The following is a 72,089-nucleotide window of genomic DNA, read 5'->3' on the forward strand; positions in this document are numbered from 1 at the left end:
AAATGGAGCAGTAACAGTGTGGACCAAATATGTATTGCCTGATAGATCGCTTAATTGATTAGTTGATCTCTTGATTTTATTAATCAAGGCAGTACACAGTACACAGTACACAGTACACAGTTTACTCTCCATCGTCTCAACACACTGGACCCCTTTTTGTCATGTTTTCATTTATTGATATCCAATATAAAAATACATACGCTTCAATGGGTTTAGCCAGTGCCTTCCTCCGCTGCTCAGTCCCTTTTGCTCATCGTGTTTTACCAAGATCAAAGCAGGCTTTCCTGGATGAGTCAACCAACAGCGAGGAGCAGCAGTGAGTCATGATTTATGCCTGGTTTGCAAATGTGCTAGCCACTTCAATCAAGTGTACTGCTTGATAATATATACGGCACTTCTCCGTGACCTCTAAAGTATGTTCATCCTCCCCCCAAGTCAAATTGATACTTTATGATACTCCAAACAAAAAAAGAAACAGCTGTGATTAACGTGAATGACACATTACATTTATAAAGGAGTGATAAATAACAAGTTGTTCAGCAATGTGAGGCAATCGATAGATGGAGCATCCCCTTAAGATCAAAGACAGACAGGGAGTACATTTAGCATTACCAGATCTATTGTTTTTACAAAGAAAACAATGCTTCAATATCACTAGGGTAGAAATAGCAGTCAAAGGTTTTGAAGGGAAAAATTTGATGGTCTTTTCAATAGTAAGTTATGTTTTAAAATAATCACAAATCAAGATAACTTTACCTAACATTTATTGATTCTGGGCTACAGAATTCTACAATGCATATAATGTGCATGCAAATATTGAATTTCCACTGTCTTGTCCTGCTTTCAATGTATGTTGAGCTGGTTTCACAGATTAGTACTAGTCTTGGGTGACACAATGCTTTTTTGTTAGGGTACTCCAGGATTACCTGATTACTGTTTCAAAATTGGGCCTGGATTGAATCCAAACTTGACCCAACAACCAATCATGAATTATATTTTCTCCTAGCTAGAAACAGGAAGCTTCTGGCAAAAGTTAATGCCACAATCAAGCAGTGGACTTTTAATACTGTATACCTTTTAAGTTTAGAGGCTTTTGTAGGTGGACCTCTCATTACCATTTTCGTCTCTCTTGGAAGACTTCTCAGAATATGACGACATAATATTGATTTGCCGGAGAGCAAGCTGAATTTGTTCAAATGATCTTCATTAGATTATGGCTGTAAAGGGTTCTCGCAAGGTTATATTGTGTCTCACAAGGGAACTTTCAAAGTGGCAACTTTCCAATATTGATTTCTTAAAGGTCTGTTGAAAGAATTTTAGCATCAAGGAAAATAAATGTCAGGTTATATTAAATACTTAGACTCCTGGAACATTTACACAAATCAGTGTTGTAGAACAACTATATTTTGTATTTTTAAAACAAAATCAGAGAACTTGAAAGACACACAATCTCTTAAATGGTTGCCTCATAATCAATCTTCTTGGTTGTCAATATCGGGAGTTCATTATATACTAGCCATAGGACTTTTACAATTCCACCAATATTAGTCCTTACCCAGCCTCCTCTAATGTGACTGAGTCAGCTAGCTTGTTTACATCTCTGTTAATGAGGGTCTAAACATATATCAAGAGTATTGTATCACTTCCTTCTATTCAATACCAAAGGTTGTTGATGCCCAAAGAATTAAGCGGGGGAGCTCTTAAGTGTTTTAAAACAGGGTTGTTTTTTCCTGCTCATTTAGTTATTTTTCAAGAGGGAAGTGCTCACAGTCAGGTGTTCAAACAAACACATTCATATTGTGCAGAAGATAAACCAAACATCAGTTGAGAGGAATATTCCATTGCAAAAACCAGCACGCTCATCTCAAAGGTTCCCAATGAAAGATGATGTTCAATTTTGGGGCCCTGGAGTAATGTGGAAAATCGCAGCATGCATGTGGAAGGTCTCTGAGATTTGATATCAAAGCCACCAATAGTCCTCCAGGTTCTCTCCAAAAAGGCTTAGATGCTTGTTGTTGCGATTAACAATATGACAACTGTAGGGGAAGAAGGGATTTGCCCCTTCCTTGGTCCCAGCACTCAACTTTCTCCATCTGGTAGTACTGACTCCAGGCCTTCGGTTGCTGTTCGCCTGCCATTTCGTTCACCTTGCCTGGATGGGCTCAATGTTGCTGGATCCTAGGATGACTGCCTAGCTTTATTCAACTTATTGTCTTTGATTGAACCATCCCTTATATTGACTTTAATTTGTTTTTTTATCTAAAATCTCAGAGACCTCCAAAATGTGAGATGCATACTGCTTTAATGGGCTGTTTTGTAATTGAAAGAAAGCAACATTTTATTGAATAAACATCAGAGCAACATAAACAGATGAAACACTTAAGAAAATCAGCACTTGTGTACTGAAATAAGTGTAACATGTAGAAATATAGATTCAGTGTAAATGTCTTTATATGTAACCCTCTGAAGAGGCTTTAATTTATAGTTACACAGGAAATTTCTATTGAGGGATGTTTTGAATGTATGCAATTAATACCAGAATCTCTCTCAGAGCTTCAGTATTGAATCGGATTATCCAATTACTGTGTAGTGTAGCAGGATTAATCATGCATTAAACCCGATTCTCTCTTCGTTGTTTTATTTATATTTTACATTTAAATCCGCTATTACACTAATTAGCGATCACAGGATAAACAAAATGTAACATCCATCTGAATATTCCATGGAACTTAAATTCAGAGTAACTTTTTATTGATACAGACCCAGTAGGCATGTATAACAAATAAGTGCACATACTGCTGTTGGTCAATTGCTCCAGTTTTCACAGCGTATATATACAAAATGAAATGGTGTACAATATTATATATGTTATTACTAATATATAACACATGTATACCCATATAAACGCTATTCATGAAGTTATACACCTTGTGAATGTGTCCAGTGATCAGACTCTTCCAGAAAGCAGCTGACATGAATCCAACAGCAACCTATCATCAGTGTTATTGAGTTTGAATAGAGGTGTGGATGTTCAATTGCATCTTTCTTATACAGTATTTACATATGATTACGGAACTATTGCACGATTGTTTGATTAATAACTACAATAAAAATGTTTTCATAGCTTTTATTCACCCTCATTTAATACTAGTGAGATGGTTACCGCTGGCAACATTTTGAATGTGAGAGAGCAAACAAACTTCTACAAGTCTTACTTTAGACCCTCTTCTCAAAGCTGATGGTGTGCAAGGCGCTGGTGTCATGGTCACAAACCAGCACTCTTCTCCCAGTCCTAGCACTTCCACTTTTCCCCACTAGATGTCTCCAGCACACTTACTTACCTGTCACTTCTCCCAGCTCCCTTCATTCAATCAATCAACATTCCTGAATACCATGTGCACTTGTTCAATCACCCCCTGCCCCCATTCGCCATGCACCTCCCAAACCTGGTTCCTTGCTTCCCTCTGGTCCCCATATAATCCCCTCACTGTCTGTCACTAGTTGCAAAGTTTTGTTAGCGTAAACTACATTTCCGAGCTGTTGCACTGTGCCTTGTTTAGACTTGAATCTACTGTGTATCCATGACTCCCCGACCACTGTGCCTTGCCTTGCCTTGCCTGTCCTGCTGGTATTCAACCCCCGCCTGTCTAGACGATCCCACCAGCACCACAACTGGGTTCCCCTGTTCCCATGCCCACGGTACGTTACAGCTGGGGCACTCATGTATGAATAAATGTTTTCCGGTTTTCACATCTATCTTCATTTGTTACCTGAGTTGGTGTTCAGGGAGGAGGGATTGTTGAAGGCTGGCGATTTCGGTTTTAGCTCCTGCTGTCAGTTGATAATGAGAGCAGGCCCCATTTGCTCAGCAGTCACACTTATCTATTACAGAACTCATTAAGGCAATGGAAGAATTTAATTATGCTGAATAAAGGCTGTGTTTTAGCTCATTCTTTCAAGACAAATACTTTTTAAATATTGACTGAAACGCACACAATGGCACAACAGGCTGATGAAGCTGTTCCAAACTGGAAATACCCAAATTTAAAGGGCTTCTATAGATGGCATCTAAATTGTTCAGAGACTAATTTGTACATTTCCAAGGAGGAATTGTATGGCTGTCCACCGCTGAGTGTAGGGGGCTTCTCTGTGATAAGACTGAAAATTATGCTGAAAGATATTGTAAACCTGCCCTCAAAAACCTTTGTAGTTATAGAAGAGGCTTAGACTGTACCTTTCACATATGTCGTCTGTTGTGAATTTTGTTCTTATTATAAAAACTTATTTTCAGTGAAAAATCTGAGTGTGTCCTGAAGTACAGACTTGTGTTGATGTAGTATGTGTGATTTATTTATTTAATTTAGATATTGTTTTTGTGTGTTTTTTACAAAATCCCCTGGCACACCTCAAAATTAGAATTTAGTAAATGCTGAGTGGATTTTGGTTTGGGCTCGGTCCCCAGTCAACTTAGTCTTCCATTAATCTGAGTGTAGATTTTCGACAGAGTTAACTCAACTGCATGTACATGTACATCAGCCATAACATTATGACCACTGACAGGTAAAGTGAATAACACTGATAATCTCGTTATCATGGCACCTGTCAGTGGGTGGGATATATTTTGTCCTCAAATTTGCTACTGTAGCTCAAATTGCTGAAAAAGTGAATGCTGGTTCTGATAGAAAGGTGTCAGAACACACAGTGCATCGCAGTTTGTTGCGTATGGGGCTGCGTAGCCACAGACCAGTCAGGGTGCCCATGCTGACCCCTGTCCACTGCTGAAAGCGCCTACAATGGGCACGTGAGCATCAGAACTGGACCACGGAGCAATGGAGGAAGGTGGCCTGGTCTGATGAATCACGAGTTCAGGGTGTTGACTTGGCCTCCAAATTCCCCAGATCTCAATCCAATCGAGCATCTGTGGGATGTGCTGGACAAACAAGTCTGATCCATGGAGGCCCCACCTTGCAACTTACAGGACTTAAAGGATCTGCTGCTAACGTCTTGGTGCCAGATACCACAGTACACCTTCAGAGGTCTAGTGGAGTCCATGCCTCGACGGATCAGGGCTGTTTTGGGACCTGCACAATATTAGGCAGGTGGTCATAATGATATGGCTGATCGGTGTATATGGGCCTTGTATATGGAAATCTTGTGGTGTTGTCTATGGTTAGAGTTTAGTCTGTTGTGCCCTATAATGGGTTGGTTAACCTATTTCTTCCATTCCTCACTGTAATGCTGTGTCACCATTCACACTATAGAATTCAGATTATTATTTGGGCATTAGATTAATTAATTACCACATTATTAAATTAAAATGTCTGAATCTGAGGTAGGCAATTAACCTGTTGAAGTAATCTAGTAAGGCACATCAACTTAAATTAAACATTAAATTAAACACTGCCTGCGGAACACATATATAGTTTACTCTCAGACACATAACTGTAAATAGGAAACCCTTGAAGTTTCACATCCACCACTCTTCTCCAGGCCTGCGCTGGCCTTGATTGTTCTCTATCACGCTGACCTCTAAGGCTTCTGTTTGTCAGCCCAGGTCCTCCAACAGTGTTGAACATGGCACTCGTACATGTCAGCAATTTTGCACCCTCACCCTGGAGCTCAGTGCCAATTACTGTTAGAGAATGGGCTGCCCTTTCTTTGTTCAGAAATTATCTGCAGCAAGGGCTCTGCTTTGTCCTTAACCTGCTTTCTTGTTACCACTGTGACCCTCGTTTAGACACAGTTGCCTCGCCCTGATCAGTTTTCTCGTCTTAGTAGTTAACCATCCTGTTTTTGTTTTTGTTTTGTGTGTCTGTATTTTGTAACCTTGCTTTAAAAAACAAATAAATAAAGAAATAAATTGGCGACCTGTAAATTGGTACTGTACCCTGTACCCTGTATCTGGAAAGTAATTTCTAGGTCCCTTATCTGACTTGCTGATGGCTTCGAGACATTTACTTTCCAAAGTTGCTGATTTCTTAATTACACTTTCTTGTAGCTCGAATCTTTAATACTTACTGTGGTCTACTGTAATCAGTTTCTTTGGTCAATCAGTCTGTCAGTTAGTCAATTGTTCTTACAAAGTACTGCTTTTTACTACACTGCTGTGATATAGTGATAACAGGGAAACTGTACTGTGAAAAAACTATAGACTGAGTGACTGAAGCATCTGATTTCCATACCAAAACGAGACACACAACTCGAGGAGCCATTAATGGATGCCGGTGGAATTATGCATTTGGATTTAGAAGCATGTTTAACCTACATCTCGCACAGTTGCTGGATCAATACATATTTTTGGGAATGCAGTAACCTGATTGACCTGATGTTTGGATAAGCTTATTGAAGTCTGTGGTCTTCCCATAGTTTCTGCAGCTGTCTTCGTAACCTTCTGGAGGTTGGGTTGAAAAAAAAAATCTTTGCAGTCTTGCCATTGACCTTCGCGAGGTCTTTCTTATTAAATTTTACGATCAATTAATCACACACATTACCTGTCTCTCATGTCTTCTGTTCTCTGTCCTTGCATTTTAATTTATATCTCGTACGCATCTGATACACTGAAGATTCAAACCTGTTCCGCACAGCCTTTCTTTAACTAACTGGTTTATCAACAAGCACAGAGATTTTTCATTTTCCGTCATGAATAGCCTTTATTGTGTCTGATGGGGTAATATAATGTACATGGATGGTCTTTGGCATGTACATGCACCCTGGGGAATTTAAACTGTAATAAATGTAAAAGATAGTGGCAGTGTGAAGAATTTATACCAAACACTCAGTAGTTTGTTTCCTGCTTATCTCAATACTGAACAGTATCTGTTTGAGCTGTCTGGGTCTTTCTAGGCTGACTGATTGGTTGGTATTTTGTCTTCATTTGAAAGCACATTGGGATGCTTGCAATACAGCATTATATGTAATAACTATACAAATAACACAAAGGCTTGTGTATTCAGTAAATTATTTTTCATTCTTAAAATGTATTAATTCTATTTTTATTTTTATTTTCATTCCACACAGTCAGTTCTTTCAAAATTATATTTTACTTTATAGCAGGTCAAAAACATGCATCTACCAAACTACTGTTTACTGTGCATTTCATTACCTGTTATACAGACCAAGGGCATGAAAAATCCCATTTTGTGACCAGTTCACTATCCGTTCAGACAGGCATTGTTTCAGTTTGTTTTAAAGGTAACGACTTATTGGAGACAACATAAGTGGAAAAGATAGAAAAACAGTGAATGCCATAAACTAAATAATGAATAAACTCCAATAGTATACTAAAACAAGTTAAGAATGTGATGTTGAACTAAATGTGATTAATACAGATCGGTGAGAGAGATATACATATTTATTTTCTGCTTTTCTTCAAAGAATGGTGCAAATAGAGATACTGGCCCTTCAATATCAATAGAATGTTGATTCCCTATATGATTATGGGGGATTCCCCCCCTTTGTAAGTCTCCCTGAGGGAAAGGAAGCGTTTTGTTCTCAGCAGGAGGCATTTTTCATTTGTGACCAAAGAACCAGATACAAAAAAGGAGAAAATGGTGTGAAACGAAATACGTCAGTTACCCAGGAGAATGAACGGGCTGCACTGTTAATTTGCTCATGTTTTCTGACTCATGTACGGTCCTCAAAAGTTATACTTTAATTGAAGTTTTCTGATTTAATAGTGATGTATGGATATAACCCTTAATAGCGATTTATTTATTTTTTTCAGGTTGTATCTCATTGTATGAATGTCATTTTATTTGTCCATTGCTTTGTGGTCCCTGACGCTCAACGTGTGCAAAATTACTTTGCATTTACACTTAAAATAATTCATACTGTGAATGAAAATAATTAGATGGGGGTGATTGCAACCGCTCACTTCCAAATGACTGCGACACTGGATACTGGTACAGAACCATATCAATAATTCCTTCATGGGTTGTGCTTCATAAGCATAATTTATGGTCCTTGCATGTGTTTGATAGTTAATTTTAATGGTTTCATGGTTCATTGTGTGGTAAAAATGTGTTTACTGGTACTGAAGCCTGGTTGAAGTGGTGGTGAGCCATTAACCAGGCCTAAAGACTAAAATCACTCCTTCCCTGCTTTACTACTTGCAAGAAAGAATAACTTGTAGCAGAAAATACATGCAACCATAAAAAAACACTCAACAAGTGGAATTTATAAATTAATTTCAGGAGAAAACCACTCTGATGTCATCTCACTCGCTTCCAGTCAAAGAGTACAAATACCCCATCATCAACACACACACCCCCAGCACTTCATTCTGCAGTAGCTTCTTGGCACAGCTCTTCCTCAAGGTCGATAATGCAGGAGCCTGGTTATATATTTTGTAGCTTTCTTGATCAAATTAAAACATTACCTTGTGCCTACAAAAGTTGTACTCTTTAATGTCTGGACTAATGGGGGGGGCGATAATCTTGTCAATAAGGACCCTTCAGAAACATCACAGCAAAATGTAATAAGTAATTACCTGATTAAGGTCTGTACTGTAATTGCAGATGTCTTATCTTTTCCTTTTTAATCCTAGTTTATGGAAAGAAATGTGCTAACACATTAATAAGTGCATATCTTATACACCATTTGCAATACCTTGTACCTTTGCAATATGTGATGCATACTAAAGGGTAATGCTGCAACTCGTAATCACGTAATCAGAATTGAAAGTATAGTACAGTGCAACTGATAATATAGTAACTTTCTTCTTTGAAATAATTTGTAACTTGGATGATGTGTGTTTAATGTGGTGCATTTAAATGTAGTACATTAAAGGACACCTTGTAGGTTTAATGGCTTTATCATTATCTTTGTATGCGAACGGTGCCTTCTAGTACAAGCCAAGGTACAGCATTGTATTTCATGAAGGGTGTAATGTAAGTTGGAAACCTGGCTTTGGTGCCTTGAATTGTAAAGTGTTATAGTTCTCCATTTTGAATGCACACCACACAAGGAACCAAATGGAGATTTAGCCGTACATTTCAGGAATATCATGATTTATTTGTTTGCTTTTCCCCTCAATGCATATGCAATTGAAAGACTGCCATTTAAATCGGTCAGTCCACATCCCTAAATGATGAAGCGATGCACTGATACAATGCATCCGGAAAGTATTCACAGCGCTTCACTTCTTCCACATTTTGTTATGTTACAGCCTTATTCCAAAATTGATTAAATTGATTATTTTCCTCACAATTCTACAAACAATACCCCATAATGACAATGTGATATCAATATCTGTCTGCCAAAAAGAAAGCTGTACTCCTGGGAGATGGAGAAGGAAGTCTCTGAGGAGCTGCTGGAATTGCATACAGTTTTAGAGTCCTGAAGACTTCAGTGATTGGTCACCTGTGGAGAGAGGACACGAAACCTGAACACAGGAGGCTAGACAGGGCAACTCATCAACAGGGTTGTGCTAAGCTTTCTCAGCACAAAGTACAAGGATTACCCAACTGTCAAACACACCAAATTAGGAGTGTATTGAGGCACTACAAGATTATATTGTTGTACATTATGTCCTAAGAAATAATGTATAATCAAAGGCTTTCATTAATGTGGGGAAAACAAGTGTGAAAAAGGTCTGCCAGATTATGGGAGGCTACTAGTCAGTGTAAAAACACACTGTAGCAAAATGTAAATACTCCCCTTGCTTAGTTTATTCCATTCCTAGATCTTTTCTTTATCTTTTATTGACCTGCCATGAATAGCTTTTTTATTGTCATTCTGCTCAGTTTTTCCCACCATGCCTTTTGCAATTCACCTCTGAATATAAATTCCTCACATCTCACCCTGTCACCTCCTAGCGCACCTGGCATTGCCCTTTCCCGGGACTGTGTGACTTCACGGGAGTCCCCCTGGGTACGCCTTGTTGCCAAGTGAGAGTCATTGTGTAGACGGCAATGCAGACACATGATCCTTTGTATGTTTTTTGATTGATTGCACTCCAATGGAAAAGGACAAACACCTTTCTTTTCATACACTCTGTAATATCTATGAAAGGCTATTAAAAATAGAATAATCTGGAAAAGAAACTGACATGTTAGGAGCCTCGTAGGGCAGTCATAAGGGAACGAAACATGTTTAGTGGTGTGTGCTGTCCTATTTCATGGCCTTGTTTTGTTGTGCACCTTATCTTATATTAGATACATAACCTAGAAGCCTTGATCATTTAATTAATTCAATTAAAGATGCTTTTAGTGCAACGCCTGTATCCATTTTATATTCCATTATGTCTTTCTCTAGTGAGGATTTATAGAGCACCAATGCAGAAGCCAAGTTTAAACGTCACACACATGCAATTGTTAGTGGTGGGTGACATTCATTCACTTTGTATCGACAGCTTTTGTCGGAATTTCACAATGCCTTTTGTCAGAGGACCTGTCTGGGGTGTGTGGCCCTTTTGCTAAATTGAGCAAAGGTCAGTACGCAGTGGAAGTGACAGGCAGAAGGACAGGCAATTAAGCAGAAACCTGGCAAGCCTGCGGGGCCTCATTCCCTCACTGCGACAGAAGTACTTTAGATCTTAGCTTTGGCCCTCGAATTCAGTACACATGCACCACCACTAGACCTCAAATGATCCACACCATTTGTCAGAGAGTAGATATGTGGTTTTCTCATCAGCTTCTTACACCCCCCAAGGTCAGACAAAGTTCATCCCCACGGCACATTACCAATTCCTGTGTGGGTTCCCTAGTTGGCTGAGCACAGAAATGCACCTGCTGTGGATAACATAGATACACTCAGGTGCCGAATGTCATATAATGAGGCCACTGATGTGTCTTTCGGGGTGAAGTGGTTTTAGCTCTTTACAATCTCACTAACCCAGCTAACTTTTAGATTTTCTTTTTGTTTCCTCCTCGCCAACCTGTCCTGGTTACTAAACGGATTTACAACAGGGTTGTCCAGCTCTAGACCTGCTTAGCCCACAGTCCAGCGAGCTTTAATGAGTCATCCATTTATAAAGGACTGAGAACATTTCATTCTGATCAATTAAGCAGGTGGTTTGGTTAGTTCAGTGATTCAGATGGTTTATCTCTTCAGCTCCCAAGGACCACTTTTGCCTTATTTGAAATGACCTGGTTAATTGTTCTTGAGAAACTGGTGATTTAGAATGACCAATCACATGATCATCCCTGGTTTAGAACAATCTGTTTTTACCCAGAATCGTCCTACCATTTACACAAATATAACCTCAGACAGGCTAAAGCTTAAAGGCCTTTGCACACTGGATCCGATTATGCATCCGTTTTTTACCTGCATCCCTATCTCACCTTGCAAACCGATTCTGTAATTGTCGTACGAAGGTGATGCTTCAATTTTAGCAGATCCTTGACGGACAACTTTCCAAATGACGGACTAAAACTGATGTATCAGATCCAGTGTGCAACGGTTTTAAATCACTAACTTTAAAAGCTAAAATGAAAAATGTATATCCCTGCAAAGCTTTATGGAATGGGATTTTTTAAACACCTTACAAAATGTGGCACTACTTGTGATATCTGACAAGCACTCTACCCATCTTTACACACACACAGTCACTCAAGACTGGAATAATTACGGTCCAGTATTACAAATCTTCAGAAAACAAAAACAAAAAATATCAGAATTACATGAATGCTGCATTTTGCCATGTAACATCTGACAGGTTAATCCTTTCCATAGTTCTTTAGAGAAATGCAGACCTGCTAGGTTTATCATTTATCCTTTCTGGTCTCTGTTTGGCACTTCTGTTAGCATGCCATCCATAATCCCAAACATAACTGACAATCTTACCTCCCCAGTGAACAGTAACTGCCAAGTCACACATCTGCAAGTCATGCACCAAAGACACAGCACGCACATGTTTCCACCTTCGCTGCGCTCTGCCCTCGTATCGAACTCTGCCTTCAGCATAAAACACTAAAAGCCTCCTGAGTTTGGTTCAACATCAGAAGATACGTGATGAATAAACTAAGCAGCCTTATGGACAAATGCTCAAACGTATGTCTGCAGGCCCGGTTTCAAACGTGTGAAATGAGACTGCGGTCTGAATACGGCTGAGGTGCTACAATGTGAAGGAGTGAGACTCACCCGGTCTCCTGTGAGTATCAATCCCTGTTTCAAATCCTCAACACAGTTCAAATCTGAGCAGGGGCTCTGACCACATTCACTACATTAACAAGCCCAGGTGTTCCCCTGATGAAGGGACTGTTGTACTAAAACACAGGCTCCTTAATTCTCTTACACACGACACAGAAATTGTATTCTGGAGTCCATAGCTGACTGTGCAGCTTTTTTGTTTAGCTACATCACGCACAACACATTGTCAGACACACTTTATGACACCTCCAAACTATCCTTCAAGTTTCATAGACCAAAACAGACTCCTTATGGACACACATTGTTCATAATTCATATTGATATACATGTTTCTGTTTCTCTTTTTAAACTGTGGCCGTTTATGTGCGTTGCTAAGAATAGTATTTTAATCAAAGCTTAGACAGCTTTTAAATATGCCTGCAGTGTTTTCCTTATCAGTATCTGAAAGCTTCAAAGCAGAGTCACTTATTTCTCTTGCACCCAAGGAAAACAGTTTTGCAGTTTCTTCTTCCACAATATGTTCTATTTCCCTGCAAGTGTTTTTCAAGCTGATCGCGCTGACAACACCTCGCCCCCACACCTCGGCAAAAAACTGGCAGTGTTCACCACAACGCTTCTGCAGAGCCCTGAATATCTCTTCCTCTCTCTCCCTCCTCCTTTTCCCACATGTTTTAAAAGCTAAAGTCTGTGTAACAGATATAATTAAAACATATTCACCTATTGGTATTCATTTTGATTAATAAAAATAACAACAATGTAAAATATATGTTATTTATTCAGTTTAGTTTTTGCAGTTGTAATCATGTACATTTAAGTAGAGCCTCTTAAAACTACATGTTTTGCAGCACTAGCTGTGCCAGTGAACCAGATGTTCTTATCAACTCATTGTGTTTTGCATCAGAGAAAATGTGTATCATCAAAAACCCACACAGAAGAGAGACTGGAATATCACAAATATGATTTCGGCACCGTCATTGTGTACCTGTCCGTGACTGTCAACTGTACATTTCTCAATCATATATTTGTTAATCAAATCATTCTGCCAGATCGTTCTTTGTGTGTATCTGTCAGAACGCTTTTTAAACTGAATGACAAATTAACCACTTTTGCGGGAATGCATTTATGTATACAACACTGCTTAAAATGTGTTTTTGCACATCTGACTATGTAATATGTTGGCATTTCTCCATCAGTCACTTTTATCGCTGTCAAAAAAGAAAAAAAATCCTTCATTATCCACAAGTTTTCCCTGAACCAGCATGCATATTATTATAAGCATTGGAATAAAATCAATTGACTTGCAATATGTTATTATTTATTCTCCTCAGACTTGACACCTCTCATATTTTAGTTTTAATTAATCCTCTCCTTGAGTTACAGCTGCATTTGCTTTAAGTCATTGGTAAATGCATTAAAATTAATTCCAACACTGAGGAGGATAAATATGCACTGGCACATGTTTCTATGTTTTCTTGAGCATCCTGGTGAAGAAGGCATAGCAACCCATAACTGTACAGTCAAGTATTGAAGTCAGAAAGGTTGGTTTATGTGTTTCAACACCTACAATCCAATACTGAGAACATACTTTAACAATGGAGTGAGGACAGCATTAGGTGACATTGGAAATAAACATAGGGGTCCTGTCATTTAAATGAGCTATCAAAAACTTGCAGCTGTAATTGTTCACCATTAACCTTTTTAGCATCAAAGAGGAAAATGGTCAAGGGGTCCGTTATAACTCATGCTCATGATAGCATTTCTAAACATGCCCCATTGATAAAATGAATACATGAAGGTCAGTCAATTATACAATGATGATAAAAAAAGGATAAGCTATTAAGAACATTGCTTGAGTATTCTCTTCCTGTAGGCTCCAACCACTTTTTTTTCCCTTCACTTATTGGGACTGCTATTTCATTAGGTTCTTACATACTTGCCATTCAACCTGTACCTGCACATGGTGCTAATGCTCTTGGAAAAGCAATCAGTATCCTGTCAGTGCCATCTGTTTTTGAAGCTTGTGTTCTAGCAGATCTTTGACTATGGGCAGGAGTAGAATCTGTCTCCTATTGGGAGCATCATTTATCTTTTGGGGATACAGAGAAAATGATTAATGCTTTTATGTCTATCTCGACTACTGTAATGCCTTATTTTCAGGCCTAAATCATCATACATTGGCCTGGCTCCAGATTGATCAAAATTCTACTGCTAAGACTAGGTCTGGGATTAAATCAAAACTTTGACCCACCCGCTAATAGAAAACTACAGAACTGTACTCAGTTGCGGCTTCATTTTTTGTTAGATGCTACTTTCTTCTAATCATAAATGTAACCGTTATGATGTACAGGTTTATAGTTTCCTATTAGCGGGTGGGTCAAAGTTTTGATTTAATACGGCCCTAGGACCAAAACATACACTCACATAACCCCAGTACAAGCCTCTATACACTGGTTGCCAGTACATTTTAGAATTGATTTAAAAATTGTACTAATCACATACAAAGCATTGCATGGTCTGGCACCTTCCTACATTGCTGAGATGCTAAGTCCCTATAAGACTACAAGACCACTCGAATCCTCAGACCAGGGAATTTAAGCGGTTCCAAAGTCTAGATTGAAATCTAAGTGAGATCATGCTTTTGCCGTAAAGACCCCTGGAATATGGAACAGCCTACCTTTTAACGTCCTCTTAGTCAGTCCATCTTTTTAAATCACATGTGAAATCTCATTTTTATACATTTGTATTTCCAAATGTATGTAACAGTTATTAACAATTTTTTAAGAGTTTTATTGCAAGTTTATTGCATCTACCGCATTTGTTTTCCTCCACTATTTGAATTAGCTGTACTGTTTAAAATGTTTGATGTACTTTTCTGATTGCATCTTGTTATTTTTATCTTTTAATTTCCTTGTATATCCTTGTTTTAACTGTTGTTGTTTTTTATTGGTTGTGCACCACTTTGTGCTTTGTGATTGAAAAGTGCTATATAAATAAAGTTAATTATATAATTATTCCCACTGGGCTCCCAATTGTAATGGCACAGTGATCCAGAGAATGGGCTCTGCAATGGGTTAAGAACATAGAAGATAGCTGAGAAGATATCTGAGGAGTAAGCAGCAGTAAAGAGAAAACAGCACATAAGAGTTTTTAAAATACCATTATTCCGTTTTTTCAAAGACATTTTAAATGCCTGTTAATAAACTGTTTAAAAAACAATGGCTGACAACAAGTGGACAACCTTGAGTATGATATGAAAATAAAAATCATAAGCCAAAGCTCCCCTTTGCAGGTTATATGTATATATAGTTTATATGAATATAATCCTTGTCTCAATGCCAATGTGAAACCCTTCAGAAAGCACAGTGAAGAGTTCATAAGCTGACCATATATTTTTCAAAATGTTCTGTTATACAAGGTTGCAGCCGGGAGAAAAACGAGTAGCATGCATAAGTTTATCAGTTTTGACCTTGAAGTACTTTTGCAATAGACTTTGGCCTTGAATATTCCCTCAAAGTATCTAACACAAGACACGTTATCTAATATGTTATGGATTTGCAAAGCACCCAACAGAAAATACCTAAATGTTACATCATGAAAACTGAGTCATTTCAGATTGATCACAAGCATCTCTCTATATATATATAATTGTTAAGCGTATCCATATTCATTTAGTATTACATTTTCTAGCCACTGTAAATAATCTGTGGCACAAGAGGGATTGTGTCATCATCAGTTATTATATGTCTTGCTCAGTGCATAAAGGTTGATTCATTTATCCAGTAACACTGCATGAAACTAGATCTATAGGTTAGCAGGAGAATGATGTGCAAAAGAAAAAAATTAATGACGATGACATTCAGGCGTACTCAAACTTAACGAAGTGCGGAGTCTAGATGTTCTCCATATTCACAGCAGGACATGTGTAAGCAATGTAAAACCTTACACCTGCTGAGCACACCGAGCTATTTCTGGGACGGTAGTTGGGCAAGAATGGATGTGACACTACTGGCTGTAGTGTAAGAACGCTGACACTGGGATATTTCCGGAATCATCTGCATTGGAACATTATTATGGCATCGTTAGGTGTTTTTTGGGAGCTCTTTGTTGGACTAGATTGAATGTGAGGTTGAACTCTGCAACCAATACTGGCCTCAACAGCTTAATAAACTCTTGACTCGGAATGGGAGTTATGTTGAACTGTTATTGTAATTTAAGTGTTGTGATGTTCTGCAGTTTTTTCAGTCGAAATTAAATTGTTGAGTGTGCCAACCCTCCCTTTGTTGGCCAGATGGTGCATCACAGACAATGCTGCATGACATCTGAATCATAGTTGTTTTTTTTAGGGAAACATAATGATTCAAATTCTGCCCGTGGCCTGAAAGGTTGAAAAAGGAGATGGAATTCTGTTTTTATATTTTCCTTGATCACATAAATATAACGTTGACTGCCATTTCTAAGATGATTCACACATTGCAACTGTGGCCTCTTAAAGAAACAAGTTGATAAGTTCTTTAGGTGAACTCAGGGTAGGGTTGGTATTTTTATTTAGTTTTTAGTGTGATTTGGGAAATTACACCTGGACCATTTTTCATTTAATTGATTTATGTTGAAAATATAAACCACAATGCCACAATGTAGAATATGAAATCAAGCCATTATTAAATAAGAGCATGTACAAGCCAGACATTTTGAACTACAGCTTTTCAAATATCATTATTTTTATTTTATTTACTTCTTCTTGCTGAAATTGTACTGATTCCCTGTGTTTTATAGAGACAGAGGGGTTCAGTTCTCGTTCTTTTTATATGTTTTTTATTCTCGTGTCATTTTTGTGGATAGATTTTAATATTGATTTAATTTCAGAATACAATGATAATCTTTCTGCTATTGTGGATCTCCTTGATTTTTTTGTCTTATATATATATATATATATATATATATATATATATATATATATATATATATATATATATATACACACATCTGGAAACACGATTATTGCCAATGCTTTTTTGTTTGTTTTCATTGTGTGTGGCTATGTTATTTGTCAGTAATTTAACATGTCTTTCCAAAGAAGCTTGACAATCTAAAGCAACAAGCTGTGCATCTAATCATCCTGTTGAAACTCCCCATGGCAAACCAATATCCCTCTCTCTAAAACTCGATGACTAGCACTTAATATGCCAGGGGAGTACAGTCTGGTGTTCCCATTTTATCACTGTGCGGTCAACACTTCTTATCTCGTCTCACTTTCTTTTGCTCTGAAAGCAGTTCTTTCCCTGAAGAGCTGCAGTGAGCAACCTGTTAGACACACACACACCGGCAGACGCTGAGCACTCTAATTACAGCAACATTTTTAATTTCTTTATCTGTGCCCCAGACATATTTCCATATTTCTAATAAGGTTTTATTGCTTTAGTTGATATTTGTTTCTAATTACTGTGCTGATGTTTTATTCACTCCTGGCAGTGGCTGTCATTAATGTATATTGTCGATCTATCAAATGCAACGTACTTATTCTTCTTGTACGTAGTAGTAGTAGTAGTAGTAGTAGTAGTAGTAGTAGTAAGTTGTTTGCAAAACAGTTTTTTCCAATAAAAGTTTCATACATGACAGTATGATTAATATTATATAGAACTGAAGCATTCTTTATCATTCGTGTACATGATTATCTTATTATCGGTCTTTTAGCCATAAAAGATTCTGAAATTTACAGGCGGCTATTTTTTTATTACTGTATTATTATTTTTTGCTCTTATGTACAGCATATATTATCCATTTAATGCTATTATTTGTTTTGGTTCCTGTCGACATGCCATCTAGTTCACATTGTGCTCACATTGTCCTGATGGAAAATAATCAAACGAGCCTGTTGCATTGCAGATAAATGCAGTGTTTTGCACAGCAATGTTTGCTGCACTTCTATAAAAAGGGTATTTTTCCATTCGTGTGACTCTGCGGTGCGAGGATTGCAGGGGCCTCTTGTGTAGGCAATAGTGATTGTTATTGATCAAATTAGCCAGTACCTATATGAACTTTAGTGTTGGCTACACACAGTATATCACACAATAGGAACACAGAAAACTGTAATTACAGTGGGATTAGACTCAATTTGAGTAATTGTCACTCATTCTATTTCTTCTATTTTATGGATATTGTATATGTAGTATATTGTATATCAGGTATATTCTATAGGAGGGTTATGATCTAAAGAGATGTCTTGAGTCATGTGTTGTGCTCCAGTGCCTTGGTTTACCCACGTCAACATCTGAGCACTGTTTAATATTCTCGTCAGAAAGGACATCCTCACTTATTCCTGAAGAAAGCCTGTAGCTCCGATAGCTACATCACCACAAGGTCTGTTATCAAGACAAGGAACACATCCATCTTATACTCCAGGCACAATACTCTCAATTTATCAGTCCCATTTTGTGTGTATTTGTTATTACTGTTAAGAGCATCTGTGCTGATGTACACCCCGCGTTCAATTCACAGAGACCATTTTCTTTATTTAATTTGCCTCCCGTTTCCCAGGATCACCCAGTTAACAAGAATGAGGTTTTTAGAGTTAAGCTAAATAATAAGAGAGACTAATTCACAGGTATTCATTATTTTGTTCCCAACAGATACCTTAAAATAGAGGTATTGTGGAAGCCTGTATTGAAATGTTAACAATTTATCATTAGATACAATATTGTCAGAGCCAAAAGAAGTCCTAATCTTCGAAATCAGTGTTTCTCTGCATTATCTCCTGACACATTAATGGATTTCTTCTATCTGTGTTCAAGTTTCCTGAAGACCTCGAGGAATGATGTGTTCATCAGACAGAATATTTGGCTTCCTGATGTGACCTGAAATATGGAGAGAGAGAGAGAGAGAGAGAGAGAGAGAGAGAGAGAGAGAGAGAGAGAGAGAGAGAGAGAGAGAGAGAGAGAGAGAGAGAGAGAGAGAGAGAGAGAGGTGTAGGGGTACTGGACTAAATTAATACAACAGCAAAAACCAGCTCAAACTAATCTCTCTCTCTCTCTTTCTTTCTCTTCCTCTCTCTTTCTCTTTCTGTAGCCACTCAAGTCTTTTAGTGAACTTACATGTAGGATAACCAAAAATAACATACTTTGAAACTAGAAATAAAACGTCTAAATGATACACAGTCCCTGTTTGGATATAATGACAGTATGTAATTCATATTGTTTGTGAAGAGGGCTTTCTTTTCATGTACAAACTGTACCTAATTGGTCATCTCATTTTGGAGACAAGATCTATGTTTTGTCTGTTTTTGTCCTGAATCCGACTAAAATATGTATTGATAAGACTTAACTAATGAGGCGATATAACTTGCGCCCGTCTCATACCCTTTCTGAAAGGAAAAGTAAAGGTCAATGTTAATAGGCTCTGAAGGTGATAAGGAAATATGCAGTGTTAAGGCTATTTCACTTTCTGTGAGTCCCAATACAATCTCAATGTGTGTTGGGGGGAAATACGGACAGTTTAACCTTGAGTCAGCTATTCAGCTTCGACTGAATGCATGAAATCTGCTGGATTGTGGAGTATTTGCTCCTGCTGGTTCAAAAGGGAAAAAAATGCCACTTCAGTCTTAAAGGAAATACTTTATTCTGCAGATCATTTTCTTTGCAAGTCTTTGCTAATGCCATTCAGAAGAAACAATGATGGAGCGAACAGAATATCAACCAGGAGAAGGAAGGAATGTCTTGACCGGAGCAGCATTTGTGCTTAGGGTTCAGTTCAGCTGCCTGGCCTCTGGGTATCTCCTCCTATTATATTTCGCCATGTAAATGCCTTGACCAACATCATTCTAACAGATAACAGCACGGGTACAAAACAAAGCAAGCTAACAGTACAGATGCACATGATCAGCTCTGCCTTCTTACAATGACCAACTGTCTTGTTTTGAGGGTAGTTTTAAAGTCTGTTGCTAAGGAAAAAGTGTTGTTAGCGTATTCTAATCAAAATGCACATTTTCAACATGTAACAGACTCTGAAAATAGTTATTTAATTCAAATGAGTTAACTGAAGTTTATACATAAATAAACACATACAAATGAAGAGATCGTAAGGACATTTAATATTGTCTCATAGCTAGGTTTAAAACATCAGCCAATTTAGTTTTCTGTATATATTGTAGTGCACTTTAATATCATGTGTAGTAAGTGTGACAAAATAATAATTTTCGACACACAATACTGAATCCCAGTTCCAACTGGCCGAGCTCATTTTCCCATAAATGCTGTAATTCCTGCATATTAATCAAATCAATTTCAGTAATAATAACTTGCAATTGTAATTTCCATATAGAACTTTTACACCAGAAACAGTAATGGAAGAGAAATTAATCCTCTGCAAGATTAATTGTTCATTTTAAGCTGTCTCTTTGATTGGTATTAATTGTATTATATTAGAATCAGGAAGAGTTATAGAAGCTCATACTTGTTATATTAACATAGCAGTTCCACTGACACGTCTCTGCTGTCCACGGCTAGAATTGATCCGTGCGGATGAGACCGTGTGTCTTTTACACTAAGAAGAAAATAAATTTCCTCCAAAGGTCTTTAATGGGCTATTCGCATGATTTGCAGAAGAAGAAATAAAAGCAAGACAAATGCAAATTGTTGCTTTTCTTCTCTCCTCCAAGCACCTCATGATGAAAAGTAATTGCATGTTCTAAATTCATATATACATATATTTTAATCTGGAATTATTCACAACAACTTGTTACTTGTTACATTAAATGATATTCCTACAGCAACCAAATTGCCATAAACTATAATTGACAGACAATTTGACTTTAATCAGTCAACTTAATGGATTGAATCAATAATTTTAAAACCTTGCTAATGTTTGCCCCCACATTAGCTCCACATGCAGTCTTTAAACATGCCCATAAAGAGGAGAAAATGTTGGTTAATGTGTGGCTGGGGGGGATCTTCTCCTTTCAGTAATCAGACCATCCCCAAGACAATATTGTTGCCTTCATCATCTTGATTATACTTCTGGCCATAAACAGAACACCATTGATTAAATATATAATTGCATCACCACCAGCCTATATCGATCCACTGCTGGATGAAGGCTCCCCAAGATGTTTTCTGTTTTTGATCTACAGCTTCTCTTTTCCATGTCATGCCTGCAAAGTGTATTATTTAATCTTCCTTTCTTTTATGTGGCCATCTTCTAGGTCTTTTTTCATCTCTTGGTATCCATTCAATAGCTTCCTTTGTCCAGTGTGTGTGTATATGTGTGTGTATCCGTGTGTGTGTGTGTGTGTGTGTGTGTGTGTGTGTGTCTATATTGTGAATTACATGCTAAATAGCCCCATGTGTTATTTGTGGGTGCTTAAATAGACTATTCAGTCCATGATCACAGACCAGTTTGGTGCCCATTGCCAGTATGGGAATCTGGCTGGGTTAATTCAGTTGAAAAGAGCTCCCACAGACATGACTTGGTAGAATAACAAATATTTGACATGCACATTCCTCAAGGTAGAGCAAAAGCAGGCTCCTCAGACACCGCATATTTAAGTCTTTAAGGGGTCAATTGCTTTTTTGCTTTTAAAATAGCTTTAAAATGCCATGTAAGCCACAACAGAAATCATTCTTGGGTCTTGACAATTTCAGCAGTCAAGATCCTGCTTACCTGGTGTAATCTTATCCTACTCTACAGCACAAAAGCTGTGCTAAGACACACACACACACGCACACACACACACAATAAGAACTGCATCATTTTCTCAAGTCTGCTCACACTCATTGTTTGTCATGATTACTTGTACAGAAGTAAAGATGTACCACATCGGATTTTTGTAAGTCATTTTAAGGATGCGATGTACACATCTTATATCTATCATATGTCAAAAGCAGTAGACACCTAAAAGCAGCCAGCAGTACATGTTGTGTGCATCGTATTTAATGTAAAGCAGCTGATCATTTCGTGAAGAAATTAAATTGTTAGAGAAGGTCTTAATTTGTCAGTAAAATGATGCCACAGAAAACCCAAGGGACACCAGAGAGTAGTTTTCCTTTGCCTTCTTAATTCCAACTAGTCTCATTTTAATTCAATAATCGCAATATGCAGCCAGCAGCAATTTAAATGCAAGTGTGCTAATACATTCCTTATAATCAGTTTTCAAGAAAAGCATCTTTTATATATATATATATATATATATATATATATATATATATATATATATATATATATATATATATATATATATATATATATTTCCATACACTATCTGTATGTAATTAACAATGTGTATTTCAATTAATACAAATGCTTCAGGATCGGGGAAAGGCAGAGATGGTTTTTGGCACATTTTTCAGAGAATCTTGTGACTGCTCACAGCCTTGGACTCAACTCTACATTTTATGGTTGAATGGATGGATCGATGGATGGATCGAAGGGTGAATTTATATTTTTTCCAAGCGCTAATAAAACTTTCTTAACCTCATTATATAATTTGTCTCTTAGCTAATGCTTGTTTTCAAAGTCTGAAGCTGAGGACTGAAGAAGTTTCAGTTGCATCTCAAGTACAGTAGGCAGTAGGTGTCATATACCCCTCCCCCTGAAACAGCTCTCTCTCTCTATCTCTCCATCTCTCTCTCTCTCTCTCTCTCTCCCTTAACACACTATGCAGTCACAATTGGGTTAGAATGGGGTGGACCACCTTCTGTGAGTGATGTCACAAGCACCTGAGTGAGGCAACTTCATATGTCTGACACTTTCCAATTCCTAGCCCTTAAAAGGGGAACTCCACTGAAATTAACTACAAAGCCTCTACATTTTTTGACTGAACACCAGTTTGCTCTCGATACCGTAGCTTCAAAAAATGTAGTTCCACTTCTTCAGTCTTCTCGCTTCTGCCAGCAGCCAGATCAAAACAAAGGGCCGGGATTTCCCTTTGGAGAACACGCGTGCGCAGTTCGCACTCCGCTGTAGCCTACACGGCAGTCCCTCGAATAAAATAATCATGTAGAATAATATCGACAGTTCTGGGTGGTGAAACCGATGGTTCTTTTGGAAAAATAGGGTGATGGGGCCATCAAGCGTGCATAAAATGTGTTTTTTTTAATGATTTTCGTGACATTTCTGATTTTCCCTATTGACTTCCACCAAAGCAGCTCCATAGTTAGCACCCCAGTGACATCACAACATATTTACCGATCTCTGAATTCTGGTACATAGAATGAGGTGGACATGATATGCTCACTACACAGAATATGTTTCTACTTTTTGATTAACCTGAGAAACTATGGAATTTTGGTGGAGTTCCCCTTTAAAATCTGAGCCCCAGCATGTACTTATCTATCAAACTCCATGTCATCTTAGTACTGATAAAGAATATTTCACTAAGATTGTTTATGCAGCCCTGTATTTTGGACTGGCTGTGGGCACCATGTTATTCCATGAGAACCCAAGAGCATCCCCCTACAGTCACCTTATTTGCCCCCCAGCCGCAGGAGAATAATATCTTGTCTATTGTGATAGCTTTCAAAAGAAATCCAATGATAACCACAGCTTGAGGTAACTTCTCTCAAATAGAAGAGCTGAAGCAATCAACATAGTTTGTGTGCTTAAAAGCATTTATTGTACAGCAGTTCTTTGTATGAAAAATGATCCCAATTACACAGATACTGGACTCCTGAATATGCTACATGAAACAGAACATAGTTTTCTTTGCACATGTAATCATTATATACACAGTTTATTTTTAAGCATAGATTTTGGCACAGTTTGGATTCATTTTTGCTGTCATTTCCTTTCAGAATGTATTTATACCACCATTTGAGATGTTGTATTGTTTCTTTTCTCTTCATCCGCTATCCCCCCAATCATCGAATCATTAAATGAAGTATGTTCACTCTCTAATATGCAGAATAAACCCATGATACAGATGATATGTGACTGAGAAAACGAATTCCACACTTATTTTTGTAATTTACCTGAATTTGCAACTTCAAACAAGCATTCAATTATATATAGATTATCATAATTAATATTCCAGTAAATGAAGTCTGTTTTTAACCCCTGATAGTGTCAAGGTACATATGTAATTACTTTTTAATGTGCGACAAATTGAAAAAAACAACCACATGGTAGCTATTATGAGAAGATGAAAAACCTTTTGATAGTCCTGCAGTCTCATTGCTAAAAAAATGTAAACTGGGAACGAATCTGGGCATTTTACATATATATCTTTACATAGTAAAGGGGTAAATGTATTTTCCCCAATATTCACAGAAATGTTGAAAGAAACATAAAGAAACAAGGATAGAGATAGATCTAATCAGACACAGACTTCCTACATACACACAGACAGGTAAGCACCTCAGGGTCTTTTAATTAACTTAAATAACACAATGTCTCTACTTCATTCCATAATTTAATTAATCTGGGAATATATGTTATGCTCATGACAAGGCAAACATTCACAGTAGTGCTCCAGGAGATCAGCTAAAATTGCTGAACTGATAGACATTCAGTAGTGGGTGAATAGAGTCAGGTATTCTGTGCCAGCATAGTCTACAGAAACCTCAAAACTGTTGGGACAGCTGAAGGGCAAGCAACTGAAAATTAAAAACAGAGGTTTGTGAATGAGTATGTGTGTATATACATAATGATGAATATTTAAGCAGGCTGATGATGAAGATGCTGATCACATATCTATTGAAAATAAAATGATTAAAACAATAAATAATAATAGCATCCCTGTGGGAGAGTTTTCTCTCGTCCTACTTCCAAAAACAAGGACAACATATCTGCAAGCACCTTCACATAGACAAGGAGATGGATGGATGGATGCATAAATAGCTACATTTAAATACAAATCATAAATACATAAATATCGCACTGGATGTGATGAAAATGGATAGTTCGGATATGTTTAGTTCAGACAACTGCAATGCATTTCAATGGGCGAGGAGTGTGCGATTGTGGTGCAGTGCAGAGTCGACACAGTTCTGTCTCATAGGATAAACCTGTGGAGGTGTCAGTCTGGAAGCTGATCATTCAACAACAACTTCTTTATTTTTTATAGTCGTTTTAACACAATAAACAATGGGAATTTTAGTCCAAAGATTAAATCGATTTTTGAGAAAATGTATTGCCTCTGAAGGTGATGATTCTTAATATAATATCCGTAATATTATAATTGAATAGTGTCATTATGTAAAATAAATAAATAAATACATACATCAAATTATGAATTACCTGCAAATAAGCTCATACTGACTGGCGGTTTGGAGTGATCTCTTTGCACCCCCCCCCCCCCCCCCACCCTTTACTTACATTTGTGACATTTTAAGCATATTATTTCACACCTTAATAGTTTAAAAGTTATTATTACCAATAAAATTAGATTTTGTTTGTATTAATACTAAGTAGATGACAAAAACGCATCCTATAGAAAGACCCTTCTCCAATGTGATGCACTTTTTCAGTAAAATAGGATATATGCATTACCTTTAAACTCGTCCTGTGCTGTCTTGTTTGAAATCAGAGATCAGAAGCAAGTAAGCATGTTCATACACTAGGGCGTCGGATCCAGAAAAGTTATACATACACTTGATTTGTCCTTAGGTAACTTTTAAAGGAAAGGTTTGTCCTCCTGGTCAATGTTTATACCACCTCATTAGGCACTGACATGTTTAAACGCTTATAGAGTCGGATGTGCAAGTATACATACATATGATCAATACTGTGTGGCTATCGTTCCTACCTTTCCATTATGATGGGTCTTTTTTTTTTCAGACCTAAATCAAGATCTGCAACACCTAAAGCGTATGAGTTTCTGGAAAGCCTTTTTGAAATCTTCATTAAACATGGTGTAAATGATGGGGTTGATCAAAGAGTTGAGGTAGCCCAGCCAGGTGAAGAAATCAAACAACTCGGGGTAGAAGGTGCATGATGCGCACACTGGCACCATCAGGGTGGTAATAAAGAAGGGCAGCCAGCAGATTATATACGCTCCCAGTATGATCCCTAAGGTTTTGGTGGCTTTTTTCTCCCTGGCGGCGGAGATCCTCTTTTTTTCCAGCAGCGCATCGGACACCGACACTTTCACTTGGTTGGGGTGGAGGGGCGAGCCGGTGTCGCTGGTGGAGGAGGTCTCCTGCGCCCTGTGGTTCAGGGAGGTGCTGGAGGCCACCGACCCCGGGGAGTCGGTGATCAGGTGCGCCGAGGTCAGTCTCTTCCCGGCCTTGTTTTTGGGCGACTGTTTTAAGATCCTGCTGCGGGCTTCCACGTAGATCCTGCCGTACAGCACGATCAGCAGCAGGGTGGGGATGTAGAAGGCTCCGAAGGTGGAGTAGATGGTGTAGAAGATGTGGTCCGTGTTCACGTTGCAGCTGGTCACCTCCTCTGCCTTCTCCTGGCGCCAGAAGAGCGGCGGCATGGAGATGGAGATGGCGATGACCCAGGCGACGGCGATCATCCCGCCCGCCCGGGCAGGGGTGCGCTTTTTGGCGTACTCCACAGCATCCGTGATGGCCCAGTACCGATCCAAGGCGATTACGCACAGGTGGAGGATGGATGCGGTGCAACAGGTGATGTCTGAGGACAGCCATATGTCGCAAACGACTTGTCCCAAAGTCCAGGTGTGCCTGACGGTGTAGAGTGCGCTGATGGGCATCACCAGGATGGACACCAGGAGGTCAGTGACGGCCAGCGAGGCGATGAGGAAGTTGGCCGGGGTGTGTAGCTTTCTGGACTGGTAAATGGTGGCAATGACAAATGCATTGGCTAAACTAGTGGCAAAAGTTATCAGGGAAAGCGTGAGGGCTAGACTGATCTGGAAAACCAAGTTCCCGTCCCCTTCTTCGGGCTGGCTGCCGTGGGTGACATTGCTGTCGCTGGAGGAAATATTCAATACTTCTCCATAGGCGCCGGGTGGTGGTTTAAAGTGGCCCGGCTGATCCATGCCTCTCCGTGCGATGGTCGGTTTAGGGTGAAGTGATCATTACACCACTAGCAGCTGGGGGGGGAAATAAAAATAAACGTATAGGTTTTGAGTCATGTCAAACTGGACATGTTTGCCCAACACCCTGCGCACATGCAATCATTAGTAAGTTAGCCATAGCTGGGTAGTAACTCGCATCCTTCATATTTGATCATCTTGCTGTTACTCCTTTTCCAGTTCTTTCCAAGTCTGTCACTTTTTGGAGTGGATTAAAGAAAGAGTTGCATCGTCTCCTCCCCTGGTGTAGCGTATTGCATTGAGTGATATGTTAGTTAGGCTAGATGGAGATACTTCAGTCCCCAGTTTCCTGTGCAAATGCTTTGTAAGTCCATGTTAGTAGTTACAGCATCCCGAGTACCTCCAAAACTTGTATGTCTTTGTAGCTGAGCACCTGCCTTTATACAGCGCTTCTGGAAGCTGGAGCGCCGATTGCTCTTTCTCCGCTTGTGCTCCGCTGGGTCATAGTGCCCTGCCCATATTTCTATGCTAAACGGTGCCTGTTTAGTTTAAAATAGACATGTTTATAGAAAAAAGCCACAATGATGATTATAATTAGTACCAATAATCTAAATCTTAAAAAAAAAAAAAAATAGGAACTCTCATTTTTGCACTTTAAACACTATACATTGATCAATGATTTTGCTTATATGCAATTGCCTTTGTTTACAGTGATTTTTAAATTAAGGTTTATGTTATGTATTTACTTATTTATGTATGGTTCCCTATTCAGTTAAATAGGATGTGTGATTTACGAGGTGTAAATGATAGATTGTGCTCCTAAGCAGGAGCCCCCCCAGGGTCATTATTTTACACATTAAGTGGTCAGATATTATTTAATACATATAATCTTATACTTTATTACATTGCAGCATGTACATTTTCAATGAAAAGCTCCCTTAACGTATTTGCTTGGGTATGTTCCTATCAAGTGAAGTAGATACAGTCCAGGCAGAAGATTCATTACAGTGCTTCTTGTTCTGACATCTCAGATGTCAATGACACTTCCCCCCCCCCCCCCCCCCTTTCCAAGTGGTTAAATCTGTACAGTGAGATATTGAAATCGCACCATTGTACTGGTCTGTTAGACCCAGTACATTGCCAGTGCTGGTTAGTGAAGAAAAATAATGAGCCAACCTTTTACACTGCAGCACTGCAACAATATGAAAAGAAAGGCAACACATCCACACAGAGGGAAGAAAAGGTTATACTCTGAGGATCAAATCAGATATTTGCCACAAGTTTTCCTTAACAATAGCATAATGTTTCCGGGAGCTAATTAAGTATTTGCTTAGCTGTGGTCAGAGAACATAATGAGCCTTGAGATAATAACAAGGAACTATTTATCATGAAAAGGACAAAAAAGGATTAGAACAACATGGAATCAGCATTAATGGGAGATTATTAGGAATAAATGGACAATAAGACCATGAATAACTATTGAGCTTGTGAGAGAGAATGCCTAAAATATAATATTTTCAACAGTGGGGAATCATTTGAGAAAAAAAAAGTGTTTTACTGAAATGTCAGCATAATATTTTCTGTAAAATGTTCTGTTTTGCATGGTCAGCTTATGCAGATTTATTCTGAATCATCATCAATGTATTTAGTAAGCTTATTACCCATAATTCTTAAGTAAAAATGTTTGGGTTTGAGTGCATAAGTGTGTGAGGTTCATTTGCATGCGTGTGTGTGTGTGTATATCTGTGTATATCTATCTCTCTCTCTCTCTCTCTCTCTCTCTATATATATATATATATATATATATATATATATATAGTATATCTATGTATATATATTTGACCTTACCATTTCTTTGTGCAAATGTAAAAAATTATCTGTTCCTGGGCTGTGTTCGATTTACCCTTCATTTTTCCCTTTACCATTACAGCTAAACTTTGGCGCGAATCGACTGAATGGTGAATTGATGCTGTTTTTACACAGTCCTAAGGATGGATTATTTCCAGTCTCTGTTGTGTTGTCAACAATTCAAATGTTTATAACCTGCCTTACTATTAAAATGCAATCTTTTGTGACAGCTCCCAGACAGAATACACGCATGAGACCCTATAAATCACACAATGCCCTGTGGGAGGAAATAAATGACATAGTTTATAAATTGGTACTTTAGCATACAAGCCACTGGAGATATTGTTTGGGACATAAGAATGTTCTCTACATATTTAACTTTGATTTGATTTGAAGACCTTGTGTTACATGTCGTATTAATGCATCAGTGGAAGTTGACCTTGTAGAGCTATAGGATGGGATACAGGGCATTACATTACATCATATTATAATAGTAAAACCACTTTTAAATTTAATACACGTTAACTGTATAGTCACCCTGGTATGACATAGGCAACACATTAAGAATATTCCTTTCTCCTTAGCGGTTCTTCTGAAGTCAGTTACATGGTTTCAGTGCAGCAGACTATTGTCAGCGACTAGTTTGACTGCTGTGCAACAAAATTTTGTCTTGGTTCAAAAACTGTAGGCTGGCTGTAGGCTGTTCTTGAATGTAATATTTCACTGCTGACTAAACAAAGTTCTCTAGGTATTGTTTTGATTTATATAACCAGTTTTGACCTACTTCAAAGGCATTTGATGAGGAGTAACCCTGAGAGACACTACGTCTTGGAGTGTTATGTGTTTAATACAGCTCTCTTTTTAGAAATGATTACTTTCTTATAAATAGTACAGCGACTGCATGATAAACAAGCATTGTGTGCCAAATGCTTTCAGATGTTTACCTTAAACTTATTAATATGAAGAAACTATTTTTATGAGTGTCGAGTGTTTATCATAAACAAACAAAATCAATTGTAGGATACTTACGAAATATACTGGTGGTATAATGTAAAGAGGAAGTCTGCATCATATCTGATCTAATTTGAATTGAAATGGTATAAATTCTGAGCTAAATACTTAAAATAATAACCCAAGTGCCAAAAGAAACAGAGAAAAGAATATATAGTGTTATGAAACAGAATCAATATTTATTTAAAAAGCACATCTTTGTTCCCTGAAAAGATAAACATCTCCTTTTACAATGTATACAGTTTGCCTCATGAATGTGAATTGTAGTCCAGTGTGTCCCCTTTTTCTGTACAACTGGAGGGTTGGCATTTGCTTCCTGCTTTTAAATCGGCTCATGGCACTTAAAGATAAAGGTTTTGATTCCTCTAAACTGATAACCGCTGACCTTTTCAAGTTATGTAAAGTTATGTAAAGTCGATGGTCCCATTAATGTAAGAACATGGCAAAATATTATGAAGTGTAACACATTATAATCATTTGTGTCTGTTTTTTTTAAATGTATTTGTCACACACTGCCATAGACAACAAAAATGCAGTTACTATTCAAACCATTTCAGCAGCGTATGTTTCCAAGACACATCTTTGCAATGAAAAGTGTGAGTTTATCCAGCAGGTAGTCATATCTAGGCATGAAATATTGCACTTGAGAACATACACAGTATTGCATTCATGAATTAGTTTGATTGCTTTAATACTCTCTGTGAAACTAAAAATCACTTACTACCATATCCATAGATCCCTGTGGGACCAAATTAGGTGCTTTGAGTGATTACGTTGATCTTCGTTTCACATGCACAGTATATGAAGAGCTAAACCTAATTAACATAGGAAATTAAAACATCCTCCAGGGAATACATCTGAAAATCAAAGTTCATTTTTTTTTATCAGTAGCCTTGAATTATGTGTTTGGACACCTGCTGTTAGAACTATTATGTTCTCTAATTGATAAAGAAGAATGAGAGTCGTTATGTCCTCATTTCTTAAGTAATGTTGAAAATATACGTCTTTGCGGAGAGTGAAACCCAGGGACAAGTGAGTTGCCAAGTGTCGGATTTCTAAAAGGATTTCATTTGTGACCACAGATGCAAAAACCTTGAATAAGATGCTTCCATTCAGAATGAGGTCAGCTGAAAGCAGTCGGTCTAAAAAGGATGGTGCATAATTGGTCTAATCAAATGTTAGTCCATCTTCACTGCATACATAAGCTAATAGACATCTAAATATTCCTGTGATGACATCAATGAGAAATAAATGACATGTCACAGAATATAGGTAAGATGGATAAGGGAAATCTTCTGAACTTAGCCTTTCCCGGGAAGGCAAACATGGCAAAACTAATTCTGTTTTGTAAAGTAATGCTCGGATTTCAGCTGACTTGTTGTGTTACTGCTGTTGGTGCTGGTGTTGGATTCAGTAAGTATAGGTTTTTATCCTTTTCGCTGACTGTCTGTTTCTTAATGGATCCATGGAATGTTCTTACTCTGACTTTGCACTGCAGTTCAAGGTAACAGAAAGACTGAGATGTTCGAAATTACACTCACATATGTAATCCCACTGTGTAAAGCCCTTGTATCTGTCTATCTGTGTAAATCCTTTTAATAATAACCATTTGAGCTAATACATGTAGTTATGAACAGAGGGAATAAAAGTCATTTCTGTTTATGGGCCTCTTAATATTAATATTCACCAGGCATTGTTAGGATTCATGTTACAATCTATAACAAATATTGTCACTGCAGATTTTTTTAATTTTTTTATTTTTTTATTTAAAACAGGAAAATGGTTTTTAAATCCAAATAAACGGGGACCTACATTTGCAGGTTGCTGACTCACTGTTGCAATTTTCTACATTTCTTTCAATTAGGTCTAGCTTTGTGGCACATATATCTTTTCTGACACATCATTATATATGATGGCAGTTCCTGTGTGAAGAAATGTGATTATTTACCCTAATGTAAAAACCATATGCATAATTTTATAAATATTAAATATTCATTATATGGAACTGTACACCTCTTTTATAGCATACATATGGTGATTTATAAAATATGTATTCTTCAATACATATATTTATGTGCATTCACATAGATATTCATACATGCAAAGTCATACAGTATGCAGTATTTGAATCATATATATAGATGTTCTCATAATTTGATAGGTCATATATAATCCTTACATTAATTATATATGTTTCATACTGAAAGACCTGTGAAAGTTCAACAAAGGTTTGCTCTATTCTCAAATATTGCTTATTTTTTCTTTCCTGGTTGTAAGTATATCTTTCCAGTAGAGAAGTAAAAACAAAACAAAACAAAAACACACACAAACAGTAAAACAATAAAAAAAAAAGTTTACTTTTTCTTTCTTTCCAATCCCCCCTTCACACCAATTTTGAATCTGTGTGGTTCTCTTTCTTGGTGACTTTATTTGCCATCTCTCTAACCATTAACTTATTTATTATTTGATTGTTTGAGAGATTGCACATGAGAAAGTAAGCATTCTTTGCATTTGCCATTTCTCTTCCAAGCTTCCAATCAGTCTCCCCAACACTGGAGCCCTCAGGACAGATTTACTTGCTTTTCAAGGGTCAGCAAATACAATGTAATTAAAGGAAAACAAAGGAGAGAAAATGAGTGGCATGGGTACCACCATGCTACCTGCATTCACCCTTCAAAGGTCTTCAAACAGGGTTGCTTTATTCACCTTGTGAGATTGAACAACCAAAATGTAGTGTGATCCGCTTTAGTATACTTTAAATTCCATCACTTTAAAGTAGTTTTAGTTAATATTAATATTAAATAGGTTCAATCAATTGTCAATTTAATTAAAAACATTGAAGAAACGGTTACTTTTCAGTTAAAAAAACCCTCAAAAAACCTCTCCGCCATCTAACACAAACACAAATGACTTAAATCTGCGCACATTAACTGTTGAAATAAACATTGGTTTTAAAACCACATATACTGAAAAAATGCCTTCTGTAAACAGGCCTAAAACTATAAGATGCAGCTCAGTGACATCTTAATATTGCCTGTGTATGCACACTACAAGCTTTAGAAAAATCTTATCATTTATTCTAGCTTTGTGGGGAAATCTCAGATAACCTTGCAGATGGTGGTGGAAAGCAACTCTCTTCTTGCTTTCTGTTCTCCTTGAAGCTTATAGGAAGGTTATTTCCAGTAAATTAAATTCCTACAGATAGCACATGCAGCACAACAAAATGTCTCTTGTATCCCCCTTTAAAATGTCACCTTTTGGCTTTAGGGCTACTTTCCATGCAATCAGGAAAATGCCAATGGTAGGAGAAGAAGAAGAAAAACGTTATCAATGTATAACCAGGGAAAGTGTGAATGCTTTGTGAGTCTTGATGTCATGTCCAGTGAGGAGATAAATCAATGAAATCACATTGGCATTCCAGGAGCAGAAGTTTAGTGACCACAGAAAACTGGAAAAGTGTGATATTCACATACTATTATTATTGTTGTTATTAAATTGAAGCCCAACTCATTCAGATATGAGTGAAATATTAGAGAAAATAAAGAAATATCGAATTATTTAGAAACCTATATTTTTATATCTCACACATGTATGTGCTTTCACATTCACGTCTGCTCCTTTTAGATCATATACAGTTATTTATGCCTTGATGTCTTCTCAAGTTGTTCAATAAGCAAGGAAAGCTGATTTAGAAGTTTATTGAAGGCCCTTTCATGTAAAATTTTATTTAAATCCATTGATGCCTCTTTCTAAATACAACTCTCTCATGGTACAGGATAGGCCAGAACCCGGTGTCACAATTCTGGGGGGCAATATTTTTATCAATGTGATCCTGGGTGGAAGGATGCCACCTTCTGGTAACACCGGGAGTAGGCAATGCTACAGTAACAGACCTGGCAGATTTTAGTATTTCTCTGCTCCAGGAAAAACCTAACTTGATATTTTGTCAAGTATATATTCCCACTGGCAAGCCTGTGTTGCTTGGTTCTTGACTGTGTCTACTGAATGTCTAGCATTGTTCAAACATGTTGTTCATAGAAACAGCGTACAAGTAAAAAAAGGACCATAAGGTCAAGTCACTTAAATAAATAACTAACAGTCAAGGTTGCTTGCTCTTGTATTCGTCTGTACTACACAGAACATATAAATAAATAAATAGTAATTGAACTGAAGCCAGAGAGAGAGAGAGAGAGAGAGAGAGAGAGAGAGAGAGAGAGAGAGAGAAGATTGGCAGACGAAGATGATGTTCACAGCCGAGTTGCTGAAAACAAACATTTAAAAAAATCGTTCACACAAAAAACAACAATGCATAGCAAAGGAGACGTGAAGAGGGAAAGCACAGAGAAGCAATGGTAGCTGGGAACGTTCAGGAAATGTGTGTGAATGGGGAGAAAATGAAGAGAGTAATTACCCAAGAGAGACGATGAACACACAACAAATTGAAACACAGCAGGCATGCACAGCTGAGGGCAGGACAGTATGAATAATATACATGGAAAAGCCTTAAAGGATGGATCTCGTGTAATGTACAAGAATACGAGAGAGAACTGGGAGAACAATTTACAAGCAGAGGTGGATAGCTTCTGGCCGAAGCCAAAGGGGGAAGAAAGAAAGGGGACACAGAAGAGTATGAATAAACGAAAAAAGTCTTTATAGGACAGGAAATGGATATTGGTGAGGATGAGCTCAGAACTGGCTGGCAGTAGAGATGAGAGGTGTGACAGAAACAATCAGGAGGCAGACAAATAACCACTGGCCACATTGTTAGAGGAGTAAACCCACTACATGATGTGTTGGATTGGTCAGACAAAGTGAAATAGACCCCAGTAATGGGCTAGTGGGTGGGAAGCTGTCATTGGGAGAAATTGGGAAGAAACAGGGTTTGACAGGTCAGGTTTCAGCTCACAGGTGACTGGGCTCATGGTTTTGTCCTTTACTGGACTCAATTGTACACACAAAGGGAGATTTTATTTATTGTTTAATGCAAGTGCTGTGGTTTCTTTCCAACAGTGTCACCAACATTGAGTACACAATCATTTATAAACCAAACACATTAAATCAAATTCAACTTTTCTGATCTTCTCTGACAGCAAAGCCCCGCTCCCTAATGTCATACAGGTGTGTCCTACTAACTCAGAACTCAGTCGGCCATTCCCAAAAAGGAAAGAAAATGCCTTCTGGGAGATGTAGTCTGCCAGTGGGACTTCCTGTATAACCATGTCCCATGTTTAATCACAATAGTGTAACAAAGCACTTTAATGCTGTAATGCTTTTTTTTAAGTTGGGCTCAGGGGGTTGGTTTTAAAATAATTCTGGAAAATCACCCTTAATGCTAGTCTTAGTCATTTGTTTTTTTTTCTATAAAAGAAGAGTCTGAGTTAGATGACATGTGTGTCTCAGGCATCACACCACAATCTGTTTCAGGTGCTATTTTCGGCGTGTCCCAACATTAAGATGTGAAATGAATGCCTGTTGCTCTGGAGGCATCATCACCACCTCCAATCGAGACAGAGTACTTGTGAATAATGTGCTATGTACCCTTTTCCAATACCTGCTTTACACTTTGCTGTGGAATATTCGCCTTGCAGACACCTTCATGAACACGAGTAAAAACGTTTCTTATTTTAAATTAATCTCTGAGCTTTTCGCACAACAGGAAATAAACACAGCTTACGAAACAGAACCAGTTCTTTGGATTTTAAGTGTTTGTGGACAAGAAATGGTTTGTCTGTGTACCCCTGTGCTTGGTACTGGGGATCAGCTAATTCAGCCTGTAACTTAACAAAGTGGTGTCAGATAAATCCACAAGGTTGTTGCGGTTTCTTTTTCTTCTTCAGCAAGGTCATCCCTTCACCACCAGAAGTGCAATATGAGGCACCTAGCAGTAACTAAAACAAGGTTATATTAGTGAATTAGTTTTTATCTTTAATTTATTTAATTTTGTGTGTAGGTCTAAATGTATTCACTATGATGTGTTGGTTGGATAAAAAATGGGATAACTTTTTTCCTAAACCAATAATTCCATATAGTCACATTAGTATAAAATAACATATATTATTAATATAACAAGAAACAACTTACAGTTACAAATTTGTATTCATGTACATGACAATCACAAATGATCTACAAGTGTGTTGTCCGATACTGTACAGCACTCCATAACTATCATTAAGTAACTATAAAAATCGGACTTAATATGCTTGTCTAATACACCCCGTTTTTATAATTACGGGATATTACAGCTTTCTTTTGATACTATAGGATAAGGCTTTTTCATATTTCTTCTTTAAATATTCAAGCTTATTATTTCCTCCCCTTTGAGAACATGCACTGATAAGCAGACGTGTAATATAAGGAGCAGAGATTAAAACATCGGTCCCTCACAAATCTGTTTCTGAGTCATCTCTCTGCAACCTTGCTTTTCATTGCAAATAATATTGGACACAAATATTACTGCAATCTTTCTTTCACCTCCCACCACCCCCCCACTGCAAGTCAGCAATATGAGTCCTTTACTAAATTCCATCTTTCTAAACGACATGCTGAAACACTTTAACAAACTAAATCATATGACTATACCAGATCCTTAAACAATACTATGGTATCTTCTCTAATATTTAATTCAGCCATGTTTTTTATAGCCTAGTTTATTACCTTACAATAAGGTACTGTAATTCCTCATGAATTAATATATGAATACCATAGGATTTAAACATCAATACATCATGACCATCATCTGAGTTCTGATGAACCCTAACCCTAAAACCTAACCTTAACCCTGTTAACATAATAACTCACATGAAGTACAGCTTGAACAGGCAAGGCAGGCAACTGATTGTTAGGGGGCCCCAGAGGTTATTTATAACATAGCGTAATTGTGATGAAGGCTGGTTGGAGGGGGCCCCTGGGAATTTTTGCTTAGGGCCCCAACTGACTCTAGAATCGCCACTGAGTGCGTGACATATTCATGGTTTTATCCTGTGCAATTCATATATGTATCCATGTATTCAGATGATGCATAATTAAATCGAATTAAATAACCTGGACATGTTACGTAAAAAACAACCAAATAAACATATAAAAAACAAACAGCAATCAACCAACCAGGCAACACAATTCTGACCAATCAGTGCGCAGGGCTTTGACCGCGGCCGCGCTGGATACCCAACGCCAGAGTTATGTTTTACACAAGATGGAGTTTACTTGTTAAAATAAATGTTGTAAGAAGCAGAGGATTTGAATAACACAATCATCTGTAGTGGATGCGATGGACACATCCAGCGGATCAGACACAGATGACGGCGATCTGGAGGGAAGCGGCGGACAACAACGTGCGTACAGACCGTGTTTTTCATTGATTTGAGTCTGCAATCTGTGACGATTTACACAAGATATAATGTATGCCAGAATGTCATTATAACATGCCTGTTTAATTACTATTAATTTACTCTACTATCTGGGGATGAGCCTGTTTTATCACCGTGTTTATCAGTCGAGGATGTTAATGGTGGGAATCGTTTCAGAATAAATAAAGACGATCGGGCGAGTCACTTCCGGGTTGTGCAGTCTCCTCTCTTGATCTCAGGAGTTTTATTGTGCGGGTGCTTTCATGTGCTCTTTTATGAAACCGATCTCTGCTGCATGATGTTAACATACTTTTATTTATGCATTTAATTTCAGAGGAAGACAGCGTGCTAACCTGGTACCTGCGCACGGCCCGGCTGGCCTTGGCTCTGGCTGTCATTGCTAATAGACCCGCTGGCAGCAGTGGCAGGCAGGCCGCGCAGGACTTGCATGTCCGTCTCAGTGGCAGGCAGAGCTGGAGGGCCAGAGCCGAGCACCTGCAGGACGAGGTGCTGCGACTGAGACAGGAGCTGCTGCTGCTGCACAGGGTGGGCTGCAAACCCAAGAGCAATGCAGCAAGTAGGTTTCTCTCGGCTGTTGGCTTTAATGCTTAATTGGGGGATGCAATGCATTTTTTTTGTGTCCAGTGCATGCTCATAAGAGAGAAACAAGTAAACAAAATCATCATGACCCCCCCCCCCCACCAGGACTCAAAGTAGGTCATGTACAGGTCATGGTGCTAAAAAGGGAAGAAAAGGGTGTGTGGTGGAGGGGATTTGTGCTCTCCTTTCCCTTGTGCTTGTTTCTGTTCCTCAGCATCACATCTAAATGGTTCGGTACCCTCCCAGGATCATCCTAGTTCGCCCAACGACACAAATTCAAAGTGTTTGTTTGGTTTTGAACCTTGCCACCCTCCATGCCTTAATCCCCTGAGTGCATTGGCTCTGTCAAACTCACGGGGACAATCCGTGAATTAATCCGAAATGGAAACCTTCATAAAGGTAATTTGGACCAATATATTTACCAATATATACAGTTCATGTTCAACCCTTTTAATTCGGAAGTCATGGACTTCAGGCCTGGTTCTAGTCAAATAATTTATGGAAAGTTAATACCAGAATAGAGTTGCAGCTTTGCAATTACTTTGGAAAAAGTGGTTTATTTCTGAATTAAAAAGCAACTAATAATGATGACTTGCCAAGGATTCCTGATATTTGTCATTTAGTGAAAGGTTCCTCATAAGTCAAATAATGTATCATTTGGAGAAGCTGCTTTAATGAGTATAAACATTATAGATGACTGTTGCCTTAGGAATACGGTAGCATGTTCCCTTTGTTATTCAAGCTAGAATACAACTTCAGTAGGCCATTGTGCAACTTTCAACAAAGTGTTTACTGCAATCATAGACTTTCTAAATTATCTAAATTAAAAAAAATATATATATACAGTGAGGGAAAAAATAATTTGATCCCCTGCTGATTTTGTACGTTTGCCCACTGACAAAGAAGTGATCAGTCTATAATTTTAATGGTAGGTGTATTTTAACAGTGAAAAACGCATTTAAAAAAAGTTATAAATTGATTTGCATGTTAATGAGGGAAATAAGTATTTGATCCCCTATCAATCTGCAAGATTTCTGGCTCCCAGGTGTCTTTTATACAGGTAACGAGCTGAGATTAGGAGCACTCTCTTAAAGGGAGAGCTCCTAATCTCAGCTCGTTACCTGTATAAAAGACACCTGTCCACAGAAGCAATCAATCAATCAGATTCCAAACTCTCCACCATGGCCAAGACCAAAGAGCTGTCCAAGGATGTCAGGGACAAGATTGTAGACCTACACAAGGCTGGAATGGGCTACAAGACCATCGCCAAGCAGCTTGGTGAGAAGGTGACAACAGTTGGTGCGAAATAACTGTCAGTCTCCCTCGGTCTGGGGCTCCATGCAAGATCTCACCTCGTGGAGTTTCAATGATCATGAGAACGGTGAGGAATCAGCCCAGAACTACACGGGAGGATCTTGTTAATGATCTCAAGGCAGCTGGGACCATAGTCACCAAGAAAACAATTGGTAACACACTACGCCGTGAAGGACTGAAATCCTGCAGCGCCCGCAAGGTCCCCCTGCTCAAGAAAGCACATGAGGAGGAATGACCCCAAGAACACCATCCCCACCATCAAACATGGAGGTGGAAACATTATGCTTTGGGGGACAGGACAGGACAACCGCATCAAAGGGACGATGGACAGGGCCATGTACCGTCAAATCTTGGGTGAGAACCTCCTTCCCTCAGCCAGGGCATTGAAAATGGGTCGTGGATGGGTATTCCAGCATGACAATGACCCAAAACACACAGCCAAGGCAACAAAGGAGTGGCTTAAGAAGAAGCACATTAAGGTCCTGGAGTGGCCTAGCCAGTCTACAGACCTTAATCCCATAGAAAATCTGTGGAGGGAGCTGAAGGTTCGAGTTGCCAAACGTCAGCCTCGAAACCTTAATGACTTGGAGAGGATCTGCAAAGAGGAGTGGGACAAAATCCCTCCTGAGATGTGTGCAAACCTGGTGGCCAACTACAAGAAACGTCTGACCTCTGTGATTGCCAACAAGGGTTTTGCCACCAAGTACTAAGTCGAAGGGGTCAAATACTTATTTCCCTCATTAATATGCAAATCAATTTATAACTTTTTTGAAATGCGTTTTTCTGGAATTTTTGTTTTTATTCTGTCTCTCACTGTTAAAATACACCTACCATTAAAATTATAAACTGATCATTTCTTTGTCAGTGGGCAAACGTACAAAATCAGCAGGGGATCAAATACTTTTTTCCCTCACTGTATACAGCTCTGGAAAAAATTAAGAGACCAATTAACATTGATTTCTGAACTTGGACTAGTCTCTTCATTTGTTCCAGAGCTGTATATCCTTGTTAAAACCTAGCATTGGCTTTCCAGGGATTTCTCTGGTTCATTCCAAATGTATATTTTATTCTTAAATCTTCATCGCTAGCGACCTAAAGAGTTTTGTTGCATCTAGTGTGACACACATAAGAATGCTTGAAGTATTGGATTGTGTTGGGGAAATATATCAGGATGTGATCTGTAAAGTAGGACATGATTGAAGGAGCTGTAGGTTGTGATGACAGGTGATTTAGTAGTACATTCTCACTGATTTAAGGTTGATTTGGGGCAAAAAATAAATATTGTACCAATTCCCAGTTCCTTATATAACACGGAGCACATTGTGTGCAGTTTCTTAGTGCATGGTAATCCATTTCAATCAATAATTCGGAAGATAAATGTGGTTTATGTTTTCATTATGAAGATCTTTGTCCTTGTAAGCTAGTATAAACAAGATGGATTAAAATTATATTTAAAAGACTGCATATTTTAATTTGCTTCTTGGACTGTATGATGCAAAGGATTTATGGGGAGTGACCAGTCACGCGTATTGAATATAGTGCTACACAGGTAATTTAACAGTTATTGTGCTTTGTATTCAAGGGCATACCGACCCAGTATAATACCTTCCTGAGCACTGCAGACATTTTTTAAATAGATTTTTTTTTTTTTCCTCTCAATTACATTGTATATGAGAAAAAATTCTGCCATGGAGAGATTTGGATGAGAGGTCTATGAATCCCCCCTTCTTCTTATTTTTAGATTTATATACACATTAATTTAAGTAATGGTAAACTAGTGCTTTACACTTGGTGACCCGTTACTTGAATGTTAATTGAACTGTTTTCCAAGTACATGACTTCAGTATATTTCTTATTTATTTATTGTTTTTTGATTGTTTTTCTTTAAAAGGAACATATAAGAACATGCATGTGTCTATTACTTTTTACTACTGGCTACCAGTGATCATCATATAGGCCTACCTGTCTCTGCCACATCCAGTCTAAACTGGATAGGCGAAGTATTGTAGAAACCGATCTTGGTTCAGCCATTGCAGTATCTATCGGTTTAAATCTTTCAACCCCTTTCCAGACAGTCATTTTCTTTCAATATTTGAATTATCCTTTTTGTGACCCTTTTACATTACAGCCGGCGGCTCTCCCGAAATCCTTGCTGAAGACCCCAGGGCTTCTCCAAATACTGTCCTTCACGGGGAGGGTGATTCTGGCTGTGACACGGGGAGCAACACAACCAGTTTGCTGCAGAGTCAAGACCTCAGTGAGGCGGCCTCGATCCATCCGTCTTTAGGAAGAGGCTTGCCGTTCTCCGATTTGAACTCTCAACGCAAAACGGAGAAGACTATCATTCTCCACGTGCGGTTTTTACGAGATTTGCTGGCTCTAAGAAAAATCAAAGAAGTGGGACATGGAGCCACCGTCGCCGGAGACGACGCCATCATAGCGGACTCGGTGTGCAGCCTGCTGTCCTGTATGGTGTCCTACTGCACCGACCAGACGTTGCTCCTGCCCATCTCGTTTCTTCCCGAGGCGGCCCAGGTTGTTGCCAGTGTGTTGGAGCAGCGGAGTCTGTGGAAGCCAGATTGCACACTGTACGTGAAGAAAGTGGACGACCTCCTGAAACAGTTTACAAGTCTGATATTGAACAATGCTGAGCTGAACATGGTAAGAGTCTTCTTAAGTGGAAGGGCATTGCTTTTTTTTATGTTGCCCCCCAAAGATTTAATAGTCTCTTGGATAGTATCAATGAAACATCTTTCTTGGGATAAAAAGGGAAAAAATTGAAAATTCAATGCCTTTTATATACAATTTAATTTTTACTGGTAATATATACTAATTAGAAGCAAGTGTAAATGAAAAGAAGCAGCAAGTCAGAATACAATTTGTAATTTGGTGCAAAACTAAGAGCTTCTATGGAAAAAATAAAACCACAAATACATACAGGCACATTCGGATGATTGGCAGTAATATTAATATAATATTGGATTTCAGAAGAGATGCACATACAAGATTGAACAGCTCTTCAGCTCTTTGGCAAACATTTCTGTAAAAAAATGTTGGAATGTATTTGTGTGCCCTTTTGGAAGGCATTTAAGACATTTCTGTGGAAAATGTCTGATGAAAGAAGAAAAGCAACAAAGCAGTGAGATCCTATCAAACGTGCTTTTCAGATCCCTATCAAGTGCCCGGCGAAGACTCGGGGGCGGGGGTCAGAGCCGGCCTCTTACAGTGTGTGAGGTCACCATCTGATAACGCAGTTCGACATTTCACTCTTGCACCTTTAGATGTTGACTCCTGTTCTCTCTTGCAGTCTTTCTCCGGTCACTGTGTGTTATATGCAGTGTAGACTTGATTAATTTCACAGACTTGGAGAAACAATCAAAATCTAGGGGAAATCTGTAAAGATACCACTAGCAACAGTGTGTAATAATGTAGGCGCTTATTAGTCTGACTGTGGAATGCCCTTCTGTTTTAGTAATTGGAACGTAGCATTTTACACTTGGCGCTGTTTCATAGTAGAAAGCATCCAAAAACATTCAATTAAGTGTGCAATCCCCCTATTATTGGGTTTAGTTGATGGTTGTTTTATTTTAAATAGCCTCCTCTTGGAAACCAGATGGAAACCCCCCCTGCATTATTAGCACCGCTTCAAACAGCTGGAGTGCACAAATGTGAAGACACACTGCAAAAGTTAGGAAGTGTTTGGTGACATTTGTGTTGTAGAACCAGTTTTTAAGTTTTTTTTAGGGCAGACTAGTTTTTGTATGGACTAAAGCTGTGCAGGTAATGTCTTGAATAATCCACTGGTGTGTAATTACCCTCCATTTCTAATTATTATGGATTAAGCCACAATCTGTAGGTCAATTTGAGAGCATCTTTATGGCACCAGATCTTCTACGTGTCACGCATCTTGTCCAGAAAAGTTTCTAAGAGTTGGAAGTAATGGAAGATTATTGAAGTGGCACCTTTTATCTTGAGAGATAAGTGTAGCTCCCACCTGAGCAGAGACTATTTAGCTCCAGCAACTCATTACACTGCAATGAGGTAAATCAACATGCTGCTTAGCCAGTTATCAGTGTAGAGGAATTTTAGCAATACCCCATTGACCGAGTCTGAATTTAGCAAGGATACGTTTAGCACCCTTAACCATTCAAGCACTCTTCTGGGATCTTTAATGAGCACAGGGATTGTCTTGCTGAGTGGGTAGCTAAGGCTTTGTCAGGATTTTATAGTTTTCAGAGTCTATTGTGAATTTTGTCAGGGTAACATTAGCAAGGACCGGCAGCCATGGTTACCGTGTTCATAAAAGTGAGCAGCTGTTTCTTCTCCCTTCTGCCTAAACTTAGCTCTTGGCCATTTTTGTATGACAGATGTTACGCTGGACAGCAAAATTGTATTTTGCTGTTAAAAAGCATGAGCACCTATATCACAATATGTATCCATTAACACGCATCCCAAATGTTTCAAAAAAGTAAAATATATATTTTATAATACTTTACAGAGGGTTGGGTAGAGGATGTTTGGAAAGACGTTTTCTTAAGAATGTTTGGGAAACTTTCAAAGACTTGCGCTTGTTTTACTCACTCCAATAAGAACATTATGAGACTCAAAATGAGAATCCCTCACTTTCCAAAAATCCCATGTTTGTGATTTGCAGACGTAGTACCCCGGGAGATTAATAGAGATTTTACTGTAATCAGATTTTCAGAATAATCCCTTTTAACATGGTTTAAAATTAAAGGTGCTCTATCGCTTAACGCAGAAACAAAGCTTGTTAACTTGTTTTCCTGTTGGTTATCAATGTTTTGACGACAACAACAAGAAAATTGATGTAGTGCAAAGCAGTGTGCTGTACATCGCGATCAATGTCAAAATCCCGTTATTAGAAAGTCTTTGCAGCATGTCAGCGTTCCTTACCTCTGGCAGCGCTTTGTTTGGGCAGATAACTAATGCACCATAACCATAATGCTTGGAGCTGCAAGTGGTTATTATTATTTTTTAAATCTATTTTATACCACTGAAACGTATTTTTCTAAAAAGCAAATGACGAAAAACAGTGCCTCAAAAGTTAGCCTACATGTTCTAGATTTTGATATCACATTGTTACCACCATCAAATTGCATAAGACGTAAGAAAATAAATGAAATCTCCAAAATAACTTCTCTTCAACAGTATTATTATATTAAATATACAATGACAAGGAGGAAGTATGTGAATAAATAAAACATCAGAAAAGTGCAACCAAAATAAATTGTTACGAGATCGCTTCCAGAATCCTTATCCTAGTTCTAAAAGTTCTAATTATGCTATCACACGATTTAAAGATTATTTTTCCTGTACCAAGATATATTCAAATAGATGTTCTTGTCCGCACCATTGCTTTGATTTAATAAATCACAAGGAGCCTTTCCGGTTCCTTTTTCCCCAGATTCAATATTTCACCCAGTGCTATTCAGTGTACAATGAATAGGTAGTATCACAGCTACTACTGATCTGTGGGATTGTTTACATTTATTAGTTTTAATTGGAATTTTATGTATTTCTTTATTTTTGTAGAGCTGTAGATTTGTATCATACTGGCATGCTTCCAAAGCTATGGCTTCATCCTTCATTCCATCTTCTCTATCAGATTTAACTTACTTCTTCATGTAGGGGTTGCCTCAGTGCTGCAAAGTCAATGGCCTTTTCCAGCTCAGTGCATTTCAATTATTCTAGCCATGTCACCATTTATCCTTTGCACTCCAGAAAAATGACAGCCTCCTAGTGACGAAAAGGTTATTCATAATTTATGTATGAGCCTGTTAATTTCCAGTTTGAGAAGGTCTTTAAAAAGCATTTTTACAGGACTACCACAACATGGTTCCAATCAAAGGTCTCCATAGATTTTTTTTGGGTGGAAGTTTTCAGTGTTCTCAAGGATTAGCTATACCCATCCTCAAGTTTCAGAGATTTGTGCTTCAAAGGGGCAGTGATGTTTTCTTTTATATTTATATGTACATTTCTTTTTAAATGTTTAAACTTTTTAGTAAAATTTATAAACTCTGCACTCATAACTTGTTTGCTGTTCTACAGTCTCACACTCCCAGGTGTGTTTACAGTACTGAAGGTGACTCTACAGACCTTCCTCCCTTATATGGGGTTTACTTTCAATTCAGCAATGATAATTACACATTTCCCAACTTTCGATTTTTTTCACGGCACTTTATGTCTCTGTGATTGATTTGCACCTGGATTCGCGGAGGTGCTGAAGCAGGAAATGGATGGCCTTGCGCTTTGTACTCGGGGATTTAAAATGCGAACGCTGGATTTTTTTCCCTCGGCCTGTTATGGTCTTGGTATCTTCCCTTATTAGTTTTTAAAGTGTGGGCAATAATTTTCATATCCAGGGTGTTAAATAAATGCTGTCACGGTTGTGTTGTGAAGGGCATGCTGCCCCTTATCAAATGAAGATAAATAGATGTGGTGGGTTTAATGTATGTTGCAGATAAACTGACTGACTGACTGACTGACTGACTGGTTTGTTTAAGAGATTCTGCGCCTTTCAGATTGCTGCTTCATGGGTTTAAAGAATTATGGAACAGGGAGGCTTTTTTCCCCTCTTTTCTCTGTTGTATAGCAACTCACAAGGTTGGCTACACCAATGAACTAGGGCCGACCAATCGATCGCAGAAGGGTGCACTACTTGGAGCTGTTTACTTCCTGGAAATCGGTCAAAAATGGCGGTGAATGTGGTATTTCTCAGGGCCTTCATGGGCTGCTCTTCCCCTGTTAGTAGAAGTGCAGATGAAGGACGGGTTAGGCAGTGTCATAAGGGAGTGCCTTGTAAAGCGAGAGAGGCAGACAGAATCCCCCCAAAAAATCAGTAGAATATGCCAGCCTCAGTATCCTGCTATATACAGTCCCATATACTTCTTCCACATTGTTTACAGCAAATTAGGTGTTTTCCTCTCCTGCCCACTCTTTGCAGACCCCAGGGGAAATGGCATCTGAACCCACTGCCCCAGTAGACTCTACACAATTCAGTCATCCAAATTCAGTGGCATATTCTGAGTATTAGTTCAATAGCAGCACTATCTCACTCACTTTTTCTAACAATTATTGTCTGATAGAAATATAACCACTTCTCAACTTTCACTGGTGTGTTGCTATTAAGTAATGTTTGCCATGTCTCTTCCATGCATAAATGTATGCCTATATACACACACAACTTAGTCTTTTAAATCAATTCCTCTAGACACACTTTTAAAATGTATCAGTATTTGAATATTTGTTAAGTGGCTGTAGTTAACCACAGTTAATGAGTATTTAGTCCAGATTGTTCAGAATTGTCTTTGTTAACCAGGTCAGATTTTACAAAGTGACTGTAGTGACTTTCAGCTAAAAATTATGCTAGAGGAAAGCACTGCATATCATTGAAAATATCCATGTCTTTATCTGCTGAACTCTAGAAACTGCATTTTGCACAGACCTATTAGGCCACCTGTGAGCAGAACTGTAAAAGTAGTCTTTCCTCAAGCTCATAATGGGAATTAAATTAGGTAAAATGTCACAATTTGTATTCGTGGCTTGTTTGAGTTTATCAACGGAGGTCACTTCACATTGTACATTGTATCTCCCCAATTTTAAAATTTTATAATATGCAGAGGTATCACCAGTTCTCTTTTGTGTTGTTGCCTTTTTCTGAGATGGGACATAATGAACCTTCCAGCTGTAATCGAGAGCTATTGTTATAGAAAGGACAAGACAGAATTTATAATAAAAGGCTTGAATGGAAAATGAGGAAGAAATATATTTTCCATTGTAGGAGTTGGGCTTTGTATGTAGAAGCCATTTCTTAAAGATTCTGCACAGCATTACCGAAAATGTGTTCATATAGCCTAGATGCATATTGTAGTGTTTGGAATAGTTGGGATAAACATTTGAATGTGTATTTGTATTTGTCTTACTGGTAAAGATATTAGCAGATGCTTTCAATTTCAATTCAAGCAAATGGAGACAATCTGCACAAATGAGAGATTAGGACCGAAATGCTTAGGAGAGACAACGAAACCTAATGCTTTCAGATGGAGTCTTTTAATTGCTCAGCTTACAGAGGTTCACAATGCCTACCTTGACCAGTCGAAACCTTGACCTGGCGTGGCACTCGGCGGCTGTGCTTTCTTGATTTTGATTGCACCTTGTTGTTGTCAGGTCTGCATGAGGGCTGCATTAGCTACTCTGAACAGTGGGGGAAACCTCAATTTTCTCATGGTGCAAAAAGCCCTGATTCCAATCCCTCCTAGAAATCAGAACGACTCGAAATGCGTCCTGATGTGCTGAAGAAAAAAAAAAAAAAAAAAAAAAATGCCACTAAAATGGGAAGTAATGGACATCTTGAAAGTGCAAATTGCACAGGAGAATTGTATTATATAATGTTTTGATATTTAAATACGATTTTTCAGATGTCTCTTCAAGTATGTTCCCCTTGCTGAATTTCAGGAACATCCAGGCTTACAAAAACCAATATACAACAATGCCACTTCTTGAAAATGGACGATGTGGCACACATGCTCTACAGATGGTCCTTTTCAACATTTGACACAAACACTAAGCATTGGAGTCAAAAAGAGTCTATAAGTCTCACTCACGTAGTACAAAAAGTTCCAGTTTGGAGTAGAGGAGCAGAGTTGCATGCTTATTGTCTTTGTCATAATCTTTTTTTTTTTTAACAAAGCCTCGGGAGATGGTACTAATCAACCCAAAAGGGAGATTGTGATTAGATGTGATCAGCAGACCAGTATTGGTTTGTAGGTTTCAATTATAGGTTATTTACATCAGATTTAATTTTGTAAAAAGCAAATGCACAATCTGCCTCCTGGCCACCTCATCTCATTTAATTTCAAGTTTCCTGGTCTTCAGTAGGCTTAGTAGGCTGTGTATCTAAGAGAATCTCAGTCATGCCTTGTCGGCAATAGTATTGTTTCGATGGCATGTTTAATAAGGTTTGCTTTACTAGAAGTGGAAAGATATTCTATTCCTCAAAGTAAAACTAGGCTCTGGCCTTTGCAACAACTTCTGTTATAAAAGTCTCCACTTATATCTTGAGTTCTAGATTATATTATGCTCTTCATAAATGGATATGATTAGGAACTGGTACTAAAAAGATTGCTTATAATATAGGCCAGGATGTATTTTGCCTGTGGTAGTCGAAGCCAGTCATCTTTTGTTTTTTCTAAACGCGTTGAATGCTGGTAAATGGTTTATTTTTGGCTGATTTCTATTCATAAGTGTAGATTTCATTTGTTTTTTATTTTAAATGTTTTGAGTATATAATATTTTGTTCAACAACTTAAAAACTCACCTTTTGTCCCAATACTAGCTGGGATTGTAACTGGGTCTGAGAGTGACACCAAAAAGAGAGCCGCACTGAACACTCATCCCCCTGCACAAATGAAAGCTGGTGTTTTGAAATTGATAGCGCTGGACCTGTAACTTGTACATTTTAAGAATTTGTCAGGCTGCGAATGGGGAAGAGCACAGATACTGTCGCCCTGCTTAAACCGTTGAAGTTACTGCTGTGTGATGCTGTATTTATTGGACAGTCAACTCTCTCTCTCTCTCTCTCGCCGCTCACAAAGGCAACCAAGTGAAAACTGGTCATTTGGATGAGTTTGATTTAGTAATGAGTTGAGCGGCGGCATTGTGAACAAACTGAACCATGTCAGTCGATTGCTTAGATATAACCCCGCGGGAAGCAGTGCTGTAATTAATTCTAGGCAAAATGCAGGCATGGGTCTGTTTCTTTTGCATCAGGCATAGAAAGACCGTGTTATAGTGGAGAATCGTCAAAATATCACAAATGAAATCTGTTCCGATCTGACGTTTACTAGTGAAAACATGAGGGAGCCTTGATTATGTTCTCAGCTTTTGTATTTTATTTTAATGAATAATTGCCGCTTTCTTATGCTTCATCCCAGGCAGTGGGACATAATCGTATCTCTGGTCACGCATTCCAGGGGGTGTTGTATGTTATTGTATCAAATTCCATTCTCTCCCTCCTTGACATAATATTAAATCACTTATCATTTAGTTTCAGATGCAGGAGGCCTTGGCAGACTGTCTGATCCATCTGGGCAGATGCAGCTTGTTAAAGTCTTCACTCGTCTGTCACCTCCTCTCAGAAATCAACCACTTTGCAGATGAATTGTGGCAGGCCTGTCAGGTATTTAGTTTGTATTCTTTCTCCAGAATCTACATTATTGATGACTTGGGTTAGAATCCAGTGCAGTGCAGTCTGATGTGCCTTCACCCAGAATCAAATGGGGGAAGCTTTAGTTTCCAGCTTCTTCAGTTCCAGTTGAGTGTTTCTTGTCTATACTGAGCAAAAATATAAGCGCAATGTGTGCAGTGTTGCTCCCATGTTTCACGAGCTGAAATGAAAGATCCCGACATTTACCATGAGCACAAAAAGCTTTTCTCTCCAATTCTGTGCCCAAATCTGTTGACATGCCTGTTAGTGAGCATTTCTCCTTTGCCAAGACAGTCCATCCCCCTGACAGGTGTGGCATGTCAAGAAGCTGATTAAACAGCACAATCATTACACAGGTGCACCTTGTGCTGGGGACAATAAAAGGCCACTGTAAAATGTGCAGTTTTGTCACACAACACAATGCCACAGATGTCTCCAGTTTGGAGGGAGCGTGCGATTGACATGCTGACTCTTAGAATGAACATCAGAGCTGCTGCCAGAGAATTGAATGTTCATTTCCCTTCAACAATGTTTTTTTGTTCCAGCTAGGGTCGCAAAGAGTTGGAAACTTTCCGGGAATTTGCCATGGGAAGTTAAGCCTGGGAATTCTGGACATTTTGCCCAATTTCATCAGGAAATGTTAGCTTAATAATAGTGAACTTTTGTTTTTGGGTGCGGGGATGAGACGCATTATAAGGCAATTCTAGGTCTTGTGGCATGTTTTGGTTAATATATCCAGTACAATTGCAACCCTCTGCATGCACAGTGCATCTTCCACCACATGTGCAGCTGATTATCAGACTCTGCAGTGCTACTGAGCCACACTACTGCACTGTCTGAGCCAAGGACTACATGCTTTCAAGTAAGTTTTGAATATATTTTAAATGACATATGATATTTCAGTAAACTAGCAATAGTAGTTGCTTAACTCATTAATAACTGATGTGTTCATAGAATTCAGAAATTGTTGATTTGGAGTAACCTGGATCGGGGCTCCACAGGACAAGGGTTGGGGACCACTGGCCTACAATAATGGTGCGTTCCAATTACCTCGGAAGTCAGATTTCGAGGCTGGGAATGACGTCAAACCCAAGTTGACCTCTTTCTAGTATACAAGTCGGAAAACCAAGATGGATGCGTCCAGGCTAACCTTTGTTGTGCTTGTTCTTTTGTAATACAAACACATGAATAAGCGGTATTTTGCACAGATGCCGAAGTATCATGTCCACAGATAGAGGTTGGATAGTACTGTTTGCACCACTGAGTTTATTGAGACACAGACAAACTGAAGTGCTAATAAACAATATATTGCTACCGTTTCACTTACTGCTGATGCGCTGAGCAGCCATTTTGCATTCTGTAGTTGGTGTTGTTGTGGTTCCTCCGAGTTTCCGAATCGGAACTCCGAATTGAGGGGGCGTTCCGGTTAAAAGTTCCTACTGGGAACTCGGAATTTCCGACTTCCGAGTACAAATGGAATGCACCATAACACGAGAATTCAAACTTCAAGCTTCAATCTTTAACTACAATCCATTAACAGAGAAATGCACATCTTCAGTCATACAAGCTTTCCACCTACAAAGGCAAGCTAAAATCTGAGACCTACTGATATAACTTGGAAGCCTTAAAAGTTGCATGCAACTTCTAGTTATTTTCTTTATCATTAGTCATTTTGGGTAAAACATGGTCACTGCTTTCAATGTTGATTGTTAAATCATCAGCTTTATATAATCACATTTTTCTGTAGGCTACTATCATTCTAAAGATTTATGTTGAAAATGTATTTTTTGTTGATCTAACAGAAATATAGATATATATATTTTTTAAAGGGTTTGCAATTATGTCTGCTTATGATAAGGTAAAGGTGTATGTTTCTGTCTGCTAATGACATGGTTAATACAGCCTATTCAAATAACCCCTACATTTCCATTTTATTCCCGATAATTCCCATATATTCCCATTAATTCCCACGGAAAGTTTCCATCATTGAATAGTCCCAAAATTGTGCAACCCTAGTTCCAACCAACATCTTAATTACCTAATTGAATGGTATATTGCTTTGTTCAATTAAGGATTCAATTAAGACCTTGGTTGGAACAAATACCAGCAGAGCAGGGGGTCCTCCAGGACCGGTTTGAAAAAAAAAATGCTCTACTATAAGCCACTTTTGGCTTAAATTTAGAGAATTTGGCAGTACGTCCAACTGGCCTCACAATCACAAGAGCACATGTGCCACGCCAGCCAGGACTCCACATCCGGCTTCTTCACCTGTGGGACCAGCTGAGACCAGCCACCTGTACAGCTGATGAAACTGGGGGTTTGCACAACCGAAGACTTACTGTACAAACTGTCAGCAAGCGTCTCAGGGAAGCTCATCTACGGCTCGTTGTCCTCACCAGGGTCTTGACCTGACAGCAGCTCTGGTGGACATCCCTGCAGTCAGCAGCCAATCACACGCTCCCCCCAAAACATCAGATTTGACATCCATAGATTAGGGCCTAATGCATTAATTTCAATTGACTGATTTCCTTATATCGGGGGTGTCAGACTCCAGTCCTGGCATCCCAATTACTTCATTAATCAGGTAGGCTTATCTAGAACATTTCAGAGTCTGGAGAGAAGTGTTCAATTCATCCAGTTAATTGATTAGACCAATTATGGAGCCAAGAGCTGCGCTGGAATAAAATCCAGCAGACACTGCTGCCCTCCAGGACTGGAGTGTGACACCCCTGCCTTATATGAACTGTAACTCAGTAAAGTCTTTGCACCTGTTGCATGTTGCGTTTATATTTTTGTTCAGTGTATATCCTTACAAAGTGTATTTGGAGTTCTGTTCTGCAGCATATGCTTAATTCCCATTTAAAGTCTAACTTTTCAGCTCAGAGGTTGTACTCCAAAGATATTCTATGGAATTGTTAATCAGTTTTGCTTAACTGCCTAGTGTTGTCATAAATTGTGACACATTGGTTTGTTTGGGTTTACAATGGGGCATTGCTCTGCTGCTACACACATGACATGCAAACTATACAAATATCTTTACATTTTAAAATTGAAGGTACTGATATAATGGAGCAATATAATACATCGATTATTAAGCTTCTCAATAAGCCAGTCATGGCCTGGTCTGCAAAATAACATCTCTGTTATTAATATATTCCTCTTAAAGCCACTACACCATTATTTAGCAAGACTTGGATTGATGGTGCACTGTTCCCGAGACTATGGAATCAAGTGATATTTTGGGAAAAAATAAACAACTTTTCTTTCCAGTTCCCATTGAGGGAGGACATTGTTCAAAATAATTACCTTTTTGTAGATCAGAAATCGCTGCCCTGTCAGATAGATAAAAGCAGTCAACCGGAGGCATCCAAAGCAAACGTGGGAGCCGTTAACAATCTCCGGGAAAAAAATAAAAAAAGGGGGATGATGTGAATACAAATGGGAGAGGGATGGTTCTCGTCTCCCGAAAGCCTCTGAAAAACTGGAGGAACAGTCTGCCCTACGTTTAAGTGCTGCTTATGGCAAGAAAGAAAGAAAGATATGTCGTGGAAGTATATATATTGATTCAAGCCACTGGAGAATTTAGCAAGCAGAGCTGGAAAAAATAAATTGTTAGCACCTGTTCTACTACTGATTATAACAATTTTGTGGTGTCTAGATTTGAATCTTTGTGTTTGATTTATCTAATTTCAAATATAGAAAGTAGCTGTGGAAACGGGAACTGTCTTAACCCTTTAATTATTGTTGAATGAGATTTGGACTATCCAGATTTACTGTTTCAGTCTTTTTTTAGCTAGAGAGAAGACCATTTAGGGTGGGTGGGTCCTGGAAACCCGAGTTTGACACACCCACTGTGCTGTCGTATTCCAGCCCAGCTTTTGGCTCCTTTATTGACCCTAATTAATGAATACCTGGATGATTATAACACTCTCCAGACTCCAGAATGCTTGATGTGTTACAGTATCCCAAGTAAATCAACATATTTGAAGTTATCAGCTGAAAAAAAGTGAAAAGTTTGACTTAGCTCCATGTGAGGAAGTGATTAAATCATTTTGATAATTGTGGAGCAAAAGCCAGAACAAAAACCCTGAAAGAAGCCAGCCCTCCAGGACTAGAGTCTGACATCGCTGATCTCGAGCATGTCATTTCACTGGCAGTCTGTCGGATTCATTTTGCATCTTTTCCTGTATACCCAGGATAAATCTGTCTTCCCAATGCCAAGAGATTACACAAATAAAGAGGTTTGGATAAGGACTGGAGCAGTAATCCTTCTATCCCCTGTAGTATGGCTTCCTTAGTCTCGAAAATTAGGTTTGAAACTACTCGGGCTCATGCAGGTTTCCCAGTTATGTGACTTTTGTGTGCTCAAACAAACTTTCTCGATTTGCTTATGAAAAAGAAGAGAAAATTAAGTATTTGAGCTTTAGATAACACATTCAGCCAGAAAATGTTAGGTTTTTATTATACACTATGATTTGATTTAGTTATATTTCATTTTTTTCCCTTTCTAAGTATACAAAGACATAATGGAAGTGCAGGTTAAGTCCAAGTCCATCGGTTTTCAAGAGAATAATAACAATATATGTATTCTAATGAATCATAATTATACGTTATGCTCCCGCACAGCCGCCGACATGAAAGGTTTCTGTTCAATTGTAGTTTGATGTTGCATTATTAATGCACTTCATTGACCCTACTTTGCCTGTGAGAAGTGATTAGTAGATTGCATTAGTAGAGTTCTAGCACAGAGTATGAGAATCCTTTAATGAGTTCAGAAGTCATCGGAGAAATGACAAAAAATGGTTAGGGTAGCCATGTATACAGAATTAGTTCACCTTAGTCAGGGAGCGGTATAGAGTTCTCATTTTTTGGGTGGGGGGGTTAGGCTAAATCTTTGTATTTAGCCTACATTTTTAAAAATTATTACTTCATTATCTAGCTTTGAAGCCCAACTGAAATTACTGCTGCCAGTATTCTGACTAGAGTGTATCACGTTTGTAACCATTGCCTGTGAGAGAAACAGAAAGGGGTCAGTAAAATCTCACTCGGGATACTGAATACCAAATAGAGGAAAGTGTATAACTGAGAATCGGGTTTTCACACCGGCAGTAAATCAGATGTGTGGAGAGGGGAAACATGGGTAGGAGGCTGAATACACTAAAAGTGACATCTGGTTCTGTGTTAATTTAAACTGCAGAGTTATTGATATTTTGCCTGGGAAATTTCACCCTGGTTTAGCAACTTGAATAGAAAAAAAAAAGGGTGGTGGCTTTCTGCCATTAATTAGGTAATTAAAGGTAACATTCACCTTAGTAACATGTGTTCCTTTCCACGTTTATAGTTCCTTAAATGATATCCTTAGCTGTAAAATCAAAGCCATTTAGGTCTGTGAATAATTCAGTAGGTCTAACAGTTTTTGATTTTAATTGTGCTTTGCCAGCTGAAAAGTAGCACTAATTAGTGTGGGCATGAGAGATACTGATTCCAAAGATATTGTAAGATGGTTTACATATAGCTGTTTTGCATTCTGTGTGTAGTAGTCCAACCTGTTTATGTGTTGGTAATACTACACTTCATAGCTCTGCAAAACCAAAACAGCTAGCAAAATGTGGAAGATAGTGTATTAGAGTTCCTGAAGACTACTTAATAATAAGTCTCCTCCAGTAAATACCTAGATCCAATAACTTCGCAAACCTATAGGTAGTCCTTTTAGTTTTGTGAAACTAATAGTAAATGGTTGTTGTTTCAGAAATTTCCATCAGAAAAACTTGTCGTTCATTGAGATGCAATTAAGGCACCAGAAAACAGTTAAACTATCCCTTTGAAATTGTAGTGTTTATTTGTGACCTCTCAGTTTGTACATCCTGAGGACTATGTCATGCAAATTACTCAAACTTTAGGAAGGTGTTTTCAACCATATGAGAAATTGCTTTGTTTGTTTTTCTCCCCGTGTTAGGTAGTCAATAAAAATCTGCCTTTTCAACATTGGACATTTTCTCCCCCACAAAAACCGAATGAATTTCAAAAATTACAGGGAGGTGATGATGATTGATAACAAACTATAACCAATTTCTTCCAACTCACCATATCTGCTTAATTGTATGTATTTATTTAAATTCAGTAGTCATGCAGAAGAAAAAGGGCAGAGTTATATTCCTACCTAAAATGCCCAAAGTTGTCATTAGTACACCATTAAATACGGTTCAAAAGTAGCTCTGCATTTCAAGGAAGCAAATATCAAACTAATTACTGAGAAGGCCATTATGATTATTGAAATGAAGCAAGTTGTTATTGAAAATATCACTCTCTGGTCCATTATAGGCAATAAGGTGAAGAAATATAGAGCAATAATCACTGATAAATGAATTTCAATGTACAGAAACCAGCCATGCAAGTGGCAGAAACGCAAGGGGAAGATGCCCTTGATTTCTAAAGTGAGGCGACTGAAGAACTAATATAGCATTAATATTGAAGGTAAAGTTCATCATAAAAAGCACAAATGCCAAAGTGGCTCTTTGTCATTGCTCTTTGACATGTTCAGAATATGAATTAAATGTGCCTTCTGTGTTTGCTATCACTGTTTTGAATGAAACCAAAGTCAAGCACATACATATTCAGTCTACTGAATAAACTCTTGAGGAAAGGTATAATAAGTCAACAAATACAGCAATTTAACCAGTTTTTTTTTTCTTCCCATTTCACTATTTCCATGCTTAACTTTCTGTAACTACAACCTCTTGAGATTTACGGTCATATTCATAATGACTTTACTGACAAACTGATGATGAAATATCTTGTTGCCTCATTGTGTCATTGTCCTATTTGCAAGAAGAACAAAAAAAGTATAAATTTAGGGCTAGAGAAATCTATACTGACCTACCTACAAATCGCAAAGTACAAATCGGTACCCTGTTGTGCTTTAAGTGGCTTGTTAGAAGCCGCTTTCTAGCTCTCACTCTTAGAGTATTTGTTTTGTAGTTCGAACATGAAGAACACATGTTGTGGTCCAAAAAAAAAAAAAAAGGCTGTTACATACTTAATTTGATGGTTGAAGTATTGCATTGCCCCATGAGTTTTTAAAGAGCAGGGAAGTCAGGCCATGATGCATATATTTTGCTCATTGAGAGAACGATCATTCCTGTTGAAAAAGAACATGCCCTGTCTTTCCGTATGTTTATCCTTGACCTACTGAGCGATCCGTACAGCAGTTCGCTGTCAGTGGTCTATATCTCAAGGGAAGTCCCTGTCTGAACAAATGTTTTTCATGTGTAATGGATAGCAATTACCTTCCAGGACTCTGACTCTTTCAATATTATGTTCCTATTGCAGAAAAGAAGTGGTTGTAGAAACAATATGGAATATTTTTAGTATACTATTCTGTATGCGTGTTTGCATGTATATATGTATGCTTTATCATCAGTCTTTTTCAAACCACTGTTAGATGTTTCCATATATACCAGCACTTCAGCATCCGCAAGTTCAGCATTCACGAATTTGGGTATTTGCGAGCTCGTCATAAAATGTGAACTTTCAATAAGCCGACCTCTAACTCTGAGGTTGCAGGTTTGAATCCTGCCTTGATCAAAATGCTTATGAGTGAATTTGTGCTTCCCTGAAGTTATTAGGAGCATATCCTTTGTGAATGTTGAGATGCTGCTGTATGTGTGGGTATGTGAATATATTCATAGCTATATAGATGTACATACAGTGAGGGAAAAAAGTATTTGATCCCCTGCTGATTTTGTACGTTTGCCCACTGACAAAGAAATGATCAGTCTAGAATTTTAATGGTAGGTGTATTTTAACAGTGAGAGACAGAATAACAACAAACAAATCCAGAAAAACGCATTTCAAAAAAGTTATAAATTGATTTGCATGTTAATGAGGGAAATAAGTATTTGACTCCTTCGACTTAGTACTTGGTGGCAAAACCCTTGTTGGCAATCACAGAGGTCAGGCGTTTCTTGTAGTTGGCCACCAGGTTTGCACACATCTCAGGAGGGATTTTGTCCCACTCCTCTTTGCAGATCCTCTCCAAGTCATTAAGGTTTCGAGGCTGACGTTTAGCAACTCGAACCTTCAGCTCCCTCCACAGATTTTCTATGGGATTAAGGTCTGGAGACTGGCTAGGCCACTCCAGGACCTTAATGTGCTTCTTCTTGAGCCACTCCTTTGTTGCCTTGGCTGTGTGTTTTGGGTCATTGTCATGCTGGAATACCATCCACGACCCATTTTCAATGCCCTGGCTGAGGGAAGGAGGTTCTCACCCAAGATTTGATGGTACATGGCCCCGTCCATCGTCCCTTTGATGCGGTGCAGTTGTCCTGTCCTGTCCCCCAAAGCATAATGTTTCCACCTCCATGTTTGACGGTGGGGATGGTGTTCTTGGGGTCATTCCTCCTCCTCCAAACACGGCGAGTTGAGTTGATGCCAAAGAGCTCGATTTTGGTCTCATATGACCACAACACTTTCACCCAGTTCTCCTCTGAATCATTCAGATGTTCATTGGCAAACTTCAGACGGGCCTGTACATGTGCTTTCTTGAGCAGGGGGACCTTGCGGGCGCTGCAGGATTTCAGTCCTTCACGGCGTAATGTGTTACCAATTGTTTTCTTGGTGACTATGGTCCCAGCTGCCTTGAGATCATTAACAAGATCCTCCCGTGTAGTTCTGGGCTGATTCCTCACTGTTCTCATGATCATTGAAACTCCACGAGGTGAGATCTTGCATGGAGCCCCAGACCGAGGGAGACTGACAGTTATTTTGTGTTTCTTCCATTTGTGAATAATCGCACCAACTGTTGTCACCTTCTCACCAAGCTGCTTGGCGATGGTCTTGTAGCCCATTCCAGCCTTGTGTAGGTCTACAATCTTGTCCCTGACATCCTTGGACAGCTCTTTGGTCTTGGCCATGGTGGAGAGTTTGGAATCTGATTGGTTGATTGCTTCTGTGGACAGGTGTCTTTTATACAGGTAACGAGCTGTGATTAGGAACACTCCCTTTAAGAGAGTGCTCCTAATCTCAGCTCGTTACCTGTATAAAAGACACCTGGGAGCCAGAAATCTTGCTGATTTGATAGGGGATCAAATACTTATTTCCCTCATTAACATGCAAAATCAATTTATAACTTTTTTGAAATGCGTTTTTCTTGATTTTTTTGTCTCTCACTGTTAAAATACACTTACCATTAAAATTATAGACTGATCATTTCTTTGTCAGTGGGCAAACGTACAAAATCAGCAGGGGATCAAATACTTATTTCCTTCACTGTATGTAGATAAGCATCTGGCAGGACCACATTCATGTTTTTCTGATATGTGATGATATTTAAGCCATATTTATGGGCAAAACAAAGAGTAAAGCTTGGAACATATTCTGGAGCCGGAGGATGTTGAAGACCGTTCTCTTCAAGACGATCCCCGACGTGGGATGCATCTCTTCTTTGGAACATATTCAGATAATCTTTTCCTCAAACTGGTGGCACAGCTAGCAGCAGCGCTCTGATCAGGCCTTTTCATTGGACTTAAAGGGCAAGTCGTCGCTACATACACTACGATTTACCTGGGTCCTCCGTGGATAGGAGGGAGATTTAACAAAATGGTGTTCAATGTTATTTCTGGAATAATTACTTAATACAGTATTAGACTTCAGTGAGGGGCTTTGAGTTTTAAAAGCAGGTCTTGTTAAACTGGTAGGTGTCTCTAGTAACTGGTTCCACTAAACTCCCAGTTTACATGTCATGGTAGTGCAAACATACATGCAGCATTGACACAAAGGAGATTGTAGGACAAAGTTTAGCATCGTTCAGGACCTTAAGAAGTCGAACAGCTGATGTGAAGTATCTGAATGTTCTGACAGAAGGGAAAAGGCCCAATGTAGGGCCCGAAACTAGTTGCTAATTAAATGCCGTCATTCTCGCATCATTCCGGACTTTCACGCCTTGTCAGCGTAGTTCGCCCCTTCAGCTGATGAATTGACGTATCGCTACCTGATGGGGATGCCATTTTATTTGAAATGAACTTGATTAATAACAGATATCCTCCTGAAGCACACACTCTCCATAAACTGGGTTGGCAGACCACTGCACAAAGCTCCTTGTTGCGGCACCTTTTCTGCTTGGGATTGGGAAGCACCGTTATATCAATCGTGCTTCGGCAATTACTCCGTACATGAGTTTTAATTCCAGCTGAGCCTCCACTGGTGGCCCCCTGCCTTTCATGTGCTTTTGAAAGCCCTTTTTGCACTCTTTTTTGTTGGTAAGCTGTGCCCCATTTTCATCATTGGGAAATTGAAAGGTAGCGTTCAGTCGGTAATCGATGCCAATCCCCCTGTGGTTGTGAAGGCAGCTGCATCTGCAAGTGGGGAATCTGAAACCCTTTGCTGTGAATTGGAATGCAAAGTGAGCCAGCACTGCAGCAAACCAAAGTCATGCGCTGAGTGAATGAGCCACAAAAGCTCCTCTCTCAAGGTTGTCATTATTAGTTGTGGGAGTGGTGGTGGTAGTAGTTGTAATAGTTATGCTTCACTGAAGAAGGTGCATGTTACTGGAAAATATTTTGTAAGCATAATAAACATGTTATCTACGTGGCAGCATACATTAACAGAACTACCAATGACGTTATTTGGTTATAACTCGGTTTATTCTTAATTGAGGTTAAGTAATGCTCTATTAATTCAGCTTAAAAGGGCTGACATTAGATCTGAAATGTCAGTGACATGCTCACCACTCAATTTTTAAAATGGCTACAGGTGAAGTGTTGTATAATGCTAATATACAATATTATGCCCCCCCCCTCAGAATACAGGTACTTTCTTTATTTTTTTGATAATTTGGTGTTATTTTAGTGCAATATTTTGTGTAGTTTTTTTTGTCTTGAAACCAAATGCATGCAAACAAATGACGGTAGAGGTCATGATATCACCCCCTTTAACTTTATCCAGGCTGATTTCGGCTCTTCTTTTGCAGACATTTAGGAAAGTCCTCCAGCTCCTTCGGGTATATGATTAATTAAAAATATATTCTGTACAGAGACAGATGTGTGAAAGGAGACATCTGGAAGGGATAAGGTAGTAATCTCTTATTCAATTTCTATCAGCCAGTAAGACCACATGCTGCGAATCGACCTGGGATTTTAGGCCGACTTGATTTACCAATGTGTGGTACTTTTTGGGATCGTTGCACATCTGTGATTTTATTATTTTTTTGGTTGTTGCTTTCTTGAAAACCAACCTTTATAAAACCTATCTGCTAATTTATGCATTTGACATTTTTCTCTTCTAGTGACGTCCATGAAAAAATAATGATATATATTCAAAATAAATACATCTATGAAGCCTTTCTTATTCTTTGTGTGAGATGGGTGGTGGGATGGGTTGGTGACAGTATCTTCAGTTTGCAGTGATTATATAGGAGCAAGGCCTTCTGTGAATTATACTCCATTAGTCACCAGCTTATGCTTATTAACTGTTACTTAAAGGCAGGCATGAATCTACATGATTTTGCTATATATATACTTTAAAGAAAATCCTGATCAAGAGTAAGAGCTGGGGAGTCAGATAGGTAAATGGAGATTTGCGCTTTCATTATTGCACCCCGGGCTAATTAAGGGGCTAAAACCAAGAACGAACCGGTTTGATCAAAGCGTTAAGGGAAAATCACCAATGTGTACCGTTATTACAATCGTAAATTGGGCTTTAGTGTCTGATGCATACAGTGGCATTCTCTCATTCAGTAATAATGGAGTCAATATTGCTGCATCCGTCTGGGCAGCAAATGTTCAAAGCTGAATTTATTCTAATGGTGTAATCATTACTGTGATTTCAGAAAATGGGTTTCTGTCTTTGTCAGCTTTATTTTACTTGATTTTACTTCAGGCATTGTGTGTGGTTAATAAGCGAGGCTTACATGTATATATATGAATTAGTAGTGTGTGGTGGAGTGTGGAGAGTTTTTAATATGATTAGTTTCCAAATTGAAATCTTTTGTTCCGTTAGAAACCACCAGTAACTCGTCTTGGTTTCTTTGTGTTTTTTATTTTTATTTTTTTAATGGATGTTCATAGTTATCTTCTGAGAGTGCTGAAGCAGATACAGTCCTTCACAGTATCACATCCATTGATTGGTTTTGTTGAAATTAATCAACAAATTTTAGTGCACTCTTGTTCTTAGGATCTGAAAGCTGGGATAGGTTCTGTGCCTTGGAGGACCGAAGCACTGGATAATATGAATATGAAAATGTTGTTTGCCTCAATTATGAGCTGCAGAGGACAAGCAAACACGATTTATATCTAATAAAGTGGTATTTTAAAATGATTACGCTGTACCTCCCCACGGGGCTCAAATGCATCTGTTTCAGATAGTTGGAATAAAAATTGTTTACAAGGCTTAAAGTGTATCAGCCATATTCTCTATTTCAGTAATAAAGCTCAGATTGCTGGGCTAGGCACATTTTTTTAGAACTAGTGTAGTATCGGCAAAGTGTCCCGAAACCCATTGTAAAGTGCTCATTTAAACCAAACACAACTAAGCATAAGAATAATGTGATGAACTCTAGGTCACACAAGAGAGACTGCTTCTGAAATTCCACGGATTGCATGGTGCTCATCAGTAAAATAATCACTGTTAGGTTGCCAGATCAAACTCAAGATGCCTGCATCAGCCACACAAGCGATATTAATGATTTTGATGTCCCACTAAGGAATCGCAGGGAATTGACCCTTGTATAATGCATTGTTTTCTATGACATAAACATTTTTAGTTTCAGAATAGCATTTTGAGCGTGCCAATACAAATATACACATCCTGGACATCACAGAAGATTCCACTAGACCTCTGTATCCTAAAACCAGACTATCCCAGATTAATCCCTGGAAGCAGAGACCACACGTGGACTTGAATTGATTTGTTGTCTGGTATATCAGTGTAGAATAAGGCCACGGCCCGGGAGAAATAGTTTGAAAAGGCCAAAGAAAAATGACTTTTCACAAGCTGAATAATCCATTGGCCAAACTCAGTAGTAACACTTTTCCTTAGAAACGCATTCAAAATCACAGGTTTGTGTCTCTGGGTTGCTGTATATGACCATGAATTTCACCTAAAATCATAGCTTCGGTATGAGAAAAATAAACTAAACTTGAACAAGAAAGGAAATAGGGGATCTGTTTCTTTTATATTTTACTGGAACAGTATGAATGTGAAAGTGAATTCCAAGTTGTATTAAATTGTGTAAGCATGTTCACCTCTCAGGATAGTTGCTGCCTCCAAAAAGTAATTAAACGAATACCAAACCTAAAAGTCACTGGCAGAAGCTAGTGTACTTCCCTAAAATTGGAGAGATCAATACAAAGTTTCGATCAGCAAGAATCTGTTCCTTTTGGCCTTCAATGGATTTTAAGATTTAGAGAATGCCATTCAAGGTTCACATGTAACCTTTGAAACGAGAAGGTGATTTATATTTTTTGGTTCAGCTTTCAATAACGCTTAAATCCCAACTTGAAATGAGGGATTGTGTATTCCCCTTGTGTTTAGAAAACGAAAACGAGCTGAAGTATTTGTTAGTGGTGAAATGAGTGTTTAAAAAACAACAATGTAGATCTAATTCTCTAGGTCTGTACCAGGTGGAGTCATACTTCAGAAGAAGAGTATGGGCTTCACAGTGACTCATCTGGTAATAAAAGACTCCCCGGAGCACCAGGTTGTGCCCCACAGTCCAGAGATGGCGTGTATGAATCATGCCTGTCATAATCTGAGTGGGAGCTTCCAACTGGCAGACCACTGCTGTTGTTGGCTGCGATACAAACCAAGCAGTGTTTAGTTGATTATCTGTTGGCAAATTCCAAAGTGGGGTGCATATAAAACAAGAGATGTGTTTGCATCTGTGATAGTGGTGCTGTAACTTGGACTCCCGTTGTATGTGCCAAGTATTGATCTGTTCAGTAGACTGAGCACACTTGTACTGTTAAGATGATTTGGATCCACTCCCGATTGTATTACTTTATGTAGGTCTATGTATTTATTTAACTCGGAAAGACAATTGCAACCTCTTCCTTTAATGACCCAAGTTTGTTTTGTCACACTTCATTTGGCAGTCTGAACGCGTGTAACTCATAATGGTTTCTTTGCGAATCTGATAATGCTTCACTGGCACGAGCTCAAAGTTCTCTGGCAGCTCGCGATGAAATATACCGACTGCTAAGCAGATGATAGCCTGGTGCATCTGCAAAAGCTGCAAATGAAAATGTACCCTGCTGATTTCTCCCTGCTTTAGATTGTGTTTGCTCGAACCATATGAAGTATGGGTCTTGCATCTAGAAAAATCTATAATGCTTTAAAAATATATTTTATTTATTTAAATAGCTAAGAGTGCGAGTTCCTAAATCGATATGACTAACACAAAACAGGCAGTGATTGTATATCCTGAGAATAGCCTGAGGTGTGCGAAGTTAATGAGGAATACAATCCAAATTAGTTTTTGTTGTGTTTTTGGTGGTGAAATGTTTTACATCCCCTTTCTTAACGTGGTCATATAGGCTGATTCAGTGCTCAACTTCCTGTGAAAAGATATCATGATAAAATAAGTATAGTTAAATTGACAATATTGCTTAAAGTAAATGAGCGGTTTGACTGTACACATGGCATGGAATTGGTTATCTTAGCCACACAAATATCTTTACAGTGAAATTTAACAATCAACCCCCTTTCTCTCCATCTACAACTGCTTTGGTCCAAGCTGTGCTGTAACTGACCTACAGTAGCATAACAAAACTATTAAAAACAAATGGACATCCTGTGAAATTGGCCCCAATAGCATTGCGTCCTGAGCCGTAGTTGGAAACTGAAGAATTTTTAAATCCTGATAATTATATGAATGGGATGACAGGTATAGGAATGTTGGGAAATGTTGCTCTGTGATTGGCTGGTTTCTCAGATGTGATCTATAATCAATATAAGAGACCGGAACAAAAGAAAAATGAAAGGTGTGCCAATGCAAATCTATCATCTTTCCAATGAGATCTGGTGGTGTACAGTGCGAGAAGTGCAAACAGTGGCTGTTGTCCAGTTTGAGCAACGGAGCAGTCACAGTACAGACACAAGTGAAACCTCCCCATTCCTACTGCAGCGAAACTGAAACTGAATTGTGATTATAGATAGTTTCTTTCAGAGTGGTTGGGCTTGAGCCAGTTCTCTAGGTAGAGGAAACATTCATTTTGTGTTCTCATTGGACCTAAGTCAGAAAGTACTCCGTGATAACCTTGGTAGACCCAGTATCGAGATTTGTTGCATAAAGTTTCATTATCAGTCTTAAGCTTTGGCTTGGATATCAGTGTGAATCCCATATAGCCAGCAGCTTGACTAATTGTCAGTGTAGCTGACTGGACTAAGGAACTACTTTAATAAACAAGGGGCGGTTGTGCTCTATTAACTTTTTTCTAACAGTGCAAAATTTGGCACAGATTAACTGCACCCCTCTTACTAAAACAGGTTTGAGACTGTTATCAGCAATGCCACTGGTGTACAGAAACCATAGATTAAAAAATTAGACCATTTATCAGCGGTCAGAGACAGTTTATATCACTTTGTGTAACTTCCCAAAAATCAACACAACGCCCAGACATCAGATCTTCAATGTACCAGAGGGAAAAGCCATTTGAGCAGATGGTATGGGTAAGAGGTGATGCCACTCGATCAGTACTTATGGAGAGCAATTGCCTCATCACAATATGTTGACAGGCTGTTATTAAGCACTAAATCAGCCACTAAATTGGTAAGCTGAGCTGAATGTAAAAGGCAGATAGTTTAAGTACAACAATCTGAGGCACAACACAAGGGAGAGTTGCAACAGTCTCCAAAGATGTCAGGAAACGCACAGAGAGGTTACTGAGTTGCAGGCCTGAAGTGCTCACAAGGCATGCTCTTTAGAACGATGTTAAAAGGTTACACACACATTTGAAATGCCATCTCTGCCCCCAAATTAAAGCATTAGCCCGCTGCCTGTAACTTTGTACAAGTTGGACATTACATCTGTAACTCAGTTGTCAATATATATTTGTTAATTGTTTGTTAGGGCCAAATGCAGCCTTGTAGGTTACTTGAATCCTCCCAGTTACAGAAGGTTCCCTGAAGCAAATTGTCAGTGTAACGTTGTGTTATCATCACGACACATTTGTATCCATATATTCTGATCATCAACAGACTTTTTCTGACCTGTTCAGGCAAACCAATGTGAACAGGTCTAAATCCACACCTGAATAACATAAGCTACGGAGTTTTTGAGGGTTGTGATTAATAACTGCGGTTTAAATATGTATTTTTGAGGCTAACTGTTGCAAGTATTCACTGTTAGTAGGTACCGTTAATAAAAACGTAATTGGATCTCTCGTACCTGTAATGTATCCTTCTAGGAGAAGTGGAACTGATGTTGGAATGGCTTCACAAGAGGTGTCTTATCACCTTCGTTTTTTGAACTTTTGCTCATAATGTTCTTAAAATGTGTGCGTGTGATGCTCTGAATACACAGCCCTTTTCAATCTCTTGTTGATCTGCATCTTGTGGGAACTACGAAGAGAAAAACATATTCTGGATGTTCAGACTTCAAAAGATTTTTTTTCTTAAAGGCTTATTTTTTTCATTCTGATGCTACTGGGTAAAATCTCTGTGAAAGTATATAAAAACATTTTTGACGGGTACTTGCAGCTTGCAGTAAACCATTATTACTTTTATTATGCTAAGCACGAATTGATGCAATGAACGCCATTGGGCTCCCGATTGGCGCATGCAGGTACACCACGGTGCCAGCGTTCAGGGTGTCTCCTGCAGGACTGGAGGAGCTGGTTTCAAATCCATCCATCTTCATTAATGCTTCATCCAGTACAGGGTTGAGGAGAGGCCTCAAGCAGTCTCTCTCTTAGACAGACTACACACTGGCCGAGCCCTAAGGCCAGAATTGAACCCGTGTCTCAGGAGCAGCTGCGCTAGCCAATCAGAGCCAGCCTGTTAATTCCACTTATGAGTGACTTCTCTGACCTCTCAGTTACTGCGGGGCTCATGGTGTTGGGTATGGCATCCGTTTCTGTGATCGGTGTGATTAATGGATTTGTAGGTGTCTGGGCTTGCCGTACGTCTCTGAGGAGTCACAGTATCACAGAAGCACAGTCAGTATTTGGCGATTCTAAACTAGGGGAATATGAATTGAAATTTGGGGTAAAAGAACTCGTCTTTGATGTCTGAGAATTTGTACCTGCTGTAACATTTTTCCACTGACAGATTGTATGCGATTGGAAGAAATGCCTTTGGAAGAAACACAGAATCTCAACAGGTATTGATTTCACCTGGAGAAACGGAGAGCAGGGACATAAGTTAACACAAAAAAGCTGAGAGGCAAAGTAGACGCAGACTGATAAGAGATTTAGAAGGGAGAAAATAGCAGAATAGCAAAATGGAACCAGAGAGGATGGTTGAACAAAAACATGGATTCAACTGTCATCATTTTTATACTCGGAACCATTCATACTCTACACTATAGCTAATAGTGAATTAGTGTCTTTAAATGAGATGTGTATATATAATCTGGTTGAGAGGGTTTTTCACCACCAGCACCAGCCTCATTTTCATAAGAAGTCTCCCAACCAATCAGAGACCAACCCAGCCCTGGTCTCTGAGATCGATTGAGATTAGGCTTCAGGGTGCTCAGTCTGCTGATTGACAGAATGACAGATACAGCAGTTTTGAGGACACGTTCTGGTCCCGTTTGAACTCGAGAGCGGGTAGCCTTGGACCTTTCCCTCTGAGCCCTGCTGCCTGCCCTTTCATGTCACCAGCAAAGACCCGACTAATCAATAATGAGCCTGTTTGGACCGGTTTTCAGTGTTTGCGTTAGCAGCGCTTTGATTTCTTTTGTGCAATAAATCCTACAATCCAATAAATCCTATAAATAAAAACTACAGAGGTAATCGAATGCTGTAATAAATGTGTGCACTGCTGCAGTCCTTCAGTTTATTTAATTTTTTATAAACTGATTTTGTACTTCTGAGACTGGCCCAGGATTATGAGAGCTATGCTTATGTTATCCCACGTATTATTTGACTCATCTGAAGGAATTTTACAATATTTTGTACAGGCTGCTTAAGTTTACTAATGCATTTTCTTTTTGCCCCTTCAAAATTACTTTCAACAAACTGCAATCTTTGTAAAGTTCAAACCATTAACACTATTGTTTTTTTAATTTAATTATAGTCGGGTTAAATGACTAACTACATAATATAACCTTGATGCCTGTATTTGAAAACGCTCTGCAGTCAAGTGGCTTTCACTTTCCTTTGCGTATATAGATATCCCTCTATCTAATTTTAAGAGCTTGTTGGCAGGTTTTAGAGATACAATTATTCTACTACTACAGGACATAGCAGTATTTGCATTGTTGCATTGTTGATTTCTCTGTCAGTATAATCCCTCTGGCACATATTTAATCACTGTATACTCATGTTCAGATATAGCTAGGCAACTCTTTTGTGACTGTAGTGTTGCAACACAGTTTGCGTGATAGTGTGACACAGCATCTCAGAAACGACACTCTTTATTTCACAAAACTCAAATGGGAGAGTCAGGAAACCAATTAGTGTGGGTGAGAAAGATGTTGCACCAGCCAAAGACCAGCATTGCTCCATCCTGGAAAAAGTGTTTGAAATAAGGCAGCAGGCTGTAGTAACGTAGTATCAACTGATAATGATGAGGTGAGGCCCACCAGGATAGAGATCCAGCCGTCTCAAATGTTGTAATATCTTTTGAGGCCCCTGGTAATCATCGTTTTGAAGACTAGGAGGGAATATAACACGGGACCTTAGGTTAATGGAAAGGAAAGATTCGTTTTGGTGAAAGAAAGCAAGAGCAGCTTTGGTCCAGCCACGTTGGAACATCTGAAGGTTATATCAACCCCCATTCCTTAAAATGGACTGGCAAAGAAAATGTGTTGCCTGAAAGAGTAGTCATAGATTATGTTCAGCTTGATGCCAACTGAAAGAAAAGGAACATTACAGTTGATGAAGGAATAGACGGATTATAGTGCAGTGTTGATCAAGTCACCCAAGTGCTGGGGCATTCTGTGACAAATCACAAGTGTGTGTGTGTGTGTGTGTTAATATACAGGTCAGCTATAACTCTTAGCAGCACAGTTCTTTTAAATATTCGTGCTCTTACAGAAAATCATCACGACTCGTATGACAAAATGAACGTGTTAAAACAAGAATGTCAATAATATAAGATACTAATAATAGCCACAGATTCCTATTATTGCCCTATAGGTTATTATGAGGGCTTCAGTCTGAGTTTGCGTATTTTGTAATTTGTAACAAATGGTATGGAGATTGGTATTACGTCATTCTTAATGGGGAAGAAATTCCGGTTTTAGCTTTTGCTTTCAAGATAAAGTCTACTTAAGAGAAATCTTTAATCTAATTGAACTAACTGACAATGCGGGATAGAAAGGTGACAATTAAGTGCCACCTGAATTTTGCAGAACTGGGGGAAAAAAATGTCCTTGCTCAGCAACCTAAAAATAACTTGCCTCTTTTAAACTGGCACATCGTTAAAATTCACAAGCTGCCTGGTTTAGAAAGTACTTGTCAGCCAAATTTAACAATTGTTCTTGGAAATAAAATAAGATCAATTAATAATAATTGGAAAAGAACTCTGGCAGCAGCTATTAAACCCCTGCATTGTGAATGTTAAATTAAAGCCTCCTGTTGATTGACAATCATGCATTTATTACTTCCTTTTATTTATTTATTTTTACTCTGAGGACTAAATGCAGTCTGAACATTTATTTGTCACTAGCTTTTTTTGTTCATTAGCAGAATTACACTGTGCTTAGGCAGTGCACAAATTGTAAGATTATGTGGTATTTCTAGGTTAGATATTATGAAACCAGTGTTTTTTGTTATTATTTTATTAAACTAACAATCATTTGTGAGTGAATAATGTATTGCATATTGCTCAATACTTCCCACAACTTAATTGAAATTGAGCACTGCTGGAGGTTGGGTATATCCATAGGGAATGGAACACCAAATAAATATAATAATAGAAGATATTGATGGATTTCTTATTATATTCTCTGTTCTAAAAAACCTGAAGGAAGTGCAGTGCATTTATCTGTTCTACTGAAGTTTGGGAAGGGCTCCTGATTTTCTAGGTGTTTTTACTGAGCGTGTGCTGCCCTGAATTGCTGATTGAGTTGGTAGTCAGTGTCATCTGAGCTTCAAAGCCCCCAGACTGACGTGCGGTGTCATTAACGTTTCAAATCCGTGACCTACAATAATCGCTGGTCATAAATGTACAGGACACCGACTGTATCTGCAATTATAAAGATACAGGAGTGTAGCACACGTTGGTGTATGCAGGGAGGCTGCAGTGTGTGTCTGTTTTTTTTTCTGCAAATGTTGAAACATTTGGAAAAAGTTGTGAATAAGTGCCAGACCAAAAAAACTGCCATTAATGCCAATGATAAATGTCACGGCCTCAAACAAAATATTTGAGGCTTAAACATTGTAACTGTCATTATATGAGCGGTGAACATGGCCAAGTGCGGTTTTATAGGTGTTCCTAAAACTCCCAATTCGAGCTCTTACATCTATTTAAGCTGGAAACTGTCTCTGGAGATGGTGGTGAATATATTTTGCTAATCGGCGCATGAAGTACTGCTGACAGACACGTCGTCCTCCCCCAGACTGATCTGACGATGATCTGAGTTGATGTGTCTTAAGATGAGCTGTTCTGATGGTAACCTGAGAATGAAGCTCCAAGGCCATCAAATATTTAACCCTCAAATGGAGCTCCTGATCGTGATTGAAGAGAAGTCTGACAACCTGGAGAGCACAGGCTTTATCGCTTAGGAGGGGGTTACTAAGAGAGATGGTGTCAGCGAGCTCAAGTCTTTCTTGTTAGTGCCTTTTCTAAAAGCTAATAACATATATGCACCTATCTGTTATTTTCAATTTAAGTGTAAAACATACAAGTAGTATAGTGTTAGTTTTGAACAAACTTCCTTTCGTTGGTTTTTGTTTTGTTCTGTTTTGCATTGCTCCTCATTAAGCTCATTAAGCTAGAATAGCTTTCTCAGCTATTTGCTTCCTGGGCTGAGCTTGTGTTTTCCACCGTATCTCGATGCGTTGGTGTTTAATGGCCGTCACTTGTAGAAAAACCCATTATGATGTCATTCTTCATGGCCCTGTTTTTAGTGTTTAAAATGACATGTCTTAATGCCTTTTACAACTGTATTTCTCTGAGTTTTATTCTAATTTTTGCCATAACTATGGGACTGCAGTGGTGTCATGTTTTGCCTGTAGCCTCATTAAAGTGATAAGTGATTTGTAATGTAGCCCTATTAGCTCTGCAGCATCTGGAAAAACACTCTGCCTAAGAAAAAAAAGAAAAAATACCTTGAATAAACCAGTGAATATAAGTCATTGATCATGATGGCATAGTTTTCCTCTTACGGTGCACATTTATTAACTTATTCTCATTGCTTTCTCTCTGCAATTGCTCACTTCAGCATACTGCTCTTGTTGATTTTGTTATGATTATTAAAGCAACTATGCAGTGTTGTATAGAATGCATTTACCACTGACCAAAAAATAATATTTAACTATACCATAGGTTAAGCATATTGCCTCTTCCTGTAGAATTCTTCAGATACTGTGGAACACAAACTTTCAAGTTTACAAAATGTTTACAAATTTGTATGATCTTTACATGTAAAGAACACTACTGCATACTGAAACCCGTGTTTGACATGCCTACCCACAATGATACGAAAACCATACACCCTAAGACATACTTAATGGCAAACGTACTGAGTGTTCTTAACTCCTAAATCTTGTGCTTAAGTTACTTGTTACTGATTCATTTTATAATTAATACTAAGGAAAAACGTAACCTGAAAATGTATTTTACATTTGAGTTCTCCCTCTCTGCCGTCTCTGGCTGTATCGAACAAAGTCGAGGGGAGGCAGCTGGCGTTGGCTTATGCAAGTCTGTCTGGGATATGGGTGACGCTGTGATCTATTTTCATTTGTAGCTGTTGTTGTTTTCGCTGCCTGTACGTTTTGAGGAAAAAGAAAGATGCTGTTCGAAATGAGAAATGAAATGATGTTTGGAGAGTAGGCCAAAAAAACTGGCATTTATCTTCAGAAACAAACCAAGCCACAAATAACCACACACCATATTTGAAGCATACATTTGCCTTGACTAGGTACATGCATTGTTTGGTTTACACAAAGAATCACCGATGGTATTGCATACAATAATGTAACCCATAACCACTTTTTCTTCTCCATGCCCCATGAAATAGTTTTCATTTGAAGTTACTCATTTCCTTCTCTTGTAAATGTGTCCTTGGGTGTCCTTCAAATTTGTCGAAATGCTTTTGGGTCTTACCTGTCAGTCATCTTGGTTTCTTAAAGCTATGTCCTTTACAAGGCAGCCCCATATATTTTGATACAAGTTAGAAAATTTGAACTGTCCAGACTTATGGTGTTATGATATTTTTCACACTGAGGAAGATGGATGTCTCCTCTTTTGGAAAAAAAAAGAATAAAATACAAGTTTCTTTCAGTATTCCCATTAAAAGTGATCTTCAACCTTTAAAAATATTTAGTTGGGAAAGAACATTTCAGAGCAGCAAGTAATTGGTACATCACCTTGCAGTCCACATTCAAGAATCAAAAAGTGGATT

The 72,089-nt window shown here is 38.5% G+C and overlaps 2 protein-coding genes across 2 annotated transcripts; one reads left to right on the plus strand and one right to left on the minus strand.

Moving 5' to 3' along the window:
• Positions 1-25,404: 25,404 nt before the first annotated feature.
• On the minus strand, positions 25,405-27,408 carry htr1b (5-hydroxytryptamine (serotonin) receptor 1B). Its single transcript, XM_066714783.1, has one exon. It carries the CDS (start codon positions 27,020-27,022, stop codon positions 25,862-25,864), a length of 1,161 nt encoding a protein of 386 aa, XP_066570880.1. The 5' UTR covers positions 27,023-27,408; the 3' UTR covers positions 25,405-25,861.
• Positions 27,409-37,064: 9,656 nt separating this feature from the next.
• mei4 (meiosis-specific, MEI4 homolog (S. cerevisiae)) lies at positions 37,065-49,414 on the plus strand. The gene is made up of 4 exons (XM_066714794.1): positions 37,065-37,209; positions 37,559-37,801; positions 41,267-41,799; positions 49,205-49,414. The coding sequence occupies exons 1-4, from the start codon at positions 37,146-37,148 to the stop codon at positions 49,388-49,390; spliced, it is 1,026 nt and encodes a 341-aa protein (XP_066570891.1). The 5' UTR covers positions 37,065-37,145; the 3' UTR covers positions 49,391-49,414.
• The last annotated feature ends 22,675 nt before the right edge of the window (positions 49,415-72,089 follow it).

The sequence above is a fragment of the Amia ocellicauda genome, chromosome 1 (genome assembly GCF_036373705.1).
Source record: "Amia ocellicauda isolate fAmiCal2 chromosome 1, fAmiCal2.hap1, whole genome shotgun sequence".
Lineage (NCBI taxonomy): Eukaryota > Metazoa > Chordata > Actinopteri > Amiiformes > Amiidae > Amia > Amia ocellicauda.

Coding starts and splice junctions, on each gene's coding strand:
- htr1b (XM_066714783.1), bottom strand. CDS start 27,022: ATGGATCAGCCGGGCCACTTTAAACCACCACCCGGCGCCTATGGAGAA.
- mei4 (XM_066714794.1), top strand. CDS start 37,146: ATGGACACATCCAGCGGATCAGACACAGATGACGGCGATCTGGAGGGA. Junction 37,210..37,558: donor GGGAAGCGGCGGACAACAAC/GTGCGTACAGAC, acceptor ATTTAATTTCAG/AGGAAGACAGCGTGCTAACC. Junction 41,800..49,204: donor ACAATGCTGAGCTGAACATG/GTAAGAGTCTTC, acceptor CTTATCATTTAG/TTTCAGATGCAGGAGGCCTT.